General features: G+C 40.8%; 2 protein-coding genes and 2 pseudogenes across 2 annotated transcripts; 3 read left to right on the top strand and 1 right to left on the bottom strand.

Moving 5' to 3' along the window:
- The first annotated feature begins 3,346 nt into the window (after nt 1–3,346).
- On the top strand, nt 3,347–8,599 carry NEFM (neurofilament medium). Its single transcript, XM_016148174.2, has 3 exons — nt 3,347–4,506; nt 5,233–5,357; nt 6,745–8,599. Exons 1-3 carry the CDS (start codon nt 3,427–3,429, stop codon nt 8,087–8,089), a joined length of 2,550 nt encoding a protein of 849 aa, XP_016003660.1. The 5' UTR covers nt 3,347–3,426; the 3' UTR covers nt 8,090–8,599.
- A 3,018-nt stretch (nt 8,600–11,617) lies between these two features.
- Nucleotides 11,618–11,736, top strand: LOC118612679 (annotated as a pseudogene).
- Nucleotides 11,737–28,465: 16,729 nt separating this feature from the next.
- Nucleotides 28,466–32,682, bottom strand: NEFL (neurofilament light). Its single transcript, XM_016148173.2, has 4 exons — nt 31,481–32,682; nt 30,354–30,478; nt 29,605–29,924; nt 28,466–29,027 (listed from the first exon to the last, which is right to left on the bottom strand). Exons 1-4 carry the CDS (start codon nt 32,525–32,527, stop codon nt 28,891–28,893), a joined length of 1,629 nt encoding a protein of 542 aa, XP_016003659.1. The 5' UTR covers nt 32,528–32,682; the 3' UTR covers nt 28,466–28,890.
- A 32,033-nt stretch (nt 32,683–64,715) lies between these two features.
- LOC118612787 lies at nt 64,716–64,834 on the top strand (annotated as a pseudogene).
- Nucleotides 64,835–72,089: the final 7,255 nt, after the last annotated feature.

The following is a 72,089-nucleotide window of genomic DNA, read 5'->3' on the forward strand; positions in this document are numbered from 1 at the left end:
GACCCCCGAATCTCTTATGAATAGGATAAATATGAATAAACCCTTATGTAAAAGATATTTTCCCATTATCATTGGATGAGACCTCACATTAGCTATCTCTTAACTATAAAGTTAACATTTTCACTTTATCTACTGAAAGAACACATAGTATGCTCTGTATTTCCCTATAAAGTTATTCAAAACAGACTATAACTTATGGTATAACAATAGAGAGATAATTTCATTAAACTGTGTAAACTTAATTTACATCTAAATCATATATATAACTTATCTATTTAGAATAAATTATAAAACTATGATAGTCAAACTCAATAGTATTGTAAATTCAGATAAATCCTCATGCTTATTTTCTCTCTTGTTAATATTTTCAGAAGATTCCTGGCTTTAGTGTCATTAGAGTAAAAAAAAGAAAATGCAAAGCTTTACAATTCTTTTCATGAAAAAAAAATATTAGTATGGCAAATGTTCTTCAAAAATAGGAGGCAGGGGAAAATAATGTTATAGGTTTTTAAAAAGTGTTTATACTACATTCACTGATGAGAATAACCTTCAAGTCACCTTCATAAAGAGTGATTAAAGTGAAAAGTTTAAAACAAAATAAAACATTCTGCTAAATGTGGGACTGGATCGATCATTTTTTAAGCCATGAGAACTTTTTTTCTTAATAAGGTGACTGTTATAACTCACTGCATCATCCTGTTGTGGTCAGACTGAACAATACTCCATGGGACATAGAAGTTACAATTTTAAACTATAGGCACTAACTAAATTTAGCCTGAGTAATTGAAAGTTATTTTGTTTGTCTGCAATGCTTTCCTCCTGTAACCAGTTGGAAGCTTATCAGTTTCTGACTTAGTTTAACTATAAGGCAAAACAGGCTAATTGTGAAATTAGACATGCGTTTCCTTGTAAATGTCTCTCTGCAGAATCATTTCATTTTTGAAGCCCTCAAGAAAACTAACAGTAGCAGCCTGCCTGTTAACCATTTGCTCTTATTACAGAAAGTGCTTTTAGTGTGTGTGCAACATGAAACTGCCAAGGGTTTTTATATTTTTTAATAAAAGTAGAAAGTAATAAGTAATTAAAGCATAATTACTACATAATTAGCATTTGGCCTTATCTGATAACATCTTTCTCTTTCTTGGAGCCCAACCTGGAGATTGGCAGTACTTTACAAGACAGGAAATTTTCTTTCTCTTTTCCTTTATTTATCCATCTGAAACCAGAAATCCTGTCTTTACAATATTCACAAGTCAGTACCCTCACTCTGTCATCCGTCTCTCCCAACAGCTTGAGACATGGTCTCTTTTTGCCTGAAAGATAACCCATCCCTCAGTAAACTAGAACAGCCTCCCCCCCTTATCACACACACACGCTGCAATACTGCAGTTTGACATTAATGAACCAAAAGTATCTTCCTAAATTAACCCGTGCTACTTTAAAATACAAGTGGGCCAAGATGTTATACAAAAATAAAAAATAAAAATAAAAATCTCCAAAACCCAGGCCTTTGGTGATTACTTACTGACTGGTATGATCTCATCTCTTAATAAAAGATTAGAGAAGGCATGCCGTAAAGAAAAAATTAAGCCTGGGGGCTCTACGTTTCAGAAGTGGTTTCTTCTCAGCCACAGCAAGCATTTCATATGCCATCACTTGTGTCTGTTACCCAGGCAAACACAGTCGTCAGTCCTGTATTCTGCTCTTCACTTTGTCTTGCAGTATTCTGAACTTTTTGTTCCTGAGTTACCCCCAAGGGGACATTTTAACAGCAGTGCACCAGACAGCAGAAAGTCAGTGTAGAATCCTTGTTTAAATAAACATGTTTAAAGATACGGCCAATCTATCCCAGATCAGTCATTAAAATAAAAAAGAGAAAAGCATATTACATTTTAAATGGAGGAAAAAAATATGGTTTTATATGGGGTTGTGGTCAACCTGTTTGGCAAAGTTTAAATTATTTTAGATGTTTTTCAATCATCACAGTTACCTACAGGGAACAGAAAGATGACAAGCAATTGTTTGTGTTCAAACTTATAAACTATATTTCCCTGGACTTTTCAACTCAGCAGACTTCAAATTCCTCTTTCCAAGGATTATTTGACCTTCAAATTTCAGGCTCTGTATCTCTTGGTGTCGTGCATCCATCATATTTTAGAAAACTCAAGCTGGGCTACAAGTATATTATTTCTGTTACCTGACTTTAATAAATTTTAGTTGTTTTCAAAATCTGCAATCTGTTCATTGTGCCAACCCTGCATTGCAGAGAAATCAGCGTGCGATTCCAGCTTGGCTCCTGCAAACAAAGTCACCACAAACAGGTTTTAATTGTCTTTGCTCAGGGAAACGAGGAGGGAAACCCTCGCCAATCTGACAGGCGATGCGGGGAGACAAGCCCCCAGGGCGGCTGGATCCCCCAGCTCGCTGTCCTGGGCGCTGTCCTTAGTGCTGCTGGCGCCATAGCGAGCACAAGCGCCTTACCTTCTGCCCAGCGGAAGCTGCGGACGTCCCCCAAACGTTTAGCAGAACGTAGCGCCGTATCCCACTTTAAATAAAAAAACTACCCTGTCCCATCCTTTTTGTCCCCTTCTCGAAGTCTGCAGGCTGTTCGTTCCTCAAAGTCTCCCCCCCCCCTTTCTTCTTCTTCTAGGCCCAACTCGCTCATCTCGATTTGCTTTAAGATGAGGAGTGGGGGAAGGGGAGGAAGGCAAGGCGAAATGAGGATGGGGGTGGGGAAATGTAGGGGGAGGGGAGGAAGGTGAAGGAGAGAAGAAAAGGTTAGGAAGAAAAAGGTCCAGGAAGAAGGGGCTCAGAGAGAAGGGCGGAGTAAGTGGGGCTAAAGCAGCTTTAAAGCGGGAGGGCGAAGAGATGCCAAAGAGAGAGAAGTGATTAAACACAGAAAACGGGTAAGGAAAAAAGTAATGGAGAAAGAAGAGAAGAGAAAGCCATGAGTTTAAGAGTGCAGAGGGCCAAGAAAAGAGCCAGGCGGCCAGGGGGTGGGGAGAAAAGCAGCCGGAACGGCGGGAGAGTGGCAAGACAAAGAAAGGGCGTTGTGTGAATACTTGCACCGAGGGTGAAAACTGCAATCCGAAGGTGAGGAGAAATGGAGAGAAGGGGCTTGAGGGGAGACTGGTGGTCTAGAACTGAAAGAGAGCTGTGGGGAGGGGCCAGGGCCAGGGCAGCAAAGTCCGGGGTCTGATGCGGGTTGAGCCCACGTGGAGCCGGCGCTGAATCACTGTTGGGCTGTCTTTACCCCCACCCCCACCCCCACCCCCTTTCCCCTGCCGGGTGCCCGCAGTCCCCGCCTCCTCGACCGCCGCCTCCGTGGGGCGGGGCCGTAGCCCGGGACCAGCCGCCGCGGCTATAAATGGGCTGCGGCGAGGCCAGCAGAACGCTGTGACAGCCACACGCCCCGAGGCCTCCAAGATGAGCTACACGTTGGACTCGCTGGGCAACCCGTCCGCCTACCGGCGGATAACCGAAACCCGCTCCAGCTTCAGCCGTGTTAGCGGCTCCCCGTCCAGTGGCTTCCGCTCGCAGTCATGGTCTCGAGGCTCGCCCAGCACTGTGTCCTCCTCCTACAAGCGCAGCGCGCTTGGCCCGCGCCTCACCTACAGCTCGGCCATGCTCAGCTCCGCCGAGAGCAGCCTCGACTTCAGCCAGTCCTCGTCCCTGCTCAACGGCGGCTCCGTGCCGGGCGGCGACTACAAGCTGTCCCGCTCCAACGAGAAGGAGCAGCTCCAGGGGTTGAACGACCGCTTCGCCGGCTACATTGAGAAAGTGCACTACCTGGAGCAGCAGAACAAGGAGATCGAAGCGGAGATCCAGGCGCTGCGGCAGAAGCAGGCCTCGCACGCCCAGCTGGGCGACGCGTACGACCAGGAGATCCGCGAGCTGCGCGCCACTTTAGAGATGGTGAATCACGAGAAGGCTCAGGTTCAGCTGGACTCGGACCACCTGGAGGAAGACATCCACCGACTCAAGGAGCGCTTCGAGGAGGAGGCACGGCTGCGCGACGACACCGAGGCGGCCATCCGCGCGCTGCGCAAAGACATCGAGGAGGCGTCGTTGGTCAAGGTGGAGCTGGACAAGAAAGTGCAGTCGCTGCAAGATGAGGTGGCCTTCCTGCGGAGCAATCACGAGGAGGAGGTGGCCGACCTGCTGGCCCAGATCCAGGCGTCGCACATTACGGTGGAGCGCAAAGATTACCTGAAGACAGACATCTCGTCGGCGCTGAAGGAGATCCGCTCCCAGCTCGAGTGCCACTCCGACCAGAACATGCACCAGGCGGAAGAGTGGTTTAAGTGCCGCTACGCCAAGCTAACAGAGGCGGCCGAGCAGAACAAGGAGGCCATCCGCTCTGCCAAGGAAGAGATTGCCGAGTACCGGCGGCAGCTGCAGTCCAAGAGCATCGAGCTCGAGTCAGTGCGTGGCACCAAGGAGTCCCTGGAGCGGCAGCTCAGCGACATCGAGGAGCGCCACAACCACGACCTCAGCAGCTACCAGGTAGGAACCGCGGCTGCGCGGCCAGCCTGCGCCAGCGCCAGCGCCGCGCGCTCCCGACACTCAGACACGCGCCCCGGCGCGCTCTCCGCCGCGCGCCCTGGCGGCCGCCAGCCGGTCCGCGCGAGCGCGACGCACACCTGAGTCAGAGGCGCAAAGCGTCTTCGCCCCTACCCACACTCCTTCCCACCCACCAACCCCAGCTCCTAAGAGCCCTGACCTTTTTAAAATGTGCTTCTTGTCCTCAGAAGTTCTAGGTTTTGCACACTTGTAGGTTCAAAGTAGGACGTATAAATTCGAGTAGTTGATAAGGCAGCAACTTTAGGATAGCTTCTGCATGAATGCATGTGTTCTCAGCTTTTCCAGCTGCGATGTGAAGAACTCTCAAAATCGGTTTCGGCTCGAAGGGCTCAGATGGGAAGAGCCAGGTCGGCCTTGGGGTTTCCCCTTCATGTTTGTTTCCTGCTAAGATGTGTTCTGGATCCACTGCGCTCAGTGCAGTGTGTGATGTGCCCAGGAAATGTCTTAATTGATCTTATTTGTTGATTTGAGAATCCCTTAGATTTTGTAAAGGGAGGAGGAGGGGCTGGGAGCACTATTCGCGAGGTTTGCAGAGCTGGAGGGAGTCGGGAGTCGGAAGAGGGGAGAAGGGGGCGGGTAGCAAGTGGTTTGGAAAGAAACTGAGGTTTGGAAGGGGGAGACTATGGAGATTCTCTGTGTCTGTTTCAGGACACTATCCAGCAGTTGGAAAATGAGCTTCGGGGCACAAAGTGGGAAATGGCTCGTCATTTGCGAGAATACCAGGATCTTCTCAATGTCAAGATGGCTCTGGATATTGAGATCGCTGCGTACAGGTATGCTACTCACTGCGGGCGTGACCGAAATACCAACCGCATTGCGGAGGCTGTTGTGGCAGAACCTTCCTCACTTAAGTTAAATCAGGCAGATTTCCGGAGTCTTAATCAGTGCCTGTTTTCCTTTCTTAATTAAAAACAAATTATTCTAAAGAATTGAAAGTACTTTTACCACTTTTTATACAGCTTTAAAAGAGTAAGCATTAGTTGAAATTGTTTGGAATTACGTGGGATGGGGGAAGAAAAGTATCGACTAATTTCAACCCTTATGCTTAAATTTTATTTTAGTGAAAAGTGTTTTCTGAATGTTTGAAACAAAAACGGAGTTTTAGTATTTAATGTTTCATCTGGTGGTTTCAGCTTTGAAACTTTACAATGTCAAGGACAAACATCAAGATATTCAGTTTCTATGTTTCTGTCATAGCTTGCTATTGCCATCATCTGGCTGAGAAGAGCTATAGATTGTTATATTAAAATGTAGATATATTTATTTTTATAGCAATATATAGTTTAGATGTATTATATTTTATCTTAGACTGTATAATATAGACTGTGTGTAGATATAGATCATGCATAATATATATCTATATATATCTAGATCTAGAGATATAAATCTATAGATATAAATATAAATGCTAATGTAAATCGATTTACATCTATAGATGTAGATCTATAGCCAGAGAAAGAGAAAAGAGATTATAGGTCTACTAACTGACGTCACCTTGCTGTTGACTAAGTTCACAAGAGAAAGTCATTGAATAAACAGTTTTTCTGCTACCATTAAGGTCATTATAATATTATAATGAAACATTATAATTATTCAGGAAAGCTGAATAATTATATCACTGACACTTCATGATTAAAATTGCTGACCAATTTATAACTTGATACACCCATTTAGTACCTAGCTCTAATATATACATATACATATATAGCCTAAGTTCTGATATGTTAAATAGTTTTGTATGTTTTCTTGAACACTATATTTACTGAAAGAAATTTGGTATACATTCGCAAAGTCCAAATGCTCAGGAAGATCACCAAGGTTTGGGGGTGGGGGCACTAGGGAGATTCTCGCTATATCGACGTTGTACCAAATGGACGCTGCAAGGCAGAGACTTGGTGGCTGGGCCGGATTCATGGACACTCGGGCGTGGTTAGTTACAGCAGCAGGCAACTGCCGGGGGTCCCTCAGAATCGGTGTTACTGAATATGATGCAATGTACCAGTGAAACGATAGCCGGGATTCCACCAGCTTGATGGAATCCTTTATTTATGTGATTTTATTTATTCAAAAGTATCTACCGCATTCCCCACCATGTTAATGAAGCTGAGAAAGCCCAAAGAGATCTCAGTCATGTCTTGTCTTCTTTGATTCTCTCCTTAGAAAACTCCTGGAAGGTGAAGAGACCAGATTTAGCACGTTTTCAGGAAGCATCACTGGGCCCCTGTACACACACCGACAGCCCTCAGTCACAATATCCAGTAAGATTCAGAAAACCAAGGTAGAGGCACCCAAGCTAAAGGTCCAGCACAAATTTGTGGAGGAGATCATAGAGGAAACCAAAGTGGAAGATGAAAAGTCAGAAATGGAAGAGGCCCTGACTGCCATTGCAGAGGAACTGGCAATGAAAGAAGAGAAGAAGGAAGGGGAGGCAGAAGAAGAGGAAGCAGAACAAGAAGCCGAAGAAGAAGTTGTAGTGACTAAAAAGTCTCCAGTGAAAGCTACTGCTCCGGAACTTAAGGAAGAGGAAGAAGAAGAGGAAGAAGAAGATGAAGGCGCTAAATCAGACCAAGCTGAAGAAGGAGGATCCGAGAAGGAAGGTTCTAGTGAAAAAGAGGAAGGTGAGCAGGAAGAAGAAGGAGAGACAGAGGCTGAGGGTGAAGGAGAGGAAGTCGAAGCTAAGGATGAGAAGAAAACTGAGGAAAAGCGGGAAGAAGTGGCCCCCAAGACGGAGCCCGTGGCAGAAGCCAAGGTGGGAAAGCCAGAGAAAGCCAAGTCCCCCGCGCCCAAATCACCAGTGGAAGAGGTGAAGCCGAAAGCAGCTGCCGGAGCTGGGAAAGGTGAGCAGAAAGAGGAGGAAGGGAAAGTGGAGGAAGGAAAGAAAGAGCCAGCAAAGGAAGCTCCCAAGGAAGAGAAGGTGGAGAAAAAGGAGGAGAAGCCAAAAGAAGTGCCAGAGAAGAAGAAAGCCACATCCCCAGTGAAGGAGGAAGTGGTGCAAGAGGTGGTGACTGTCACCAAGTCAGTAAAGGTGAGCGTGGAGAAAGGCACCAAAGAGGAGGAGAAGCCTCAGCAGCCACAGAAGGAGAAAGCGGAAGAGGAGGGAGGGAGCGGGGAGGAAGGCAGTGATCAAGGTTCAAAGGAAACCATGAAAGAAGACATAGCCATCAACGGGGAGGTGGAAGGAAAGGAGCAAGAGCAGGAGACGAAGGAGAAAGGCAGTGGGGGAGAAGAGGAGAAGGGCGTTGTCACCAACGGGCTAGACTTGAGTCCGGCGGATGAAAAGAAGGGGGGCGACAGAAGTGAGGGAAAAGTGGTGGTGACCAAAAAGATAGAGAAAATCACCAGTGAAGGGGGAGATGGTGCTACCAAATACATCACTAAGTCTGTCACCGTCACTCAAAAGGTCGAAGAGCATGAGGAGTCCTTTGAGGAGAAACTAGTGTCTACTAAAAAGGTAGAGAAGGTCACTTCACACGCCATAGTAAAGGAAGTCTCCCAGAACGACTAATAATTTGAGTCCATTGCAAAAAGGTTAAGCCATATGACAATTTCAAAATGCATGTGATTGACAGCTTCAAAACAGAACGGGTTCTCCCATGGGGGCTCCAGACATTGTATTTTCTTTGTGCAATATGAGGGAACTGCATGCAAGCTCAGGATGCTCCCTCCTCAGTCTTTGGGGGGGTTCAAATGCATGATATTGTATGTACCTGGGGAATTGGCCAATTTACTAAGCTGTTGGAAGGGGGGCACTCAGAGGGGGGATGTCATGAGATGTATTATGCAAAGAACCAACTGAGCCAAAAATGATAAATGAAACACAGAACTCTCTTAGCCTTAAGAAAGCTATATATGAATAATTATGTTTACCTCACTGGTGCATTTAAAATGGACTTTTGTTCATGGGAGAACCTCGTTGACATGCACAGTTTGCAGCCTTTCATTGATTGATGTTAAACAGTCAAAGCAGTACTTGCTCAATAAAGGTCATATTGGAAACATAGTCGATTGCTTGTTAATGTCATTTTAAAGGGAAATTTCCACTACCTGACCCTTTCTTTCCCAAAAGTAGATTATTTGGGAGATTATAAGTGACCTGCATTTCTTATTACTATGTCTGTGAGAGTGAATCCTGGGAAAACATAATCAACGAAAACTTTTTCAGTTGTCAGAATCTTTACTTACCATAACCTTCATCCAAAATTTTTCAAATCATATTTTTGAAGTAAAAATAAAAGCTTCAGAGAAAGAGGTAAAATTGGTGGGATGGAAGTCTTCAATCTCCAGATGTTTCAATCCCAAACCAGAACTCAGGGAATCTCAAGGTTAGAGGGACAATAAAGGAATCCTTACTTGGAGTTGGGACACAAAGAACTTGGTGGCATTTATAACAATGTGTCCAGAAGAAGCAGGACTTAAATTACTAATAGTCCTAACAAAAAATATCCAGTCTCAGTTGCGTGGTTCTGCTTTACACACACACACATCTGTAGCACTGATTCCTTATATGGTTGATGGAGATTTATAATTCTAGTGTTTTATAATTTGGGAAAATAATGTCAAAAATAAATAAAATACTTCACTTAGAAAAATAAAAACAGATTCTCTGATATAAGCACTCCAAATCAAAAAAAAATTTTTTTTTAAAGGCCCAATCTCGATCAAGGAAATAACACAAATCTCTTTTCAAAATATCTCTGTTCTAGACCTTTAAGACTATTAATAATATACTAATTAACACATTATTTGTTCCAAGTCCATATATTTTTATCAATAGGATCATTCCAATAATCCTGGATCCTGTTTTTAATAACTTCAAAACACTCTTATTTTAATTACTAAATGTCCCCAGGAAGCTCATTGCTAATGTCAATAATTTGTAATGCTATTTCCTAACCCTTAGCCATTCACCAATTCTCACAATTTTTGCTATGTCTGCATATCATTTGTACAATTATTTGTTTACATTTTTCTTTAAACCGACTTATGTTTTATGTTAAAACACTAAATTTTCTGAAGCAATAATATCCATGACACCCAAGGTGAAACAGGATTTTTAAATATAATTAGCAAAAAATTTACTCATTTTGTAAAATTAAAAAATAAAATGAATATTTGAAGGATAGAGGATAACTCCTAGGATGAAAAGATAAGCCAGAGAGGCAGGTGATGGGAACAACCTCTGGGACGGCTCCAGGGACAGAGGCAGCAGGACTCAGCGTTCTGTCACAGGCTAACCGAACTCAATACTTTGCATCACTTCATTGGAAGTTCTGAAAAAGTGCACATATTCCCCTGACACCCGGGCCAGCAAAAGAGAAGGCACTTTGATTGACAGTTCCACCAAGACTGATACCAATGATGCAGCAGCATTTTCCCAATGAAAAGTCTGGGGGCTGTTATCTGAACTGGGAATAGAGGCTAGATCTATATGATAAACTAGTTGGATTTTTAAATACCTCCTAAGTATATTGCCATTACTATAAAACTACTCATCTGTCCACTCCTAAAATCATCTCATTTACCAGTGTTGGCCCCTGAGTCTACCACAGTTTAGAAACCCCTTTTTGTAGCATATGCTGTTTTAAATGACAGGATCAATCAGCAACCTGAGGCCAGCACTTGTCCCTTCAGCTCTTAACTTTGTTTTCATACATCTCATTTTTATTCTAAGTGGGAAAGAATTTGATATTTACTCATATTCCAGAAGGCAGGCCACTGTTTCACCCTCTTTAAAAACGACATGCATGGACCTAGAGGTTATTATATTGAACAAAATAAGTCAGACAGAGAAAGATAAATACCAAATGATTTCACTTATATGCAGAATCTAAGAAACAAAAAGAACAAACTAATCAAAAACAGACTCACAAGTACAGAGGACAGCCAGAGACAGCAGATTGGGGGACAGGGAGAAAGGAGTGAAAAGTTAAAGAAGTATAAATTAGTAGTTGATAATTAGTAGTGAATAGGGAGCTCGGCATAGGGGATGCAGTCAGCAGTATGTAGTGGCTGTGAGTAGAGCCAGAGCGGTGATAGGGTGATTGGGGGATCGCTTCATAAACTGTATAAATGTCTAACCAATGTAATATATACTTGAAACTAATAAATAAATAAAATAAAATGCTTTTAAAAAAGATTCAGGACTAAAAGAGATAAAAGGGGTTTCATGTCGCTATATTTGTGGAAACCTCCGGCCTAACGGGCAGGTCTATGGTATGGGGTAAGGAGAAAGACCACGTATTGTAGGAAGACTTAAGAAATCAGAAAAAAACAAAAAAAAAAAAAAAACAGCACTAGGACTCGGCTCAAAGATCAGCAGAAGACTACTGACACTTCCTTCAAAGATGGCCACTATAACATCTGAGTCGATCCACAGTCAGGCTCCTCAATTCATTTCTAGTAGATTTTGACGGAATTAACACCCTTCTGTTCAAGGAATCAGAAACTGCTCCGAAGTGATGACTGCTCTCATACCTTCAAAGGGGAGCAGTATCCAGACATGGGGAGCCCCTAATTTTTTGCAGTTTACAATGAGCTCCCATTATTTTATCGCATGCAATACAATATAGGGAAAAGACCACTAGCTGGACCTCGTTTTGAGCCTCTCTCACTTGCTAAACTGTGACCTTGAGCAAATCCCTCAATATGAGATCATGTTCCATATTTTAAAAAATTAAGTAGTGCCACCCAATGCCACTGTAAAAGTGGTAAGTGACCTTATACAAGTGAGAATGTAAAGCATTATACAAAATTAGATTAATAAATAAAATAATAACAAAATAATAATAATACAACAACATACCTTTGATAAGCTGTACAGACATTTATAAATGTGTCATATTGCTTGGTTGATTCGTTAACCCTAATATTTATTGCAGACCGGGGCCCAGGGATACACTGATCTTTTCTAATGAAATTCCCTAATTCTGTTGTCAATGCCAATTATTACACTACTATTTAAAGAGGAAGATTTGAAATTCATACTTCCCAATATGTTCAGGGGCAAGGAGAGACTATATTTAAAACTAAACACATCTATGGCCATGCCCCCCTGAACAAGCTTGATCACATCTAATCTTGGAAGCTAAGTAGGGTAGGGCCTGGTTAGTACTTGGATGGCAGACCACCTAGGAAAACCAGGTGCTGTAGGCTTAAAAAACAAAAAGTAAGGGATTATAAGCAGATAAGGTCCTTGCCTCAATAAAAATGAATTTAAAATTTTTTTTTAAATAAAATAAATGCATATCTCTAAGTGTTTCTGACTACAGTTTCTGTTCTAATGACATTAAGCCATTGAAAAAGCAGAATTTTTACTTTTCCCTTAGAGTGTCTTAGAGGCACTATTTTGTTTTAAATATCATAAGAAGTACCAAAGCTAATTAGTTCTCGATTTTCAAACAAGGAAACTGAGGCACAAAATGGTTTTAAAAAAACTTCCTCAGGGTCACAAAGCTAGTAGATAATGGAGTCGAAATTTGATCCCAACATGCCAGCTCTCAAATACTGCCCCTCAAATACACCCATTGTGGAAATCTCAATATACGAGGAGGGTCTCCTGTGTTTGTTTCTTTTGTTTCCCTCCCTCCCTCCCTCCTTCCCTCCCTTCCTTCCTCCCTCCCTCCCTCCCTTCCTTCCTTGTCTGTCTGTCTATCTGCCTGCCTGCCTGCCTACTGGTATGTATGTATGTATGTATGTATGTATGTATGTATGTATGTATCTGTCTATCTATCTATCTATCTATCTATCTATCTATGTATTTCCAAATCAGAAGGAAAAATATATCTATGCCATGAATCTCTCATTTAATATGCTCACAAATATCTTCACATGTTACAAATACCACTGTTTGCATCATGAGAAGACAAAAACATGCAGATACAAAATAAGCAGTTATTCTTTTTATCACAACAGCTTGCAGTGTACAAAAATGTGGCACTTCTCTCATGGGAAGTTTAATATTCAATGGAAAAGGAAAGTTATTTCAAGCGTACTGCCTTCTATTGCCAGTCAGTGCATAAACAATAGTAAAACATTGGGATATTTGTTTCTACAACAAATAGACTGGCCGTTCCAGTTTTGAGCAATTTATTTTTTCCTGAGAGCTTATGTAATTCACCCAAAGAGAAAAGGGAGCTATTTTTAATTGAATTATTTTATTGAGTCTACAAAAAAATATCACCCACTTCCAGAGCTCCTCTACCCTTAGAAGTGCAGAGCTTTGGCAAAAGCACTGAATTGAGTTCAAGTCCCAGGTCTACAGATAGTGAAAGTGTGTGTCTTGAGTTCATGATATTATTCCTCCAAGCTTTTGCTATAGACTGAATGTTTGTGTTCCTGAAATTCATACATTTAATCTTAATGCCCAATATGATGGTGTTTGGAGGTGGGGCCTTTAGGAGAGGCTTAGATTATGAGGGTGGGGACCTCATGAATGGGGTTACTGACCTCAAAAAAGATGCCCCAGGGAGCTCCCTTGACCCTTCTACCGTGTAAACAGCGAGAAGACAGCCGTCTATGGTGCGCTCTCACCAGACACAGAATCGTGGTACTGTGATCTTGGACTTCCAGCCTCCTAAACTGAGAGAAATAAATTTCTGTTGTTTATAAGCCACCCAGTCCACATCTTGTGACAGCAGCCCAAACGAAGACAGTTTCCACTCCTTATCTGTAAAATGGGGTGCTAATATACTCAAAGGACTGCTGAGATCATTAAATGAGATGACATCTGTGAAAGTGCCTACTAGCTGATCAAAACTATTTGACTGTACTGAATTTCCAATTGGACCAAAGCTATAGGTACAGAATTTGTTTAATTTGAAGGTAAGAAATTAACTGGAACATGAATTTCCTTATACATGTCTTTAATACAGATTGCAAGTACAATGAGTAATTGTAATTGAACAAATTACGCAATATACATGTATCCATATGCACATATATTTCTTCATCAACATATACTAATAATATGTTGTATAATACACTGTAATATGTTCATTATTCATACAGAGAATTCGGGTGGAAAATAATTACATCTTTTACTACTTTAAATAAACTACAGAAACTATTTGGACAACAAATAATCCATCTATACAATCCTGGGGATTAAAAGTTTCTTGATATAAATTATTTTTAAAAATAATGAAAATAAGAGAGAAAAATAGTTTTGTGCTAGGCCTACAAAGAACTTTAAATCCCCAAATCCATATTTGTTCTCAACACCACAATGTAAGGCTTTCAGAGTTTTCTGCACCTTTTTATTTGAGGTATTTTGAAGTTATCACATCATATCTTCAATAAGTCATTAATTTTACATAATTCTCCTTATGTAAAATGTTCCATCATCCTGTGCCTGAATATATAATTTTATTTTGTGGAATGTTTACCAAATAAAGTACATTAAGATTCTAACCGATGTATGAGACTCTTCATGTCTCTACTTTTCCACTTCTCAGACTCTTAAGAAGACAGTGAGCAAATAAGTGAAGGTTTCTTCTATTAGTTAGTCACCTGTAATATGTAACTCTTTGGTACTCTTCGGTTCTCTTCGGTACAGTAATATGTATATGTCTATCATCTTTGACCAACAATTTGCTCCCTGGCAATAACAATAAGGAAAGAATTTCAATTGGGTTAAAGTGATAAGTATCAAGTGAAGTTATTTCTAAGTATCAGCAATTAGACAGGTTCAGACAGTTCTAAATAAGCATGCTTTGAACATAATATGTTAGAAAATTGGAGAAATTTGGATATGTCACTTCCACATCCCACTCACTGTTATCTGTTACTATCATATCTTGAGATGAAATTTCCTTTGCTGGGTGTTATTGCCCAGCTTAAAAATCACTATGCCCCTATGAAACCAGTTATCTACATCTACCCACTGAATTCACTCCTTTGGCATTTAGAATGAGCATTAAAAATGAAACAAAACATTTGAAGAGCTGATGCCCATTTCCATTCTTAATCAGCCACCCATGAAATAACCACCAATGTTTCTAAAGTTATCACTTTCTCATTGGCAATTAGAAAACTAACTTGCCTCATATTCCCTGTGAGGAATTTGCTTTTAGTTCTCAGAAAGACACATCGATCTCAACAACCTCATTAAGAGATGCAAAAAGTGAGGCTCAGAAAAGAAAGGTGAAAGATTTTCCAAGGATCTGCCTCCTCCTTGAATTTGGTAGAAGTGAACTCTTACCGGAGGGAAAATATTTGTCAAAGAATGAGAACAGTTAATGGCATTGAAGATCGGACCTTACCCACATTAACACACTCTGAAACCTTGAAATTTCTTTCCATTTCCATCCTTTATGGTGGCACTGGTCAGACAGAGCCTTGGTTTCATATTATTTACTTGACTCTTTCCCCCAAAACCTCTGCAGACAACCACAACAACCTAGGAAGTACAACACAGAGATTTTGGTGTCTCCTCAGGTCCTGGTTTGAGTCTCGGTTCCAAACTTTTTAGCTGAGTTACTACGTTAGGAGCTGGTCGGGAGAAAAGAAAAATAAAATCATTCTAGAGTTTCAAACAGAATGGAATTTGATGGAGGGAAATCTTACCACAAAGTTAGGGGGAAGCTGAGGAGCCAAAAGGAGTGCCTAACTGAGTGTTTATGCCCCCAAAAGATAGAAAGGCAGAAGATATGCTAAGGAAGAGCCTTACCAGAGATAGCTGGTCACGTGATGCTGGTCATGTGAGTCTTTATAGCACAGGCCAGAATTGAAACACCTAAAAATCTTGTATTTCTCTACAATGTAGAAAGTAGCTTCAGATGCAACATTCTGCTTAAGCCTCATAATATGTAGGAGAGATACTGTGATTTCCTTTTTCAATTTGCAGAAATGGAAGCTCAGAAAAGTAACTTCTTTACATGAGAGGAAAGGCATGCATTCCTAGGACTTTTTTTAAAAAAGAAAAGATATTTAATTTTTAAATTCTAAGTGTAACAAATATTCATTGTAGAATATTGGCATTGTAGAATATTCACCAATACTTTTACCATCTCAGATAATTATTATATTTCACCATATTTCCAACTTTCTATGCACAAATTTGATATGGCTATGATCATTCTGAAAATATTACTTAGTAACCCACGTGTTCAGTAACAATATATTATAAATGTTTTCCCATTTTATTTCAAATTCATCACCATGACTAGGTATAACATGGACACTTGGGATTTTTCATACCCCACTTTCCTGCAAACAGCTCCTGCCATCCATAATTACTGTAATCCATTTAGTTCAGTTGATTCGATAGCTTTGAAACCATATAACTATAGCTCCGAACTATTTAGATTATGAAAATAAATATACTGGGTTCATAATTATCTATTATTATTATTATTATTATTATTATTATTATTATACTTTGCCCTTTTCAAAGACCAAGCTACCAAAGCATAATCAACAGATGCTTATTGAACATCCAGCTCATGCAGGAGACATGTCAGCTATAGGAGTGAGTGGGCTGATATTTCATTCATCCCACTTAAATCTGAGTCAGCATAAGCAATCTGTGGTTGAGGTTGTTTTTGGCTTAAAAATTGGCATTAGGCAAAATAAATATCAGCGGCAAAGGTCATCATGTAGGCGAGATAGGTTTGAGAAAATAATCCAAAATAGAAAGCAATCCAAGAGACCCAGGGAGAATCAGAAGAGGCAGGAATCTTCCCAGAACTAAAGAAGGAAGACTGAAGGGAAAGAACCGACAATGGAGTTCAGTGAGAAAACGCAACCTTACTAATAGTCAAAAGGTACACTCCTCCCTTGGGTGGCCTCGGGCACCTCCCTTCACAGATTCTCAGAATCCTGAGGCTGGAAGGGACTTTATTATTATCATAATTATGTTTGCTATACATTTATGAATTGTCAGCAACCAGGTTAATGCTTTACATGGATTATCTTGTTTAATTTCATTGTCATAACCACCCTATGAAATACAAAGCATACAATCCTTCCTAACAGATAAGAAAACTGAGGTTAGAGGAAGTCAATTATCCAATGACCCAGAATCAGTAAGCGTCAGAGAAAAGAATCAAACCAGTGTTTTTTGACACATGCTCTTGACCCTACACTATAATGCTTTCCTTAAAGGACATCCAGTTTGGTCCAAATCCTAAGATCCTTAAGTCCATTTTATGACAATCTGCCAGTATTGGGAAATCTCCAGTGATGGGGCCTACTGTCTACCAAAGCAGCCCATTCCATATTTGAACAGCTCTTTAACTCACTAACTCATTCATTCATTCAACAAGTGTTTGTAAACACAGATGTTTTATGGGACAGCCCCTGGGAGGGTAGCAGTGAACAAACTTAGTCCCTGCCTTTGTGGAGTTTATATTCCTGTTGAGGGAAGAAAGGGGGGAAAAAAAAGAAAAAGAAAAATATAAAGGATTAAGAGGATGATAACTGTTTTAGAGGGAAAAAAAAAAGTAGGGTAAGGAGATTAGAAAGTGCTGGATGGGATGAAAAAGTTGTTATTTCATATAGGGTAAAGAAGCCTTCTCTAATAAATACATGAAGTATGTATGAGGCATATATGTAGGTATCTGTGAGGGATATGCTGATATAGATGAGAGAATCCATTCCAGGCAGAAAGAACAGCAAACGCAAAAGCTCTAAGGCAAAACCCTATTTGACATGTTTGTGGAATAACAAGTCCAGGGTATTGGGAACAGAATAGGCAAAAGGGAGGCAGGAGTCAGGAAGAGGTGGAATCTGATCGAGAAGGCCTTCGGAGGCCACAGTAAGTACAAAGCTTGGGAAGGTTTTGAGCAAAAAAGTGGCACAGGTACATTTAGAAAGAATTACTCTTGCCACTATGTTAAGTACTGACTGGGGGACAGGAGCAGTTGAGAACGAAAGAGCCAGTTAGGAAGCTATTACAGCAATCTAGGCAAGCGATTTGGATGCCTAGAATTCAAAAGGCAGCATTGATGATGGTGAGAAGTGCTAGATTATTGGACATATTTTAAAGACAAAGTCCATGAAATTTCCTGATGGAGAACTGTAAAGAGTGGAAGGAAGAAATTGATGGTGACTCCAAAGAGTTTGGCCCGGGAACCAGGAAGGATGGAGTTTCCGTCTATTGATACGGGGACAACTGAGGGAAATGTTAGAAGAGAGAAGGAAGAGAGAAGAAAATTGACTGCCCATGAGACAGCAAAGTGGAGATGGTATCTCAAGGAAAACCAACTGCCATAAACTCCATGCTCTTATTCCACCTATAAAACGTGTGGGTTGCACATCCTCCTAGCTCTCAGCATTGTGAGAAGAGGTGAAAGTTCTTTCAAGAGTAAAACACACTGACAAATTGTTATAATCATTAAAATTACAATATCAACTGTGGAGAATGAAAGGAATGCACAGATGGGGAATTTGTCTCCATACGGATAGTAGGACGGGGACAGAGGAAAAAACAAGCCTGATCACATAGATGTAAAATTGGCTCTAACAGTGTTGTGTGGCTTGGAGCTGATGACACGCTTGGGCTGCCTGCAATCTCCATGAGATCATTCTAGTCTTTGAAAGCAATTTTCTTTTTCTGATGCTTCATGATCAAGTAATTCCTGGCCAGAAAGGTCTGCTTTTATTCCTCAGGAGTCATGATCAGTAATTTGATTGCTCTCAAAGGAAATGGCTGGCTTTATTTCATGGTCCTTAAGCCTCATGCTTCAAATCCATGTCTCACATGCATGTTGTGGGAGAACGGGACTCTGACAGCAGACAGAGCTCCAGACTCCATTCTGCTGGAGTGACAGCTCGACCCCCAAGGTGACAGTGGTGCGTGGCCGTCACCAGCTTGCTCTCCACACTGGAATGCCAGCTTCCCCTCTTCTAGGGGAAAATCAACGAAGTGAATTCTCACTGATTTACTCAACTATTTCCCTGGATTGAAAACTAGGCAGTGAAATTCAACTTGCTTATTTCAAAGGCAAGTATCTTTTAAGAGGAAGAAAATTTCAAGCCATTTCTCAAATTGTGCATTTTTTTTATATGAATAAGTTAGTATTGATCTGAAGATCAAAACAAGACAGATGAGATTCGTAATACCTGGAGCTTGCCTGATGTATATACACTTCCTTCCAAGGTAATGAGGGACTCCTGATAGAACTATTTCATGTATTAGCCATTAAATCATCAGTAATAAAGCCGAAAATTCCAGAAAGAAGAAGACAAGGAGAGCGGGAAACAAAATTCCACGTTAAATGGTATTGATCTGTCCGCTGTTGTACCAGTGTTGCTGTAACACCGCAAGACCATTTTTCACAAAACTCCACAGACTCCTAAAATCTGGGTCATCGAAAAAAGATCAGGAATGATAATATTACTTCTGAGGAGACAGTGCTGTATAGGGTGGAGAAAATGCACTGGAATCTTAGAATTACATCGTGTTTGGCAAGCCCCCTTTGAATCTCATTTTTTTTCTATGTAAAATAAGAAATGACTTCTGGGGTAGTTTCTCACTTTGGAATTCTATCTTCCTATGATATTTTGTGCCCGTGGAGATCTTTTTTATTAGGGCTTACAGTGCCGAAGAGGAGAAACTTCAAGACATTAGCATAACGTGTATCTCAAGCATTAAACTTCAGACACATATCCGACTGCTGCCTCAAACATATCATGGCAAACCTACCCTTGACGTTGCCCCTGCTCCAAAACCTGCTGCATTTTCAATCTTCCCCCATTTGGTTAAATAAAAACTGCATTCTCCCCATTTCTCCCATTGAAAACTGTGGCGTCATCCTCGACTCCACTCATGCTCTCGCATCCAGTCTTCCAGCAAATTCCATCAGCTCTACCTTCAAAATATATTCAGATTTGTACTGTGACCCACCACACACAGCACCATCACCCAAGAACAAATCGTCATCACTACCCACCTACCTTATGTCAATAAGCTCCACATGCACCTCCTTCAGTTTCGTCAACACAACAGCCAGAGTGATTCTTTACAGCCCAAGGCGAGTGCGTCACCCCCTAGCTGGAAGCCCTGCGAAGGCTCGCATCAATTACAAAGCGGAACCGAAAGTCCTCACGTGGTCTGCAAGGCCCCGCCCCACCTACCCACTGCCTCTCCGACCTCATCTCCCACCACATTCCACCCGGTCCTCTTCGTTCTGGCCACATCGTCCTCTTTTTGCACCGAGTATGCCCCTACCCCAGGGCCCCGCGGGACTGGCCATTGGCCGTTGTCTGCGTGACTTCCCCCGTATTTCAGGTCTCTGCCCATATGCCACCTGAACAGAGAGAAACCTTCCCCAACCAACGATAAAATTGCACCCTCCTGTCAAACTCTATCCCTACCTCATTTTTCATTATAACCCATATCACCCGATATAGCATATACAATAGTTTTTTAAAAAATAATAATCATTTACTTCTATGAAAACAGGACATTTTTTTTTGTAAATGCTGCATCTCCAGGGCCTAAGGAGAGCATCTTGCCCATAATAAGTACTTAGAAAGTATTGGCTTAATGAATGACTGAATGAATGAGTGGTATAAACTTCCTGGAATCCTTACCAGCAGGTGCAGCCTACAATGAGCTCTAATCCTGCCGTCCTGCTCCAGGACAAAGACTGGCCCAGCTTCCCCTTGGGCCTCCCATGCACCAGGGCTGCTGACTCTACCTGGCCCCAAGCCAGGCCAAAGCTCTCCCTGGAGCAGATATGGGGTCCAGAGAAATTTTTAGTGGCTTTTTTCTATCCTGGGGAGAGGGTGAGAGAATATTAAACTGGTACTCTTCTTTGGATTCCCCCATATGAGTTTACATCTCTCTGCCAGAATGGTTTGGGCGATCTCACTGAGTTAAGAGGAGGGAGGCCACAAAGCATCACCAAGGGAAGTGCCAAATGGCCTTACCCTCAGCAGGCCTCCAAATGGAAGTGAGGGCTGGCCTTCAAGATTCTGCACAAGCTCCTGCACCTAATCTCTCTAAGATAGTGAATGGATATTGAGAATTCTAGGACTTAAGATGAATCTCTTGCCCTTGGCTAGTCCTTAGTTTATAACGAAGGAGCAGCAATGAGCCTCTCTCCTTGCCTCCCTTTAATTAGGACAATTGGCTACTACCCTCCCTGTGTCCCCTCTCCATACCCACGTGTGGAAGTGAACTGCTGATCTGAATTTGTCCTTTTCTTTCTAGAGCTTCTCACCGTTAATGTGTACCTGAGTCACCTGAGTTCGAGCTAAAACACAGATCTAGTTCAGTAGGTCTGGGGTGGGGCCAAGTTCTGTACTTGGAACTGAGCGCTCAAGTGATGCACCTGCAGCTGATCCGCTCCATCAGGAATCTGCAGGAGGCCGCAGCAGGCCTTCCTGGTGCTGCGCTGCCCTCTCCCTGTTCCCTCTCCCCAGCTGCCACCCACGCCGGAGTTTCGCCACAGCCTGAGTCGGTTTCTTGGCTTTAAAATCGTATTCCAGGGAGCCTGAGCTCCAGCCAGGCCTCACGTGGGACGCCCAGAGTGGCTGCGGGTGCCCCTTATTCCATTCCAGCTGGGCTCCCACAGCCACCCCCGCACTGGTTGAGAAGTCTCTCGGCTTGCAGAAAAAGACCAGCAGGAGTTGCGCCAAGACGGCCCTCCCTCTCCGCGCGCCCCGCCTTTCCGTGCGGGAGTCCAGAGCCGCGGGCCGCTCTTAACGGCCCGGCGCCGTGCCACGCCCAACCAGGGACCGCGTAGGCGCAGTTCTCGAGAGAGGCGACCTGGAGAAAGATCTAGCAAAGCGAGGATTCCGGGCTCCTCCTCTCCGCCTGCGCTCTATCCCCAAAAGACTGGTCTTCTGGGTGAAAATTTGTGTCGCCCCACTTGCTCTCAAATATTTTGTCTTGGAACTTGACCCTTTTACGGGGCTGGGGGAGGGGGAGCGAGAGTCTTAGCCACAGAATTTTCCGCTGCAGCATCCCGCGCTTTGCAGAGGTCGCTTTGCAGAGACCTCTGGCGGGTAGGGGGAGGGGTTCTTCCAGAAAGCATCCTTGGGCTCTGCCTACTTGCTGCGCTGATAGAAGCAGCTTTTTGAGTCCTGTCCGCCCACCCACCCCCATGCTTTCCGTCTCTCCTTGTCCGATGGAAAGAAAAACAGAAAGAGGAAAGAAAACAGCTGTGGCCATCTACGACGTGACGGTGGGGTGTCGCCGAGGCAGAACTGAAGGAGCAGAAACCCAAGGTGCTGCTGACAGTGGAAACGCTACCGTAGACAGGAAAAAGTGACATTAGGCCTTCCTGGAGCATTTTGAGTTTTCAAAGACTTTCATTTCAGCTCCTTAGAGTCTCACAGGTTTGGGACATTTGTTGTTCAAGTTATTAAAAAAGAGCTATTAGACTGTTATGTCTTTTCCAGTGTAATCCTAAAACACCATCGAATGTGCTCAGTCCTGTCTAGAAACACACCCCAGCTCTTCACAGAGGGGACTGCGGTGTCCTCTGTCACGTGTCCCTGCCCAGGAAGAAATGGGGCGCACGCAAGTCCTGCCGCCCTTTCTCTTTCCAGCTGCACCACGTGGGCGGGGTGGGGGGTGGGGGTGGCGAAGGGCGACTCCGGAGGGACCTAGCTGTGAGCGGGGTCGGTCCTAAGAAGCCGAGGAAGATGCCTTAATCTACAAACAGACCTTCAACTTCTCAGGAAATATGCTCTGCCAGTGGGTGAAAGGAAGCACTTTTCTACTTTTTCCTAAATTGTCCCTGAGTTTGAGCGAAGCGTCTTACAGTGGGAAGCAGAGGGGCAGGGCTGCCAGGCTCCTGGCTTCTGTGACTTGATCAGGGAGAAGGCTGTCTCTCACCCCCTCAGAATAAAAAGCTGAAATAGGTTGTCTAAATAATATGCCCCCTCCGAAAAAAAAATAATAATAAGCCAAATTGATTGCTTCGCCTGAAAAGGGGCCTTTTGTTGAAGGGTGGTGGGTCACCCCCTGAAAAGTGCCCCGATGCTATAAGAGTTGAAATCAGCTTCTGCTTCCTACTGTCTGGACACTCAGGCTGAGTTCCCCATCCCCCAGGGTGGAGGGATGGGGTAGGGGGTTACGGAGGTATTTTTGGAAGTCACACTTGTTTTCTAATTTCCACTATTCAGGTAGAGATGAAAGAATTGGGAAAGGCTAGAAGCCCAAACAGAGGAGAAACAGGACAAGCTGGATCTCTGACTCCTGTCTGTTTATCAAATGTTCCTACTCGGTCACGAAAGTGTCCCTTCAGAGACTTATATACTTAGTTCACAGTCTCAGGTCACTCCTGCTGACACTTTCTTCTCCCATTAGTGTAGCATTATTGCAGCTCTTAGTCCTCAGAACCCCACGAACCATGGAGGCCAACTGACAAACGCAATGTGTCTTTACCAAGGGAAGGTGGCACATTTATTCTCACCTCAAAATGTCTTTCTGGTTTCACATGTCTGACACTAATCTTTCTGTCTTAAACTGTGTGAATGATTTGTGGCTTACAATTGAGATTTTCTTTCACACATATTCGTGTGTGTGTGTGTGTGTGTGTGTGTTAACCTCTGCAGTGAAAACTCTGGGTTCTCCCATGAGTAAATGTTGAGAAACAAACCAACAATTTAAAATGAGCAGATCAGTCCTTCCTCTCAAATCAGAAATGATTAGATAAAACACAGACTTTTTAATATAAAGTTTCTGTTTTTAATAATGGGCTAAATGTAGAATAAAAGGAAAATTAGTTTTATTGCATCAAATCATCCTGCTAGTTTTTTTTTTTTTTTAATGATCACATCAGGAAATGGATTATCCACATGAAATTATAAGGATGCAGAGTGGTCATAGATTGAAAGAATGACCTTTCGCTAAAAGTAAAGGGATTAACGGCCATCAGTACACAAATGAAAATGTCTTTAATAGCTATAAGAAACCTAAGTCTCATCTACAGCATCTCAGTTAATTTATGAAGCTACTTCATATTTAAAACTACTTGTTATCAACATGACTTTCACTTATTAGAAGTGTCCCATTTAAAATCATGTGTGCCCAATATCAGAACCTAAAGTATTACAAAAAAAAAAAAAAAAAAAAAAAACTAACATGTCAACTGTGATGAGGTTCACTCCTTCGCAAAACAGTCAACACTTTTATTTTTCTGTGATAACTTACCATAAGTTGTATATTAGCCGTCACGATACTTATCTCAATTAAAAAATATATACATTTTATTTCAAATGAATTAATGCAAGAAAGCTAAGGCCTTGAAGTGTAGCTGTCAAGCTTTATAGAAGAAATGTGGAGATAAATATCAACAACTATTAAAATGTACATAATGTCCTTTGAACACATAACCCCATAAGGAGAATTGCTAAGTACTTCCCTAAAAAGACAAAGATGAAGCTATCCACTGATGAAGATATTCATTGCCAAAGCTGCCTATAATTTTCATTAACATATTTTTAAACTTAAATTGGGGCACGTGATCAAATAAGAATAAGTAAACTTATGAGAACAAGAAAAATATTTGAAGCTGGGATTATTTTGGAATCTCTTGAATGGATGATTGTTTATAAAAGAAAGAATTACATGCCCACTATCTTATTGTAGCCACCAGTGATCTTCACCTTTTGGTATTTATGGACTTTTAGAGTTCCCTCTCATATTGAATAAGACAGACTGGTTTATGTAACCAAGGGAATAAGTAGCAATGATGATATGTGACTTTCAAGGTTAGGTCATAAATGACATTGCAACTTTTGCCTTGGTTTGTTGGAGGCCTTGGTCTGGGGGAGGCCAGCCGTCATGTTGTAAGGATCCTCAAGGAGTTCCATGGAAAGACCCACATGGAGAAGAAATTGCCAGCCAAGTGAGTAAGCCACCTTCTGCAGGCCTACCCAAGCCTTCAGGTAACAGTAACCTCAGCCAACGTCTGACTGCAACCCCATTAGAGAACCAGAGCCAGAATATCCCAACTGAACCACTCCCAAATTTCTGATCTGCAGAAACTAAGAAATAATGAGTGATTGGGTGGTTTTAAGTTACAAAGCTTTGGAGTGATATGTAGCAATAGATGACTAATATACATACTACATGTTAACTTGTTGAAATATGTAGTTATCAAAAAGAAGATACTGTTTACAACTTTCTCTTTTCATGCATTTATCCTGTCAGTAAAAACAAACAAACAAAAACTACAAAACTTTCCCAAATCACACCACATTACACTATCTCTACTGCTACTGTCCTTTTCTAAGTCACATACAATCTTCTCTTACCTGAACTAAAACACTCATTTAGTTAGTCTCTCTACTTTGATTCCTGCCTGCCTGAATCCATTCTCCAAACTAGAGCCAGGGTGGTCTTTATGAAACAGAAAGGTCATGTCACCTTCCCCTGCTTAACTCCAGCATCTACGACGTATAATACAGTGAAATGCAATAACATGAGGTACGCCTGTATGAACCATGGCGGGGTCAATTCTGACATCTCACGTTCTGTCCCCAAGTGAGAAAAGAAACTCTCCATCCTGTCTGTGTTTATGAAAGATTCTCACAAATACTAAACCTTTGCCATTCTAGAAACTTTTATTAAGATGCTCACTAAACACAAGGCACTTTGTTGGGTGTTGTGTTATGGAAGAAATTGATTGATTGATTGATTGATTGATTGATTTGGTCTGCTGTTACGCCTTTCCAAGAATGATTTGAAAAGATTAACTTTAATTTCATCTGTTTATAAAATCTGATTCCTGCCTTCCAACAGCTTCAAATTAAGCAGAGGGATTGAGATATGGACAAAAATAATCAAAGGGATTCAAGAAAAGCTTGAGCATCCTCAGTAACAACGGAATGTTGTGAATGTAAACATCCCCTTTGAATGCTTTATAAGAATTTAAATAATTGCGTGTAAACTCCAAGGCCACAGTCACGACACACACCTGAAAAACTATGCTCTGATTTCCTGAGGATGCCTCCCAAGATAGACAGCAAAGGAGACAGTGGGTGTACCAGTTAAGGGCATGGACTTCAGAGCTGAACTGTGAGGTTTAGATGTCAGTCCTGCCGCAAACTACTTGTGTGACCTCGGTTATGTTACCTAACCTTAGTTCCTCATCTGTAAAAGGAGGAGGATAATCATACTGGACTGATACCATTGTGGTAAGAAAGGAATTGATGAACTAATACTCAGAAGCACTGAGTTCACTGCCTGGGACACGGTAACTGTTCTAACAGCACTAGAATCTCCATGTGGAAAAAAAAAAAAGAAATCAAATTAATTGCTTACCAACTTAATTCTAGGAATTAAACTGGACATTAAATTTAATAATTTCCTTAGAGTGATGAATTTTCATGTGATCATAATAGTTATATTACGTGTTTCACATTCAGCCATTTAGTCTGAGCTTGTAAAAGTTTTTCAGGAAATTTTGAATGATAATTCTAGAAAGGATCTGAGACATCAGCTGTTGAACCTTTATGCAGCTGAGCAGATTGAGGCCAGAGTGAGGGTGGGGGTGAGGATGGCCAGAGAACCATGACAAACAAGGTTAGAATCCGAAACAGACACTTGATTTTTTGTTGACTAGATTGGGATTGGTTATTAACTACTCTTGGCTTTCTAGTCATCCTGAAGGTATTTTAATCTAGCAAGAATTTTTAAATTCAATTAATATCTATTGTTTTCTCCTGTGGTAGGAACGGTGCTAGTTGCTAGGAGATAAATGGTGAGCAAGAGGTCAGGCTGACATCTTCTGAAGATTGCACTATAGCAGGCGATGCAGATGTTTCTTAAACGATCATGGAAATTGATGCTGATTGCAAGTATGTAAAAGTCTACAAAGTCTACATGATCTTAAGAACACATTTAATAGAGGAATTTGGCCCAGTCAGGGAACGTTTCCACAAGAGAAAAATAACTAAGCCTAAATCTGGGCAACGTTGAGGGAAGGAAAGGAGAAAGAGGGCTCCAGACAGATAAACCAGCAAAAACCCTGTGGCAGGTGGGAGAGCAGAAGGCCAGGGTGCAGGAGCACCAGAAGAGAGGGGCACGGGGGTACACATAGGACGAGGTCAGAGAAATAGTTTGGGGTCAAGTTTGTGTAGGCCTTGAAGAGCACCTTAAAATTTTTTGTTCCTATGTTTAAAAAATGGGAGACTATTGGAGGGTTTTTATCAAGGGGATGGCATGATCAAATTCTCTTTTTCAAAACATTAGCTTATTGTTGTGTGCTGATCGAAGGACAAGTATAGACAGTGGGAGGTTTCTTGGAGTAGTGGCAGCGTCACTGGAGAATTGGGGATGCATTCAGCATATGTAGGCAGTAAAATCAATAGGACTTGGTTATAAATTAGCCTAGAGGGACTAAGTAGAGGAAATAGACAGTCTGACGCCATGCCCAGTCTCTAGCTTGTAGAATTGGATGAGTGGGGAGTGGCATCATTAACTGGAAAAGAGAATACTGAAAGACAATTGGAGTTTGGGGCGGGGGGGGGGGGTGCGGCGGGGAGAAGGGACAAGGTACTGAATAAAGTACCAAATTTGAGGATATTTTTTTAAAAACTTCAAATCCACTTAGTTTAGGTTTTTCAGTATTTTATTATGGCACACAGGATAGAGTATGGTACAGTGTTCAAGTAATTCTCAAACCAACCAGCTGTTTCCATTTGGCTAAATTTACTTTTTTACATGTAATTTGCATCTCTCTGAGGTTTACCGTATGCAACATTCCACATTTAATGAACGTAACTGTGAAAAGTTTGCTTTCTGAGGTGACTCCTAGTCTTTACGGAAGTCAATGTACTGAGAATCTTCATAGTTCAAATCCATAGTACCATGATAGACAAAGCAGTATTTTACCTATTTGCGTGGTGACATATATTTAACTAGAAATAGGTAATGTGAAGGGATCAGATAACTTTAAATGGAGACCACTTTGCCTTCAGTTAAACCACAATTTTTAAAAGTTATCTAAAGAACAAATATTGAACAAAATTAACTGACAAAGCAAGTGTGTAAGAACAGAGTGGAACAGCAGATAATAATTTCATCAACATTCCACATCAAGTGCAAGCGCAAGAGCTTTCACGACTTTACAGTGGGCGGAGGGGACCGAGGGGTGTGTAGCTGATGCGGTGTCCAACCAGTTAGAGCACCCGTTGGGATCCAAGTATTTCTCAATACACATGCAGACACATGGCAACATAACACACACATATAGACTCCCCCCCCCCTTTAGTGACTTATAACAATTTCATTATCTGTTTCTGTAGTTTTTAAAAGGTTTACAATAGGTGGCATTAAATGTTATTTACTTGAGGCAACGGGATTAAGCTAACAACACACCGAATCATGAGCTCAGGATTGCAGGCAACATGTTTGCAATGACAAATAACTTTTGATGTTCTTACTTTCTCTCTCCAAAATTGTACATTTCTAAAAAACTGTTCCTTCTGATTATGTCATTTGTTTGGGCTTCAACTTCAGCTCATGATATTTAGACTATATATTTTAATGTGGTTATAATGATGGCCAGGTGGGACTCACATTCTATCCGAATTACATTTATTACGTTTTAAAGGTACTTGTTTACCATCAAGTGTATATTTATCACATAATTTCAGAATTGCCTGCAAGAAAGCCATTCCTAACACTATATCATACATTTTATTGGGCAAAGCATATTACTATTTATTATAAAAAAAAAATAACTCCAGAGACTCTCATTTATTCAAGTTCATTATCGGTAAAATTTTTGAAGGGAGATATTTCATAAATGGTCATGACTTAACTGTATCCCTCATAATTACCAATTAAGTGGAGAAATGCATTGTAATTGTTAATATTTTGGCTTAAGAAAAACCTGGAGGACAAGATGACTTTTATGTGGCTTATACTGGTGCCTTCTTTAAGATAGGTTAATTAAGTCAATAACCACAAGAAATGTCATTCAGTGTAATTTTATTTACTGTTTATTGCACATAATTCAAGGTCTTTAATTTCTAACCACCAGAGGTTCAAAGGACTATTTTTGCCATGGAGTTTAACATTAACATTAGTGAATTCACTTATTCACATGTTTTTAATTGTAAACATCTGCATTATCCACATTGCCACAGATCCTGAACTCATAAGCATGGACCATGCACAGGCTCGCAGCAAGCCAGGAAGCCACTCTGCAGGCAAACAGATACTCAGCATAAGGAGAAAAGTCACAGCACAACATTTAATGTCCAACCTGAGTCATCTCAGAATTATACATATGTTGACTTCTTAATTCATATAGTATCTGGAACTCAACTGCTTGGTTGGTGATGGGGTTGATCTGATTTTGGGAGGATTATTCCTGGAATAATTAAGGAAAGGGGGGCTCAATCTTTCTTCTTGGTTGCTTGCTCCTCCCCAGCACCTTCAGCTTTTTTCTCATCCTCTTCGGCTTCTTTGCTGTCTTCTTCCTCACCTTCACCTCCTTCTTCCTCCTTTGCGTCCTCAGATTCTTCCTTGGCAGCTTTAACATAGAAAGAAAATGTACAAACCCCAAATCCAGGCTGAGTCCAATCCAAACATTTCTGCTTTGGTTTTGGGGGAAATCACAAATGTCAGAAAGCTTCCCCAAAACCTCTTGGCTCTACTTTCCCAAAACACATTCGAGCAACAATACTGCCAAGAAGGCATATTGAGATAGAATGAGATGACTTCTAGGTCCTGGTAGCTCTATTCTTTTCTAGGACCTCAGTATTTATTTTATCATATGCCTGGTATTCATTTTCATTCTTTAGGACACCATGTTTAATGAAAATATTTTTAACTGTTTAGTAGGAATGAAGAGAGCAGGGGTGGGGGTAGAGGGGTATATTTTTAAATGCTATTTTCAAGAAACTGCCAAGCTAAGGAGAAATGTGTACCTTTGGGAGGACAGCCGACCAGATGCTCACTACAGGATAAACATATCTTAACATTCTGAACTCTTATTTGAATGGAACTTCTTTGGCATAAACAATGCTTCATTTATCTTCTCCATCTACTAACAAATATCTATATGTAGTTTGCCCTTGAAGTTGGAGGGGTTTGTCTTTTTATCCTACCTTCTTCCTCTTCTGCTCCCTCCTCTTCCTCTGCCCCTTCCTTGTCCTTCTCCTCCTCCTCAGCTTCTCCTTCAGAGTGGGGTTCGTCCTTGGCTTCCTCAGCTTTTGAAGCCTCAATGGTCTCCTCCACCTCAATCTGTTCCTCCTGGACGTGGCTGGTGTAGTAAGAAGGGAAGGAGCGTGCCGACATCAAGTAGGAGCTGGTCTGCAAACCACCATAGGCGGATCGGCCAAAGACCTGGGAGCTCTGGGAGTAGCCGCTGGTTATGCTTCCCACACTGGTGAAACTGAGCCGGGTCTCCTCGCCTTCCAGGAGTTTCCTGAGGAAGCAGGGGCATGGTGGGGTTAACAGACATGAACGCAGGAAGTGCGCTGAATGACTTGCTCTGAGCCTATTAAGCATCATCTTCCCCTAATGCCATCCTTAAAGGCACAGACTAGAGCAAGATGGCAATTGCCAAAACCTAATGACTGGGGATATTGTGACTGAGACTGAACGACAATAACAATAACAACAAAAAACTTTTTTTTAAAAAAATGGTCCTATTAAATTTTAAATGTAATAAGAAGTTAAGGATAAGACTTATAATTAAATTCTAATGTATTTGTCTAAATACTTACTTGGAAAAATCCAAAGAACAAACAATTATTTCAAAGGATTATTCTCGAAGCTTTCCAATTCAACATAAATGAAATCTGAATTTTGCCCCAAGGCTGCATGGCTGCGGCCTCTGACCCTCAGTGTTTACCTGTAAGCTGCAATCTCAATGTCCAGAGCCATCTTCACATTGAGGAGGTCTTGGTATTCTTTTAAGTACCGTGCCATTTCACTCTTTGTGGTTCTCAGCTCATTTTCTAATTTGTTGATTGTGTCCTGTTGGAAACAAAAAAGAAAAGAGAAGAAACCCAAGCACATATACCTACTGCTATCATTTTACTGTAGTATAGCTGCAAAGTGCCCACCTTAGATGACACCTCCCCTAAATCAACTGCCTTTTCTTTTTTAACCTTTCTTTCCTTGCCTTGAAAAAAAAAAATAGCTTCATGAAACATGACAGCAAAAAGATAATTTTAAAAAACTGATGGGAAAAATTATTTGACTGGAAAATTCTTTTGTCTAATAATCATAAAATGTCTGCAAGGAACTAAATTGACTTTTAATAAAAAAAAAAAACTCTCATTCATTGGTTAACTTTATCCAGGTCACAGGAAAGTAATCCATTTATAGGTGAAGGAAGGAAGTAGCTAGATAAAAAAAAAAAAATTATTTTATCTAAGATATTTTCTACTTACCTACATTATTTTTTCTCCTCCCCAGAACATGGCTATCCTTAAAAAAGAAATGTCTTACTGTGAACATCATTACCTACCACAATTTTGGATGTATTCCTGTCTGCCTACTAAGGGAAATGAGTGATTGGTAAAGCTAGTTAGAAAGCATGCTGGTCACAAGCATCCTTCAGAACTAATGAGAGCTCTTCGCTGTATTTATTAACCAGACCGTCCAATCCGCGCGGCAGAGCAACTGGTGGCTGAAGCAGGACAATAGAGAGGAGGGCCGGAGGCGTGCCCAGCGCCCGCCCCCACCACACCGCCCACCCCACCCAACACCCTGCAGTCTGGACAGCTTTAATGGGAAATGTAAAATCCACTGCACCAAGCACGACTTCCCAGACTGCAGTCGCGCCCCCACTCGAGCCCTCCAAGTGCCCCGCCCTTCCCACACAGTCAAACGAGCCAAGTCTTGCAGCCTGACAGCTGCCTGTAGAGGCCTCATGCCTGGTCTCCACTTTCTGGGCGCGTCCCCGACACCTCCGCCGCAACTCGATTATGCCGCCCCCCGCCCTTCCCCGCTGTGTCTCGCCTGGTGCGGTACCTGCATAGCACTAATGTCGGCATTCTGCTTGTCCTCAAGCTCCTGCAGCTGCTTCTCCAGCGCTTCGTTCATGCCGCGGCACGCTTCGATCTCCAGGGTCTTGGCCTTGAGCAGGCGGCGGCTCTCGGACACCTCGTCCTTGGCGGCGCGCACTGCGTCGGTGTTCTTGGCGGCGCTCTCGGTCAGCACGGTGAAGCGGCTCTTGAACCACTCTTCGGCGTTCTGCATGTTCTTGGCAGCCAGCTTCTCGTACTGGGCGCGGATGTCCTTGAGCGCAGCGGAGAGGTCGGGCTTGGAGGACACGTCCATCTCCACCGAGATCTGCGCGTACTGGATCTGCGCCTGAAGCTCGGCGATCTCCTCTTCGTGCACCTTCTTCAGAAAGGCAATTTCGTCCATCAGGCTGTCGATGCGCTTTTCTAGCTCCGCTCGGGCGAGAGCCGCTTCGTCTGCGCCTTTGCGCGCTTCCATCAGCCGCCCCTCCGCGTCCTCGCGGCTCAGCACCTCCTCTTCGTAGCGCGCCTGCAGATTGCGCAGAGTCTCCTCCAGCCCCTCACGTTCGCCCTGCAGCGCCTGCTTCTCGTTGGTGGCGTCTTCTGCAGCCAGGCGCAGGTCGCGGATCTCTTGCTCGTACAGTGCCCGGAAGCGCGACGGCTCCGAGTGTTTCTGGCGCAGCACCAGCAGCTCCGCTTCCAGGACCTTGTTCTGCTGCTCCAGTTCGTGCACGCGCTCGATGAAGCTGGCGAAGCGGTCGTTGAGGTCCTGCAGCTGCGCCTTCTCCTGGGTGCGGATCGACTTAAGGTCGTTGCTAATGGCAGCTACCTGGCTCAGGTCGAGGTTCTCGAGACTGGGCATCAAGGAGCCGGAGCTGGACGAGTAACTGCGGCGCACCGACAGCGAGGAGGAGACAGGCGCCGAGTAGCTGGAGTAAGCGGAGCGCGCGGTGCTGTAGCCGCTGCGCACGCTGGAGATGTGCACCCGGGGCGTCTCCACGTAGCGCCGCTTGTAGGAGGTCGAGTAGTACGGCTCGTAGCTAAAGGAACTCATGGTGGCGGTCGGTGCCCCTCTGACTGGCGGTGGGGACAGGGGCCTACAGAGAAAGAAGAATGGGAGAGAGAGGGAGAGGGAGAGGGGAGGATGGATGGCTGTGTGCGGCTCGGCGCGGTTCTGCCACCCGTATTTATATGCAGCGAGAATTCTGACGCAGCCTGCGATCGATCACGGCGCGCGCGGCCGGTGGGGGCAGCGCTGCCGCAGCCCGAGGAGGATTCTGCGCAAAAGGAAGGCGGGGGCGAGCGACAGACCGCCGGGGTGCGGCGGCTCTCTCGACTCTTCCGCTTTTCTCTGCGCCCCCGGGCTTTCTCTGAGGCTCCGTACCCCTCACTCATTTGCTTACCCCACCCCGTTCTACTTACTCCTTGACCCTGTATCAGTCGGAGTCTAAAGTATCCCTAATAACAGGTTTTCGCTCCCTACTGACACCTTAATTTTCCAGATTCTGGTACCTCGAAGACCTACTCTCCCTAACTCACCACCTACCCACCAGGGGTCCCCGTCATCATCTCCCTTAGTGTTAATGGTGACAGTGCAGTTCCCCTAGGGCACTGGAGATTCAGATGATAGTCAAAGGATGCCTGTCTGCGGCATATATGAAAGAAAGTTTTCTATATCTTTGTATGTAGCTATTTCTGGTACTTTCTTTAATTCAGCTCCCTTTCTCCTGGTTATTTTTTTTCCCCTTCAATGCGTTGCTTCTACATACACACACACACACACACACACACACACACACACACACACACACGTTGAAACTGCGGCACTGCAGGTATTAATTTTAGCATTTATAAACCTCTAGAGCAGGTACCGGCCTTTTAGTGATTTCAACAAGCCATGCAGATGGCTGACTCCGAGGGAAGCGGCTGCTGGGAGCCCGGAGCTGAGCCCCAGGGCGGTTTCCCAGCAGCAGTGAGACCTAGGACATCTCGTTCTGGGGCGGATGATTCTTTCTCCCGATTCACTGTAATAAGTAAGTAACAGGTACAGTAAGGAATTCATGGATTTCCTTTAGGAAACACCCAGATACCTGAACCTATGCACGCCGTCAAGCACCGTGGTACGGTCTTGCGGTTTGTAGAGCACATTACTCATTATATTAGGTAGTCTCCGCTTTCAGGGGCGGATTGCAAAGTTTACGTTGAGTACCTAAGATTTTTCTAAGCAAGCATTTAATTTTTGTTTTATTTGTGTAAAAGTAGCATTTGACGTGCAACTTACTGTTTTGTTTGTTTGTTTGTTTGTTTGTTTGTTAAGACTCAAGCTAAGGGGAAACATGGTAACAGTTTTCAAATAGAGAAGCTGGAATCGCTATCAGGGTGATGCTGAGAGGGTGAAGTGCTTGGAGCGAGCACCAACCACAGTTGCTCCCAGAGGTACTGCACTCTCCCGACCCGAGGGTGGGGTGAGGCTTAATCTCCGAGGTTCTTTGCAATTCTAAAAAAAAAGAAGAAAGAAAGAAAGAAAGAAAGAGAGAGAGAGAGAGAGAGAGAGAGAGAGAGAGAGAAAGAAAGAAAGAAAGAAAGAAAGAAAGAAAGAAAGAAAGAAAGAAAGAAAGAAAGAAAGAAAGAAGAAAAGAAAGAAAGAGAGAGAGAGAAAGAAAAAACCCTGCGATTCGAGATCCACACCCTCTTCATGGTAGAGGGAAACCGACTACAGCAGGTAACTTTCCTGGGGGTTCTAAGCAATCTCTGATGTCTCAAATAATGCAACTTTAGAAACATTGTTAATTTATTCATCCAGGCTCTACCCTTCTAGAATTTCAAGCCTCAGCTATTAGGCTGTCCCGAGTTTTGCTTGGCCCTGGCAGACATGGTAGGACACTGTTTCTGATGACTTTTAATAGCCCACACGTCCTTGGGCTCTCCCATTCATCAGCGATTCAACAATAGAGAAGGCTTCTCTGGGCAGAATGAGAGGGTTGGGAGAGAACTGAGATACACCACATTTTGTCTGCTCCCAGTTACCCAAATGTGGATGAGAGGCGGCAAAATGGTTTGGTTTTGTTTTTTTACCTGCCCCCTATAAACCACATTGTTTCACACCTGCTGTGTGAGTCTGCCTACACCACACCCTTAGGTATTCATGAATTCCCTCCCTTCCTTCCCTCCGGAGTTTCAGGTCACCCTCAGAGAGAGCTGAAGTCCATGAGCTTTTTTTTTTTTTTTTTTTTTTTTTTTTTTTTTTTTTTTGCCCTGGCTCTTGACTGAAGCCTTTGACTGCAGAGGAGGCTGCCCAGAGGGAGGGAGGGGCTGATGGTTGCCATAGGAAGAGGGGGAAGGGTGAGAGGATGCTGAGAAACCTGCAGGGCACCTGCTGGGTAGCTGAACAGGGAGGCACGCAGGAGTGGGGAAGGATAGTAATGAGGGAGCAGAACCCTTGCCTTTGCTGAACCTGCGGAAAGGGAGTGGGGAGAGGGCTGGAGGAACTGTATTTACCAGTGTAGAGCTCTGGTCTTTGAAAATAGCTCCTGGCACAGCCGCCTCTTTCTTCACTACAGCCTTGCTTTACAGGGGCTCCTGCACCCAGCCCGCGTCTGAATTTTGGTGACTGTACCTTCAGCCTTCCTCTGCGAGGTGCCTGCCTCTTTTTAAAACATTTTGTCCAGTCATCCTTTTGAATCCTTTTCCCAATATTTCGCTCTAACTGTATAAGTGGCATTTTCTCTGTGTCAAAGCAAAGGTTAAATAAGCAACTTTTAATAATCTGTTAAAAAAAAAAAACCTTGACTTTTTCTTCTTTTGACCTGAAATGTTTTTGCATTAGTCTTGTTCGCAGTGGTGTCGTTATTTCTTTAGAAGAAGGCTGTTGGGTCTTGCTGTGCTCTTGTGCTTCCTCTTTAAGCATATTCTCCGCCAACATGAAATTGGTTGCAGGCTGCCAACAAAACATACTCCTGGGAGATAAAAATTATTTAAAAACAAATACAGAGTGTGTTGGTGAAGCTTATTAATAACATTTCTCCCACTCTGGCTACCCCTGATATCTCTGTAATCCCCTATGAGACAGTTTGAGGTAGTTTAGTTTAACAGTAAAATATAATAACATTACCACAAAGCTCATTAAAATATAATTCTTAGAACTGCTAGGAAAGTTTTACTTCTTTTCCAGTGCCAATCGAATCAGAAAGCTTCAGGTGGATAGGACCTAGTGACTTTTCATTATTCTAAAATGCTTTGCCGCAGTAGGAAGTTCTATATTGGCATTCGTTTCGAAAAGCTCAGCTATAGACTGAAATTTTTATGAGGCAGGTATCACAAAAGCATCAGTCCAGGGGTCAAGAGAGCAAAGTTCTCCTGCCACCAATGAGTTGTGGGAATAGTCCTCATCCAGGACAACAAATGGATGGGTCTCTTCACCTCTCCATTAGGTAGATATGACTGTGACAGCAAAGCTAGCATCAGTTTGCCCATGCAAGTAGGGATGAAGGAAATAAACATGTGCAGGACACCTACCCTGACAGGCATTTGATATCTATTATTTAATAATTACAAAATCCCCATGATGGTTACTGTTATTCAGAGCAAGCAGCTCAGATCCAGAGAGGTGAGGTAATTTGCCAACTCACACAGCTACTTCAAATCTAAGCTCTATCTATTTCCAGTCTGGATAGTGCTCTACTTGTTATACATACTGCAGCCACTGGCATTTGCTGCTTCCCTACCTCTCTATGGAATCTGATAATTGCATGATGCAGTCTGCAAAATCTAATGTGTGTATAGTAAACCTCTCATTTCTTGGGGACACCAATATTGACAGATTCATACCATGAAGAAATTGATGCACATGTTTCACTTGGACAGCTAGGGGTGGCAATGTCCTGTGTGAGTTGTAATTTTCGTAAGGATCCCAATGTAAACTACCAACAGAGGCTACCTGTGGAACATGACTCAGAAATGGTGATGTCACTTTTTAGATATTAAATGTCAGTTTATAAAACACCTTTTCTGGAGTTAATGAACTAAAATGCAGCTGATCTGAATTCTTTCAAATAAGTACATCATGACTTCTACCTTTTTTCTAACTAAAATGCCTTCATTTTTCTACTCTTATAAATAGGTTTTCTTTGAAAAAGTGACTTTAAAAATTGCTAAAGAATAAAAGAAAAATCCTTGGTACTGACCATCTCGTTATTGGAGTTTATCATGCTTTCTACAAATCTTTAACTTTTTAAAAAGAGACACAAATAAAATCAATGAAAAATGTATAGTGTACAGAATCCACAAATATATTTCCCCTTTGTTTCTTATAACTAGTTTATTTCTTTATATATTATGTCCACCATAGGAATCATCATACGCGAATCTCTCATCTCACGGGTCTTTGAAAGAAAACTTTCCCCATTGTAATATAAAATATGCCTAATTTTACAGCATCACATTGTAAAGTAATGCATCATAAAGTGTAATATGCGGCTATGTAAAATTTAGATTGCAGCAGAAACAAGAATGTCATTTGAATAGGCTTTAAAAAAATGAAAAGCACATTTACATTCAGATCACACACAGTATTAGAGATGTCCGGAACTTGCTGCTGTCCAAATAGAAGTGAGGGTGACAGACTCAGACCTCTAAATGCTTGTTCCATGGAACAAGCCAAGGTAATGTATTTCTCTCCAGAGGCCTGCTCCAAAGTGCCTTGCCCTTAATCGCAGTCACCAGACAGCAGAGGTAAGAGGGTATGCTGGAGGCATAAAAGGGCTCAATTTGCAGTCCTTTTAGGCAAATCAGACATCCCAACCAGAACCAACAGTACTAACCCTGTTTATTGAATCCTGCTTTCCTGATGCAAGGAAATAACATGCTGCTTCTGCAATTTAGGGACTAACTAGCCTCAGAAACATCCCATGCAGCACCTGGGTTTCTTTGCTGACCTTTACAGTGGCCTAATAAATTAATCGGAGGAATGCGAGGTGACCGTTTGCACAGAGGGTAAGCATTTCTGTCTGTCTTCAAGAGGCAAAGCCCCAAAGCTGGCTGTTTCATAGCCATTCGGGAGCCCAGCTAGGGCAGCAGTTTGCTGTCTCTCCAGTACTTCACCGCTGCATGCATGCAGCGAATGCTGCTGCAGAATCGCAAATGGGCAGCTCCCAGGGATCCTACAGTGAAGCAGGCAGGCTTCTGACACCAGGACATAGAACGCTGGCATTTGGTAAGTTGAACATGTAAGAGACTGTCTGGATTAGAAAAGCAAAACTTGTGTCTAAATGGCTCATTGATTAAATAACTCATACGTTCATTCATCCGTGGAGTCACATGTCGGAGGAACCCGTCTAATGTGCACGATTCTGTACAAGTGCCATGAGAATTGGGGAGGGGTGGGGAGGGGCAGTGCAGAGAGCTAAAACATGGCCCCTGTCTCCAAAAGACTTGAAAAATGCCTGAGCACAATAAAAAGACAGCCAGCGATACACACAACGACGTGGACGAATCTCTCCAACAGGATACCGATACCAAGTGGAAGAGGTCTCAGAAAAAGATTCAAACTGTATAGTTCCTTTTATATTAAATTCTAGAACAGGCAAACTAATCTATAAAGGAAAAAAATTAGAACAGTGATTGCACCAGTGGGAAATAGCTGGGAGGAGGCGCAACTTTCTGGGGTGATGGTGTTTTCCAGGTCCTGAGAAGTTTCAATGGTGTGGGTGTATGCGTTCGGCAAAATCAGCATGTAACAGGAGTTGTGCATTTCATTAAATGTAAATTTTACAAGAGAAAACAACTGTAAACTATATATAGATACATATTATATAATTATAAAAATAAGCTAACAATATAAAAATGATATATAGATAAAAATGTATAATAAAATGTTTATGAGAATGTAGGGAGCCTTCATATATGCCAGTTCATTCTAGCTATCATTACGATTTTCACAATGATATGCAATGACTGGGTTTTCATTTTTGTCACTGAGTTCTAGAAAAATTTATAAGAGATCAGTTTAAAAAAAATAAATTGCTGTCTGAACAAAAATGGTATATAACAAATCACTTCAAAAAATAGCTAAGTAGACAAAGCCCATGCAAGAGATAATTCAAAGAACTATGTGAAAGTTAAATAATAAAAAGTAAAATCCTGGGAGCTGTCTCAGAGAAGAATGGTAAGAATGGTAATGCTATGAATTGAGGAAAAGAAGTTAAATAATTGAATGAATCAACTTTCCTGTGGCTGGTTACTATGCCGGATGCTCTGCGCGGGTATAGTGTTTAATGCTCACAGCAGCTCTATGAAGCAGATGTTCTTGTTGTTCTAAAGATGAGTAGATATTGTATTTCTATCTACTCCAATATTGCATTAAAAATTTTTTTTTAACAATTTTACATTGCTGCCTCATATTGAGTTTGTATCAACTAACAAAAGAACTTTGGAAACCAAGGCTATTGATTTATACTGTGGTTTTTTAAAAACCGAAAAATATGACTTAGTTTTATTACCTTTAAATCTAATCTTAAATATAAACACTTGTGGTCCATTGTTCAAATCTGCTGTAATAGTTTTAAAATCTTCCAACTTTACATCAAATTCAATAATGAATGAATGTACCAATTTTTTTTAAAAAAATGAACACTAGTAGAAATGTGTTTTATATCCTGTGCTTCATAGACTCTTGCGATCAGAAGGGAATATACATGTGTTCCACTCAAGTTCCCCACCTGCTTCTTCATCTTTAGCAGCTCTTAACCTTTGCTTTGGTTTTTCCTTCTCCAGAGTGGAGTCTCACTTCTTACTGTCCCTCCACACTGTATCCACTGGACATTGCTTCCAACCAGAGCAGAAATTCCCAGGAGGGCAGAGGCACTGGTGCCCAAACCTGAGCTTTGCTTTTTCACTTTCTGATTCTCACAACATTCAGATTCTTTTCCATGTGACCTTTATGGCATCCTCGCACAACAGGGATGACAGTAGTAACATTTACATGGAAAACTGAAGTTTCCGAAGCATTTCCATGTTGTGTTACTGGATCTCTGTAGCAACTGTGAGGCAGAAACATCTGCAAGTGTTGCCATCCTCGCTTTCTAGATAAAGAGGCTGAGAGGCCTGCAGAGGCAAAGGGACTCCCCCCAAACCGTGTCTCCTGTAACTGTGGGGCCAGGACTATCACCCAGGTTCCCAGTCATCAAATTCACTGAGCATTTTTTCTCTAAATCTTATACTGTCTTATGTGTCAGGCCCATCCTTTTTCAGATCCCTTGATGATGCCCTTCCAGAAGGATAGGGAAGCCCCAGTTACTTCTCACTTTTAGATTGGATTCTTGATGTATAACTACTCAAATTAGTGTCTTGCCTTTAGCTTTGATCACTGCTAAAATGCATCAGTGGAAGAGGTCAATGTTAAAGATGATATCAGTCCTTTATACCTAAGGTTGAATGAGACCGATAATAGCTTTTGAAATTAAACAGAGAGAAATGTTAAGGACCTTAAGCAATGAGCATAGGGTAGGAAGGGGAAAAGGACAGTAAGTGTCACTGGGATTAGGTGGATGGTCAGAATAAGCCAGAATGGTGGCAGGTCTGGAAGCAAAATATTCCTTGTAGACTTCGAGTTCACAGTGCCTAAAGCAAAGGCCTCTACATCCATGGTATGATTTGACCAGGTTAGAGTCCATATTAGTTACAACCTATTAATCAGGAGACAGACAGATGTATTTAAATTGGGGATGGGAGGAAACACAAAGCTTTATTTTGAGGTGTCTTCCCCCAACTAAACTTTGGCCAAAGAAATTCTGTTCATTGACAGGCATTCATCTGAGCATCTCAACTCTCACATACTCCACAAAGGTGCTAACCAACTGGGAAAAGGCAAAATGGACTAAGAAATAGAGGAGAAGCAAAATGGCAGAATAACCCACATCTGGCTAATAAAACCTGAGGAGGACTGATGGGAAATGAAATTGTAAGCCTATAATTTAAGAGGATAAGGGAAAGGAAAGTTAGGCATAATTTTGTGAAATAGTATTAATAATAGTCTGTGTTTGGCACTCTGCTAAGTCATTTACTTGGAGAATTTTATGTAATCATCACAAAATCCTGATGAGTTGTCTATTAAAATCATCCTCATTTTAAAGAGCTGGAAACTAAAATTTACATTGGAGCCTAAACCATATGCCTAAAGAACTCAGCTATATTATGTCATTGAATCCTCTCGAAACTCTAATGAGCTATTATTTTCATTCTATGAAAAAGAACATGAAATAATTCAAAGCATTTAAGAATATTGGTCAAGGTCATACAGCTGGATCAAGGTCTGTCTGTCTGAATTCTCATACTTCTTCTTATGACCAAAGTGCAAGAATGTTCTTGAGAGGTGCTATGCAATTAAGAAGTCTCACTCTTTTTTTTTTTTCCTACAAAGTTTAAATTTGTATACTGTTGCAAGAAAATGCTGCAGTAATCAGAGTTCAGGATGCTCAAATCACATACAAGTAAAGTAAATCATATAATGGTCTATTAGGTAGAGCACCACAGACACAAACCAAATAAGTCAATGCTCTGCTTTTTTAGCTGCCTCCAAAAATAGACATCCATCACTGCAAAATTTGATAAGAACTAAATTGCATTTGAGCATCTCTTTCCAGATACAGGCTGAATGCCTTATTACTAACTATCAAGCAATTCCTTTTATTATTATATTATCTGGGAGAGAAAAAAGCACACTGAAAAAGATTCCCTGCACCTTTCAGTATCACTTTATCCTGCAAATTTAGTAAACTACACTATGAAATCATATTAGAATAACAGATGCGCTTTTGAATAGGCCCGATATATTTTAATTGGCAAAGTGTTCTTTTTCTTATGCCAAAAAAAAGTTTTTGCCCATTACACTGATTAATACTTACTTTAGGAGTTATTGAAATTAAAACTTTCTTCCGAATTAGTTCCCAAATATAGAAAGATTACTTAAGTGAAACACACAGCTCTTTCCTAGTACTTAAATTTACAGAGTGGTGGATGGCTTGGCTCCATATAAAATTCAGAGCTGTCCAAAGGTGAGAGAGAATGCTCCAGGTGCAAAGCAATAGCATTTCAGAAGGGAACACTCCATCTCTGAGCTGGCCTTGACTCTAGACAGCCTGCCTCTCCGTTCCTCTGCTAACCTGAGATTCTCTGATTCAAAAAGTATTGAAAAGTGAAAAACACTGGATAAGCTAGGACCAGGGAGCACATGCTTCTCACAGTGACTGTGAATGAGAATTCAAACACATGGCATTACCCCCCAAACTGGTACTTGCTAGTAATGTCTTAGTTCAGGTATGAGCCAAAGACAGAATATAAGCAAAGGCAGCAGAATAAGATTTTTAAGGAAAGAAAGAAAAAGTTACCAATTGAAGTTTTTATAGAATAGGTATTTGCTTATTTGCATTAAACTTGTCTTTCTCACAGAATAGAAGTAATAATAAACTGCTGAACAACTCAATGTTTTTTTCAGTTGAATTGTTTCCCATTCACCAAACACAAGAAAATTCACTTTCTCTCCTGATTTTTTCTATTCATGGGGAGATTATGAAAGAAAGGACAGAAAAGCAGATGCTTCTCTTATTCTCGTTTCAGAATTGTGTGTGGAAACAGAGCAGGTGTTAAGTCCATTTCCATTTTTCTCCTAGCTCCAAACCACAGCATGAGGAATAGAATTAAGTTCTCCGCTCGCCCCTCCTGTCTTTGGTTCTTAATCTCCTCCGAAACTTTTTGTATTGTTGGTTTCCCTTTGAAGAAGGAAACTTAAGAATTTAAACTCAATGCCCAGGGAAGAATAGCTGGAGTCTAGAGTTAGATTAGCGAGAACATGCCATCTCTAGGCATCACTGTGGTAACCAACACGGGTGGTGAGTGGAGCCTGCTATTACTTCAAAATGAGTAGAGGGAAGAAGGAAGTATCTTAGTCAGCAAAATGTAGCACGCATCATCTGTCTCAGATAACTGGATGTGATGTTCTGTAGATAATTTTGAAAGTCCATAGAGTTTGGGGAAACAGCCTAAAAGAATGCGAAAAGCACTGGGATTGAGATCGAGGTGTCTAGCTCTGCCACCTACCTAAGTGCAGCTGTTTCGCTCTGGGCCTCGCGTTCCCAGGGAGGGACCGGAGAACTTTCCAGGGGGCTCCCAGGCACAGACAGCGCAGAAGGGCTCTGGTTCCAGATCCCCAATGGCCACACGCAGCCTTTTGTAAAATCTACCTTTTTGTGCTAGTTCTCTTTTCCCATCTTCAAAAATCGAACAAGCTAAATTTGCAGCAAAGGATTTTGACAAAAAAGCATTTAAATCGCATCAGAAGATAAGATAATTTTATTCTTAACATTGTATCGACAAAAACATACTAAAATTAAAAGTATTTCTGTCCCAACTCTTTCTAAATATAATGCATTATAAATAAAGGTGACTCTAAGTGAAAAATAAACAAGTATGATTTAGAATCTTTTGATAAGACTGAGTGAAGCCTCTTTTGGTATACTTCCCAGGAATGGAGGGAGTAAATGACTTTAATCACCCAGAGACACACCCTATGCAAGCGAGGTGCTTTCCCATCTCCGCTTTTAACAAAATTAGAGAAGTACTTAATAGATTGATTAACTGATAAATCATTAAAATATTTTTTTATAATAGGTCAATATGTGCTTTCTGGCTTAAAATTTGGAAGGATTTCAGTTACTGAGTGACATTGCTAAAAAAATATAAAACATAAAAACTTCTATTCCTGTGTACTTATATACCTATTACTTACACACTTAAATGTAAACTTGTATACTTCTATACTTATTTAGGTAAACAACATTTCTCAGCAATTCATATTTTATATATGTGTGTGTATATGTGCTCATGTGTGTCTATTTTCTAAAACCAGAAGGAAGAAAATTATTTTTATTATTTATTCTAATAATCAGTACTATTAATTCATGAATGTATGGATTAATTAAGAGATGCATTGCAAATAAAAGTTTATTTTTATTTTAATGATTACTTATTGATACTTATGTTAGCCATATTTTGAGCAGTTGTGTACTAATATTACTTATGATTGCAATTCAGTCTAAAAAGCTTAGTAATACATAGATGTTTATGGTTACTTGAAATAAAATATTTAATTTATAATTCTTATACTTAGTTTTGTTACAGAGAATGATAGAATTATCATATAAGATTTATAAGCATCAGACATGTTAGAGATAAACTAATGTGGGAAAGAGTAATGGAAATAAGAGTTCAAGAAGAAAAAAGGAACTATAAAATTGGTGAAGGGTAAAGAAGAACTTGTTCATGCATTTTTTTAAATGAATGATGATGGACGACATGTTGGTTTTGTATTTAGGATTCATTTGAGATATTTAAGAAAGTAGCTTAATTTTATTTTTAAATGTTTATATTTTGAAAACACTGAAAATTACATCTTTTGCAACTAGAAACTATTTACATTTATGATGATAAATTTGGATATGTATTTAAAATAAAAAGGACTATATAGAATTACAAAATTCTAGGGTATATATATGAGCCAACAATAACAAATCGGAAAGGATGTAGAGAAATTGTAACCTTCAAATATTGTTGGTAAGAATGTTAAATAGTGCAGCTACCTTGGAAAAGCTTGGCAGTTTTTCAAAATATTGAACAGTTACCAAATGATAGAGCAATTTTACTCCTGGGAATCTACCCAAAGGAAATGAAAACGTACATCCATACAAAAATTTGTACATTCCCTTTTATATGAAGGGTTTCACTCAATTTCTTTGTTTCCCTCCATCAGTAGACTAGATTGAACTTCCTACCAGCTTATCAATGCTAGAAAGGAGAGCTATGTGGTTACTATGCATCTAGAGATGCGAAAGAGGAAATAAACAATTCATTCTCAGTCATAAGCTACAAAGATAGCTGTTTTTGTCCACCTCTCAACTGAAAAGAAATAATATCAATTCCAATTTAAGTTTAAAATATTGAACATTCTTTATCCATGTGTACCTTCATGTTTAATAGCATAATGAAATAAAACAAGGAATAGGAAGATCATATATTGGAGTGGTGTCATACCAGTTTCCCTTTGCAAGACCATGTATCTACTCTAGCTATACTCCGCTTGAAACTTTGTGTTGATTTAGAGTCCGTTTATAAGCCACACAAAGGAACCAGTTACCTTTATTTTATACTCACATCATGCTTTTCTTACAATGTTACCCAGTTTTACCTTTGAATTTCTTTGCTAGTTTGGGCTCTCAGTGACTTCTGACCATTTCCAAAAAACAACTTGCTTATAAATCATCCTTGTATGGTATTTTATTTTGTATAAATTTTAACTATTGAAAAAAAATAGTATTTTATGGTCACAGGATCATTAAGTTTTTCTATTTCTTTTTGAGTAAATATTAGAATCTTATACTTTTACAGAAAATTATACAATGTAAATTTTTCAATTATATTAACATAAAATTATTTATTATTTTCATGTCTTTGTGGAATTTATTGAAGTCATAAAACTCTATAAACTCATTTTTTTTAAAGAGAGGAAAAGAAATCTATACATCGCTTTTCCTCTCCTTCTGTTTATATATGAGGTTAGAGTGTTCTGTTACCTCTACCTGAAATGTTTCTCCCCCAACTCTTTCCATAGATGCTTATTTCTGTTTTTAGGTCTCATTTTTTAAATTGAGATATAATTGACATATAACATTATATTAGTTTCAGATGTACAGCATAATGACTTGATATTTATGTATATCGTAAGATGATCACATTAATAGCATGTCTTATTTTTCTCCTTAGGTATGTCTCCTTTTTTGTTACTTGTTATTTATTTATGTCTTCTCTTTATAAAATTGTGGTAAAAAATATATAACATAAAGTTTACCATTTTAACCAATTTTAAGTGTACAGTTCACTGGTGTTAACGAATATTTTATATCTGATCTCTAGAACTTTGTCATCTCGCAAAACTGAAACTCCTGATCCCTTAAACAACAACTCCCCATTTCTCCCTCTCCCTATCCCTGGCAGCCACCATTCTACTTTCCATTTCTATGAGTATGACAACTTTAGATAACCTCATATAAGTGAAAGCATACAGTATTTTTCTTTTTCTGACTGCTTATTTCACTTAGCACAATGTCTTCCAGGTTTATTTATGTTGTAGCATATGACAGCATTTTCTTCTTTTTAAAGCTGAATCACGTTTCATTGTCTGGATATATCACATTTTGTTTATCCATTTATCCATCAGTGAGTACATGTGTTGCTTTCACCTTTTGATAATTGCAAACAATGTGACAATAAACATGGGTGTGCAAATTCCTCTTTGAGATCTTGTTTTCAATATTTTTGCATATACCCAGAAGTGGGACTGCTGGATCACAGGTAATTTTATTTTTAATTTTTCAAGATATTTCCATGTTGATTTCCATCACAACTGCACCATTTTACATTCCCACCAACAGTACACAGGGTTCCAACTTCTCCACATTCTCCTCAAAACTAGTTAGTTTTTTAAAATAATGATCATCCAAATGAGTGTGAGGCAATGTTATTATGGCTTTGATTTGCATTTTGATAATGATTAGTGATGCTGACATCTTTTCATGTGCTTTTTGGCCGTATCTTTTTTTCTGGACTTCTATTAAAGGTTTATCTTTAATATTATTCTTATCAATGAACTGAATTTTCACCTCGTGATCTAATTTTTTTCTCAGGTTTTTTATTTCATTAATCTGTTTATAATTATTTTCTTTACTCTATTTTGGGAAGTTTTATTTTGATTCTTTTTCTACATTCTTGAACTGAATTTTACCTTGTTAATTTTCCATCTTTTATCGTTTCTAATATGAGAAATTATTACGATAATTTTTTTTAAAGTATTCCTTAGCTGCATTCTTCAAAGTGAGTTTTGTGGAATTTTCATTATCATTCAATTCAAATGCATTCTAAATGTCAGTGTGATTTATGCTTTGACCCAAAGATCAGTTAGAAATATATCTTTGAATTTTTAAACATATAGTTTTTTTTCATTTACCTTTTGGTCAGTGATTCTAACTTATTCACATTGTGGTCAGAGAATGTGGTTTGATTTTTGGTTAGTTGTATCGTTTATTAAGAATTGTTTTATGACCCGGTCTTTGGTCAATGTTATAAATGCTCCATTGGAAAGGTTGTGTATCCTCTATTTGGTGAGTATAGCATTGTGTGTATATCCATTAGACCAAGCTCAGAAATTGGATTTTCAAATCAAACAGATAACGGACAAGTGTTAAAGATTAAGATTGTCAACTTCTACTGATAGATTTCCAACTTTTGCTTAAATATGTCAACGTATGTTAATAAGTGCATACACGTGTAAATCATTACATCTTTCTGGTAAAGAGTTGCTTTTTTTTCATTGTCTGTTTATAATCTTTACTCCTTAGTAATCTCTTGTCAACAGCAGATAGCTGGATTTTGTTCTTTTTACCCACTCTGACAATCTTTGGCTTGGCTTTTAATTGGTAAGTTAAGTCTATTCTCATTTATCGTAATTGCTAATAAAATTGATTTATGCTTTCTATTTACTTTGCCTTTTCTATGTTCTTTTTTACTCTCTTTATGCCTTTATTTGGATGGATCAAGTTTTCTTTATACCCTTTTCTCTCTCTTTCATTTCAAAAACTTTAAACATTGTGTTTCTGTCATTTGGCAGCTAAGATCTAACAGAAAGTAGAGTTAGTAAAGTCTAAATTTAGTCACTGGAAAGTACAGAGTTGCCCATCAATGCACACTTGCCACCATCACTGCCAGGGCGCTGCAGGTGGCTTTGTGTTCCCAGTTGTGTCATTTCCTCAGGGAAAATTCTCATGTGATTAGTTGCAGTGGGGTGGGGGGGGGGAGTGGACCTGAATTCTAAGTCTAAAACCTTTTTATTCATATCCCAGTCTCATAATTTTTTAACTGAAGGGTCTTGAATAAATTTTCTTAGTTTTAATTTTCTTATCTGCACCCAGATAAGAGTCAAGGATGCCTATTGATATGTTGGGAAGGTTAAATAAGATAATGTATGTACTATCTATCACATTACTTAGTTAATAATAGGCGGACAATTAACACTTGGCAGTTTCTCTGTTGGTTTGTTTTATTTTCAAAGTCCTGATCTTGATTCCTGAAAGATCCATTAAGTATAAGTGACTTTATGTTTTGATTCCTTTATAGGTAAGAGGATATTGTTGCTTATTTTGTGTACCATCTCTCATTTGATTTTTGTTATGGTTTTAAGAAATCGGCACTAGTTTCTGGCCTACAAACTTGTTCATCATCTTCTAAAGGAATTGAGGATTATGCTTAATTAATGCTCTCTTCTCCCAAACTAGACTATTAAAATTTCCCCACCTTTCCTTCAGCTCGTTATGTTTTACTGGAGCTACATAGAAGTAATTGTTCAGGCATGATTTAGATGGACTAAACATTCAAGTCAACGAAGAAACAAGGGACAGATCCATTTTCCAACTGACTTATTTTTTTAGTTCAACTAGGTTGCTAAAAGAAAGCAAGAAAGCAATTCAAAAGGCTTGTTAAATGAACTAAGTGAGAACAATTAAGTACCAATTAGCTCATGGCAAACTCCATGCTGGTAAAACAGATAAGATTAGCCTCTGGGCAAACTCACAAGACTCAGCTGAATTTTAGAATCAGATGCCCAGGTCCTGTTAGATCCACAGTGCATCCAAGTAACACCTACTCTGACTGAAGATCCAAGCACAGCTTTCAGAAACACTGAACAGAAAAACCTTGGCTCAAATCTGTTGGATTAATTTTTATACAGTTCTCTATGTGTTTATGTATATGCAATTTATAAAGAACTAGTCGAATTAGTTGGATCTTTTAAAGAAGTTTTCTATATTTTAAGAAGTAATCTAAACATTATTTCTAAGGGCAAACAACTGTCAAAGATACCAAATGACAAGACCAACATCTAGTGGTGAAATAAGTACATTGCAGGATGAATTCTGGCCTGTAAATGTTAACAATTGCCCAATTCTCCCAGAGAGCAGTATTCGCTTTCAAAACCCAGGATTACTAAAGCATCACCCCAAAGACTGAATTGTTAGTGGCAGAATTCTAGATATTTGGTTGTTAAATAAGGAGCATTTGGGGGAAAATAATAAGGGTTGTCTTTTAGTGCTACTTAATTTATATTGCAACACAAGTGATTGCCCATTTTATTTTCAAGAGCTCTCCAATGAAAGTTGCTTTTCCAAATTTTAGAGGAATTTTATATCCCGTGTAGAAGATACATAGTAGATATCATTTATAATTTTTACTGATGCTCCTGGCATGCAGTCAAATCGTTACTGTTTCAAATAAATTTCTAATGTAAAGTTAGCTTTTAATCAGGCAGTTAATTATATCATTTATTATTTTTACAACCAGACTGCCTTAGTAAATAAAACTGTTTCTCCTGAATCCATAAAGCTCATTAGGTGCACTATGTAGTGTATTCTTTACCATTTATATCTCAGGATCATTATCATTCTGATGCATGAAATTTCTCCATGGGGGCCACGGAAGGTTAAACAAAAGACATTAGCAGTCTGACACCACATGAAGGGGCCTGGTCACTCCAGCATGTTCCCAGTGATCTCTGCCGACCTTCTCATTCTTCTCTCACCCTGAATTTTCAGTCTCTTTCTGGGCTACCCGAAGCCCCATTCTCTCATGGTTGTTAATACAGACAAAAACTGTCAGAGATAGACTAGCACATGATCTCAAGCCAGTTGAAGTAGCAGTGGGAGGTCATAACATCTCGTCTGGGCTTATAAAACACAAACTTCATCCTTCATCCTAGCCGGCTGTAGCTGGTTTCCTATAAAGAAAGCATCACGTCATCCAGATGTATATTTCTGTCCATCCATCCTAGAAACTTACTAAGAGGGTCCACTCAGTGGGGTTCTAGGCTCTGGTCCTAATGATGCATCTGACCTCAACAGGTTATGGAACAGGCTTGCCTTCATTGCCCTGTCTCAAATTGCCCCTCTCAAAGTCAAGAATGAGAATGTGATGCTCCTTCATAAATGGTGCAGGATGATGTTCAGGGTCGTTTAGCAAGGCTTCTCAGCCTTCATTACATGTGCTTTGTTCATGTGCCTTATCAAGAAAGAAATAGGGCATTTTAAAGAAATGGCTCTTTTAATCAGGTTACGTTATTTATCTGGCTTGGTACCACCGGCTTTGATTACTCAAGGGCACAGTAGCTGTGATTTAGCTATCACATGGCTTTTCATCACTTCTCTAATAATTTTCTGTAGAGTAAGTCTTAACACTGTCTAGGGGTTCTGCAACATTAAGCAAAAAGACATATAACAAAACTAATTTTACCATAGGCTAATTGGTATAAACAAGAGTCAAGTTCCTACAGCATCTCATCAACATTATAATGAAATGACATCAAGTGAAACAACATCGCTGGAGGACCTTTTGTATTTGGATTTTGATGTTGAAAAGAACCAGAATGTAGGATGGTCCAACAAAAGAATCAATGGTGAAGTTATGAGCTTGGGTCCATAACTGAGCGCAGACTACTTATAGGAGAACGGATACTCAGGGTCCTTGATTCTTGAGGCAAAACACTTATCCAAGGTCTCCGTATCTCGGTCTCTCCCCAGCCTCAGTCCACCCACCCACTGCTACCGAAGAACTCCCCAGAGCACAGGTCTAGCATTGCCATCAGCCCCTGATCAGCACAGTCCTTGGCTCTTCATTGCCTGCCCTTATCCCCATTCATGAGCTACCGCAAACCTCCCTCGGCCCCACCCAGACTGAGCCTTGGGCTCCCTCTTTCTCTGTCTGTGTCATCAGCAAACCGTCTTCTTTGCCTGTGCGGCCTTCACCCCATTCCTCAGGATCAATTTCAAATGTCTGTTTCTTTCCTCTGAGCCGCAGCAACCCAGCTCCCACAGCATTCTATTGTCTTAGAATAATTTCCTTACACATCTTTCTTCCTTTTGTATACCTTTTCACTTGAGAGTTATATAGTTTCTCTTTTTCACTTGTGAATTTCTCACCAAGCCTGCTACTTATTAGGAGCTGAGCAAATGTGACTCAATGAACGAAACATCTTTTAAAAAGTGCAGAGGTCCAGGGACTTTAATTTTAGGAGCCTCTTATTGGGCATATGTCTACTTTGAATCCTTGGCTGCAGTATGAAAACAAAACAGAGGACTTCATCTTCTTTATTGTGGGATGTATGAGGTCTCATTCTCCCATGTTCTTGGCAAAGGATTCCCACCCCCCACTCCCTCTCCAAGTTAAACTAGAGCATGAGCTGAACTTGAGATATACCGGAGAAACCGTCTGTGGCTGGCATAGATTCAATTGCTGGGGCAGTGAAAGACACTGCAGTGCAGATGGACAAGCACTTCTCATGCCGTATACTCGGCAGCAGACTGATGGGAGAGAGGGCTGGCAGCGGGGAGTGTCGCAGACTGTCCTTTTCTTTCTCTACAAGAAAGCACACCTATCTTATTCTATGGCACTGGCTGTTTTGGGATTAGAAGCATTCTATCTGTGTTCTAACAGGAGACTGCAATTTCATTCGCATAATGGCTACCATTTACTGAGCTCTCACTGCAAGCCTGATTCTGGGCTGTCCCTTAAAATAAGTACTGTGGTTACCAACATTTAAGGACTAGGAAATAGATGTTTTGGACATGAAATAACTTGGCCCAGGTCGCAGCTGATGACTTGAGAGGTAGATTTTGAAACCAGCTCCTCTCAAAGCCCCTGCTCTTCTTCTGTGTGCTCCTGGGCCCTTCCCGAAGGCGCACTGGACAGTCAGGGGGCACGTGCAAGTAAACCGAGGCTCTGCCACTGATTTGCTGGCGTCCTTAGAAAGCCTATTTCATTCTTTCCTCCGCTACAAAATGTGTTGTTTTTTTTTTTGCCACGTCTATCTCACATGATGTTCAATTGAGATCACAGTAAGTATAGGGTAATAAATAAAGGAATAAATGAACTATGCAAGCTCAATCATTCCTCTATTTTGCAAATGGCTACGGTGTGGTAGTTACTGTACCAGGCCTTTGAAATGAAAATTTAAAGTTCCTAGTCCCTGTCCTTGCAGAGTTTACAGTCTAAAGAGGGAGAAAGGCAAATGCAATAACCAGTACAATAATGGCTTTGTCGGAGGAAGCACACACGCAATTGGATCACAAATACAGGGCAGCTTCTTCAGCTTGAGGGTGATAAAGGAAGTGGCAGGCAAGCCTTTTCCCTCCCATAACGTTCAGATCCAGCATTCATCTTAGCTGTGTGCTAATTATGGTAAAGATTCACGTGAATTCCTTAAAGCCACCTGCTGCCTTATTTGAAGGTCCTCTTCTTGTCCCCATTTAATAGATGGGAAAATGAAGGCCTACTGAGGTTAGGGTGCTCACTCACGGTTGCAGAGACAGGACTCTGAGTGAGGTCCGTCTGACATTGAGGTCAGCATACTTAACCACCAAGCTGCTGCAGCTCTGCCTTTCTTCAGAAGCCAGGAGCAGCCTGAGTCTTGACGAATGCACACCTGATGGTCAGGCCAGTAAGAAAAGTTGTTTAGGATAGGAGGAGCAGCGTGTACAAAAGCATGAAGACAGAAGTAGAAAAGTTTTTGGCTCACTCTGCTTCCTAGGGCAAAAAAGGCTCCAGACTATAATAAGAAGTAAAATAATCTATCTGTAAAAAAATAATAATAATAATGAGTAGGGAGAGTCTGAGGCTCAGTTTGGCAGAAGCATAAGATGTGTTTGAGAGAGAGTATGGGGAGGGGAGAGTGGAGATTAAGCAGATGCCTGTCTATGAAAGCCCTCATATATCATCCTGAAGCTGAGCCTTTCTGATGGCTCTTTTAGAGTGTGCCAGTTTCTCAAGAAGAAATGAGATAAATTAGATGACTCTATTACTTTTGATAGATAAGTCAACAGACTGCTCACAAAAAGGTGCTGGGATCCCTGAACAGAAGAGAATTAGCAGGACTCCTGGTATATTTCTCTCCTCCAGGGCCTTACGACATTAAAGCGATCCCTTGAACTAATTAAAATGTGAAAGATCAATCGGGGCCAAACATACAATCTGCAAAATTGAAGTCATAGTAGTAAAATAAAATCTTAGATTACTGAAGCATTCATTTTTGGAACAGAACTTTTGACAGGTTTTTCTGTTAATGCATTTTTCCACTCCTCAGCCAAGTTGGGAGACGCCGGTGTTCCGACCCTCCGTCTAGGGCTTTTCGTAACCGTGACCATGACCTGGAGTGTACCATATTGACGAGAAAGAAGCTTGGGCTTTAGCAGCAGCCAGGCTGGCTCGCAGTCGGCCTCTCCCACTTGCCCTCACTGTGACCTGAACTAGGTCACTTAACTGCCAGCAGCCTTTGTTTCCAGGTCTATACCTGGAGCTAATTGTAACGCCTCCCTCGGAGGCTGGCTGGGAGAGCCTGCCGTGCACAGAATGCGCAGCACAGTTCCTAGCCCATTGCAAGACATCAGTTAATGACAAAAATTATGATGGCAAAACCACAAGGCCTCAATTACAGTCTGGACCCTCAAACCCACAGAACACACTATGACCATGAAATATCAGCTCCACAGAGGAGTCTAAAAAAAGGTCCCACCTCAAACCTGCATCACAAGGGACTTCTCCATGGAGAAGGTCAGGGACAGCACCTTTGTCACTCCTCCACCCCAGCTATAATCGGTCTATTACATACTGAGTTTAGTCGTTCAGGGATGTGCTATGATCCACACTGCAGCTGCTTTCCGCTGCACCAATAGTTCTATTTTTGATAGTCATGGTCATAATTCCTCCATCATATCTCAAGTTCAGCTCTTACTGTTATCATTTTAAGCCAACAGTGGTGGTGATTGGGGGTGGATAGGAGGAGCCAGGAGTCACTCTGCAAGGACATAGGCCAAGAAAGTAAAATTATAAAGCATTCTGTTTTTTAAAGATATATACTTGCAGCCAAGGATTTAAATTGAACATACACTCTACAATTGACTCTAGAAATGAGACTTTTGATCTCTGCACATTTCCATTCAACATTCACTCAGCATCCATCACCATGTGCCTGGCTCTGAAAAATACAGATATTAATAGATACCTACTTAGTCAGTTTGGATTTCTATAACAGAATGACCTAGATTGAGTGGCTTAAGCAACAAACATTTATTTCACAGTTCACTTCATAGTCCCGGAGGCCAGGAAATCCAAGATCAAGGTACCAGCACACCTGGTCGAAGCCTGCTTCCTGGTTTGGTGATGACTGTCTTCTTGCTGTTTTCTTATGTGACAGAAAAAGAGAGAGATCATCTCTCTCATGTTCCTGGAGGCTCCCCCCTCATGACCAAATCGCCTTCCAAAGGCCTGCTTCCAAATATCATCACACTGGGGACTAGGGCTTCGACATAAAAATCAGAGGAGGACACAACATTCGGTCCATAGCAGATGTCCACACCACCCGCCAGTAACGTTATCTATAGTGGGTGCCACTCTTGGACTAGTAAAGTTACAGCTATATAAGCATTACGGTAATAAATAAATAAATGAATAATAATAAAAGAGTGATCATCCTCTTAGTAGATGCTCGAGAAATATTTTTGATATTTAATGAGACCAAAAGTATTAATGTTTGAGGATTCACAGACTTTCTGTCCCACCTTGCCAACACATAATATTCGGGCACTGATGTCTTAGCTTTCTTCTCTGCTCTTGATCTTTGAAGATTAAAAGACAAAAAAAACAGACTAAGAGAGTAAGAAATGGTGCTCATCAGGTGGCTGTGTGTGGTGAGATAGGAAGGAAAATTCAGAGACCAAGATAAAGAGTCAGGAGAATAACAGGACTCTCGGGGCGCAGGGTACTAGAGACCCGCTGTGGGCCAGGTCTGTTGGTACTCAGATACATGGACCGTGTGCACTTAGACCTTGCCCATCTGTAAGAGACAGAATAAGTGTGACTGTTCTTATTTGGACCATTTTCACACCTTTTTATAATCCCCAAACCAAACCAAATAAACAATAAATTATCTCACTTAACAGGAATCATACACATGGTATCATCTCCAGAAATGATTTATTTAGAATTTTTGTTCCTTTTGTTGGTGATTTTAGCAGTCCAACAATGTCTTAATGATACTAAAATTGCTCTGTTTATCTGCTCTGCCATCCTCAGCGTTAACTTCATCCTTCACTGGCAGTGTGATAGCAGAAACAATAACCTCCTAAATAAATAGTAGGACGGTCTCTTCTCACAGCTCCCAGTTGTTCCCTCAGCATACTTCCTTTCCTATCTCACTTGCATGGTGTAGCTTAGCAGTTAAGAGCATAATGCCTTGGTTCAAATGCTGATTCTACCGTTTTAGATCTCAGATGAATCACCCAATCTGTGCCTCAGTTTCTCCATCTGTAAAATGGGGATAGGAATAGTACCTACGTCATAGGGTCGTCATCACAGTAATTAATAAAAATGAATTAACACACATTTCATGAGTTGATATTTAGTGCTTACTACATGCTGTGCACTGTATAAATAAATCCTCATTCATTATTATGATTGTTATTATGATAGCTGAATTAATGTTCCAAAGGGAAAGGAACCTTTATACAAATCAGGTCCACTCTTTGGAGTTTCATTAGGAAGAAAGAAAGGACAGGAGGCTCAGTAGCACACTAGACTAATTACTCTATTGCTCTATAAAATGGGCTTTTTAAAACTAGGATGCCACCCTTGGACTAGTAAATAAAAAATGGATTAATAATAACAAATGAACTGATCATTTTCATGATCTTTACATACCTCCCCAATTATATACTTATTTTTTAAAGAATAAAAATGCCATACTTTTGACATCTATTGCCAAGCTTCTTTTCAGGAGTGTAGGATCAATTTACACTATCAGAATTAGTGATAAAATATCAATTTGATCATATCTTTACTAAGCCTAAATGTTGTTCTTAATTTTTGTCAATTTCATTTTAAATTATATTTTGATTATTAATGAATATATATGTTTATATATTCATTTATTTACTTTCTTACTAGCAATATCTTTTTAAAATAAATTGTCTGATTTTGACTGACACATATATTGCTATTTAGCTACTTAACATTCTTCCCTTCTTGGTTCATCCCCAACTAAAACTGACATTACAAAGCCTTCTTTGTAACTAGGATGTTCATGTGGCAAAGTCTAACAAAAGAGATATACCTGGAATTTGTAAGCTGACTGAGACTCTGAGAACACTCCTTAAAGATGGGGCAGAACCTCAGCTGATATATACTCCTTTCTCTTTCCTCCTCTTCCAGCTTGGAATATAGATGCAATGCTGGAGATGGAGCATTCATGTTGTGACCATTGGGACAAAGCCAAGGTAATTGCAGAAAAGAGATCTGATTATCTTCAGCTGCTAAAATAGTGTCAGTAATTACCAACATCAGACATTTCAAGAAAAAATTAAACTCTAACCTTTGTCACAGTTATTTGGATTTCTGCTACATGCAGCAGAATTTAATCTCTAACTAATATAATATCCTTTGTTATTTTCTATTTTTTCTTTTTTAATTACAGTTGAATTTAATATTATTTTATATTAGTTTCAGGTATACAGTGTAGTGGTTAGGCATTTATATAATTTATATAATTTATTAAGTGATCCTTCCCAATTAGTCATTACAATATTGTCATTACAATATTATTGCCCATATTCCCTATGCTGTGCTTTACATTCCCATGATTATTCTTCTAAATCCCTTCACCTTTTTCACCCAGCCTCCCAACCCCTGGCCACCTGGTAACTATCACATTGTTCTCTGCATCTACGAATCCATTTCTTTCTTCTTTTTTTTTTTTTTTCATTTATTTTGTTCTTTAGATTTTACATATGAGATAGTATAATATTTGTTTTTCTCTCTCTGACTTGTTTCACTTAGCATAATACCCCTTAGATCCATCCATGTTGTTGCAAATTGCTGAGTAATATTCCATTGTATATATGGACCAAATATTCTTTATCTAATTGTCTACTGATGGGCACTTAGGTGGCTTTCATATCGTGGCTTTTGTAAACAGTGCTGCAGTAAACATAGCAGTGCATAGATATTTTCAAATTAGTGTTTCGGATTTTTTGGATAAATACCCAAAAGTAGAATTCCTGGGTCATGAAATAGTTCTATTTTTAATTTTTTGAGAAAACTGCATAATGTTTTCCATAGTGCCTGCACCAATTTGTAATCCTACCAACAGTACATGAGGGTTCCCTTTTCTCTACATCCTTACCAACACTTGTTTTCTGATTTATCGATGATAGCCATTCTAACAGGTGTGAGGCGATATTTCATTGTGGTTTTAATCTGCATATCTCTGATGATTAGTGAACTTGTGCATCTTTTCATATATCTGTATGTCCTTTTTGGAGAAATATTTTTTCAGGTCATCTGTCCATTTTTTAATTGGATCATTTTTTGGTATTGAGTTATATGAGTTCTTTATAAATTTAGATATTAACCCCTTACCAGATTTATCATTGATTAATATCCTCTCTCATTCAGTAGATTGTCTTTTCATTTTGTTGATGGTTTCCTTGGCTGTGCAAAGACTTTTTAGTTTGCTGTGGTCCATTTGTTTCTTTTTTCTTTTGTTTTCCTTGCCTGAGGAGATCTATCAGAAAAATATTACCAAGAACAATGTCAGGAAATTTATTGCCTCTGTTTTCTTCTAAGAGTTCAATGGTTTGGGGTCATACATCTAAATCCATTTTGAATTTATTCTTGTATATTTAGTGAGAAGGTGGTTCAGTTCCACTTTTTTGCTCTTTATCTTTCAGTCAATTTTATATGATAGCCATGCTGGATAGAATAGACTTGGTTATAGGTCTTTGGTTTTTATCACTTTGAATATTTCCTGCCAATCCTTTCTGGCCTGCAAAGTTTCTGTTGAGGAATCAGCTGACAGTCTTATGGAAGCTCCCTTGCAAGTAATTAGTTGCCTTTCTCTTGCTGCGATTCTCTCTTTGTCTTTAACCTTTGCCATTTTAATTTTGATACGCATTGGTGTGGGCCTCTTTGATTTCATCTTGTTTGGGATTCTCTGTACTTCCTGGACTTGTATGTTTATTTCCTTCACTTGGCTAGGGAAGTTTTCAGTAATTATTTCTTTGAATGTATTCTGGATCCCTTGTTCTCTCTCTTCTCCTGGCATTCCTACGATACGAATATTATTACACTTGATGTTGTCCCAATTGTCCCTTAAACTATTCTCATTAATTTTTTTTTCTATTTGTTGTTCTCATTAGGCAGTTTCTGCTTTCTTGTCTTCCAAATTCAATCCTCTGCTTTATCCAATCTGCTGTTGATTCCTTCTATTATATTCTTCATTTCAGTTATCATGTTCTTTATTTCTCATCAGGTTTTTTATGTTTTCTATGTCCTTTTTTATGTTTACCGTCTCTTTATTGAGGTTCTCACTAAGTTTCTTGAGCATCCTTATAACCAGTGTTTTGAACTCTGTCTCTGGTAGGTTGCTTGCCTCCATTTCCTTTTGTTCTTTTTCTGAAGTTTTCTCTTGTTCTTTCATTTGGGATATGCTTCTTTCTTACTAATTCTTTCATTTGGGATATGCTTCTTTCTTACTTCTTTCTTACCCATTTTTGCTACCCCCCTGTTTTTGTTATTATGTATTAGGTAGCTCTTCTGTGTTTCTCAGTCTTTGCTGAATGACCTTATGTAGTAGGCGTCCTGTATGGCTCAGCAGCGCAGTATCCCTGATCACCTCCAGCAGTGTCCCTTTTATGGGTTTTGTGTGCCATCTTGTTGTAGTTGAGGCTTAATGGCTGTTGGCATGTAGGTGGGCGGGATTGACTCTCAGGCTAACTGGCTGTGAGGATTGGCCACAGTATATGAGCTGCTGTGTGGGGGCTGACCCCCACAGAGTTGGATTTGCCCTCAAAGGCTCCCGTGCTTGTTGAGACCACCCTTTGGGGGCACCACTTGTGGGATTAATCAGGTCATGTTCTGTTGTGATTTGAAGCTAGCCTGTGAGTGTGTTGCTTCTGGGGCCTCTTGAGAGAGGGTCCTGTGTAGGCCAAGGTCAGCCACTGCTTGTGATTGTCCCAGGGCTACCTGGTAGGAGCTATGAGCAGTTGGTCTTGGCCTGTGCTGAACCTGGAATCGTGTAGGAGAGGTCACACTGAGGACCAAGGCCGGCTGTCACCAGTACCAGGCCTGGGGCAGCTCAGCAAAAGGCCCGAGGCATACTGAGTCCTAATACCACCTGCTGGCTGCTCATAGGGCCCAGCCATTGAATGAGCCTCAGGTAGTACTCCAGGTGGGTGAGGTGGAGTTCCAGGTATTTACCAGTGTGGAGCAAGCAAAGTTTGCCAGGCCAATGAAGACTCAGATTGGCTGTGTAGGGGAGGGCTCAAACAAAAGAAATATGGCATCCACCCGTAGGCTGCACAATAGGAGGATCCAACACAAGGATAATGGTGGCTGTACCTCTAGCCCGCACCCTGCATCTGTACAACTCAGTCTTTCCCTGTATGTCTCCGATGCCTCTTCAGTCACTGTCCCTCCGTCAGAGCCCAGGGTGAGTGCCTGTGAGTGAGTTAGTCTGTGCATGGGCCCTTTAAGAAGACATCTGGGTCTCCAGCAGCCTTCCATCTCACCCTGACAGGCAGATTTCCCGCTGATTTTCTCAGTCCGATGTTGTGGGAACTCCTCTTCCCTGGACCCGATGTGGGGATGGGGTCCCTTGCTTCTCAGAGGGACCTCTGCCACTGAGATTTCCCTCCCAATGCTCAACTGTCACACGTGGCCGTGGAGCCGGCCTATTTTGCATCTCCACCCCTCTACTAGTCTCTGCATAGCCTCTTCTTTACATCCTTAGTTATGAAGAAGGAGTTCTTTATAAGTTAGAAGTTCTGTTCAGTTAGCCTTCTGATGGTTCTCCAGGGTGATTGTTCTATAATTTATTTCTAATTTTAATGTGGTCATGGGAGGCAGCAAGCATAGCATTTACCTGCTCTGCCATCTTACCCAGACCCCTGTTATTTTTTTATTTTGATGTTTGTTTTATCTTATCGATGTGTTATAATTCTTTATGCATTTTGTTGTCAAAAATATGCTTAACAACATTTTATCCATAATACGTTTTGAATCTTTGTTCAATTTGTTTTTGTTTTATGAGTAATTTCTTTTATTTACTAACTTTTTCTTTGTGTATTTATACTAAATTTTTTAATTCATTTATCTATTGGTGGACTCTTAGGTTGCTTCCATGTCTTGGCTATAGTAAACAATGCTATAATGAACATGGGGTAGAGATATCTTTTTGAGGTAGTGATTTTATTTCCTTTGGATATATATCCAGAAGTGGAATTGCTGGATCACATGGTAGTTCTACTTTTTTAATTTTGAGGAATCGTCACACCGTTTTCTATAGTGGCTGCATCTGTTTACATTCCCACCAACAGTGCACAAGGTTCCCTATTCTCCACATCTTCTCTAACACTTATTACTTCCTGTGTTTTTGATGATAGCCGTCCCCAACAGGTGTGAAGTGATAGGTTCCTGTGGTTTTGATTTGCATTTTCCTGGTGATTAGTGATGTTAAGCACCTGTTCATGTACCTGTTGGCCTCTGGGAAAATGTCCATTCAATTCCTCTGCCATTTTTAATCAGATTGGGTTTTGTTTGTTTGTTTTGTTTGTTTTTCCTATGAGTTGTATGAGTTTATATATATATATATATATATATATATATATATATATATATATAGGATATGAACTGCTTATGAGACATATGATTTGCAAATATTTCCTCCTATTCTGTAGGTTTTTTCTTCATTTTGTTGATGGTTTCCTTTGCTTTGCATATTGTTTTTAATTCGATGTAGTTCCACTTGTTTGTTTTGCCCTTGCTGCCTTTGCTTTTGGTGTCAAATCTAAAAAAAAAAGAAATGATTGCCAAGACCAATGTAAAGGAGCTTACTTTCTATGTTTTCTTCTAAGAATTTTATGATTTCAGTCTTTAACCCAATGTGAGTTTATTTTTGTGTATGAAATAAGGTGGGGATCTAATTTCATTCTTTTGTATGTAGCTGTTCAGTTTTCCTGACATACTTATTGAATAATACCCTTTCCCTATTGTATATTATCAACATCTTTATCATAAGTTAGTTAACCATATCTGGGTTGGTATCCAGGCTCTCTATTCCCTCTCCATTAATCTATGTGTCTGTTTTTACACCAATACCATGTTATTTTGATTACTATAGCTTTGCAGTTTGAAAATATAACTTCAGGTTTGTTCTATTTAGTGTATTCTTTGATTTTCAACTTGTTTTTCACTATAACAGTTTAAAATATTTTCTGTATTCAGACCCATTTTTCTGCTCCTCCTTTTAATTTTTGTTTTAAATCTTAGAAAGTCCTTCTTTATCCCAATGGTCCATAAATGTTTATCTATATTTTCTCCCAGAATTTTTGTTTCATCTAATTTTTAAAACATATCTGAAAATTTTTTAACATATAAAGAAACATATCATTAGCCAATAGCATTTATTAAATAATCTATTCTTTCCTAAATCGATACAGACTGTAATTTTTTTCCTATACCAAAAATATGGAGTCTATATTTGTTCTCTTATTCTCTTTCATCTGTCTCATATAGTATCTGGTATGGTGCCATACCCCATCATTATTTTCCTTTCTCAAAATATTTTTAGTCCTTCTCAAGGATTTACTCTTCTAGATGAAGCATTTTTGTCAAGTTAAAAATGTTTCGATTAGTATATAATAGTATTATACAACATTTATAATTTGTTCTTGGTATAAAAAAAAAAACACATTTCAAGATTAGTATCGCCATCAAGGAGCACTCTGTACAGTATGGCACAATGGAAGAGCAAGACAGACATGGGTATTCGACCCATCCGAGCTTCAGTTTCCTCATCTTCCCAGATCCTGGCATTAGGTTGAACATCTGTGCTATCTTGGGAGTTGGTATACTTTCACCTTTTAAGTGAATCGATATTTTTTTTTAGTAAAAAGGCAAGAAAAGTTGTACTAGATATTATTTTTAGAAAGAGTGCCAGAGGGAAAGCTTTTAAGATTTAAAGGAAAGAGATCACTTCTGGGTGTTGGTGCTAACAGTGTTATGAGTCAAAATGAGAACAGAAGCCAAGGCCCTGAGCATCAGAGGTCAAGGCCACATAGGAAGCCAGTTCTAGACAGCCTTTCTAACATTAAGAAGATTATCTAGGAGCTTAGGAGTGTAGATTTGGAAGGCCAGAGTAAAAATGCATTGGGAATATAGGGCCTTGCTGGAATTCTATTTATTAGTTAACAAAGCGACAAGAAAGAACAAGGCCCATCTTTTCAACTGGGAGCAAAGATACTGACTAGGCATCTATGTCATGGGTGGGAATGGAGCAAGGAGAGGTACAGGGACACCCCAGGAATCCTCCAAACCAGGTCTTAAGCAACTTGCTCCTTGTCCTAAGAACTTCTGATGTCCAAGAGTGTTCACACTATGAGTGTCCAGGAACAATCTGGGCTAAAGGACAAGTGGCATTTTAATCTAAAACAGGTTACTGTTCTGTGGCCACAAACGACATTAGCAAAGGTGGTGGACCAATTCTAGAGCTTCTGCTTTTGTATTGACGGGCAATATGGAAGCAGAGACTTGCTATTTCTCAGTATAGGAGTTTACTATCGCCAGAGTAAATATTAAAGATAATTCTGAGAAATATTGAAATCCTCAGTGTTATTTACTTAGATTCAATTTTCCATTTCCTGGCTGGGTTGATATAATGTAGGCTCTTACATTGTAACGAGTCTGATAGAGTGCCTGGGATCAGAATATTGGGTGCCCTTTAATTACTTAGGGAGCAATTTTCCTGCTGTGAACCACAGATGCCAGGATAGAGGTAATAAAGCTCCAAGGATTGCAGTTTTCAGTCAATTATTTTTGATGATATGCTATGAGCCAGGTCATCAAATTGAAATCCCTCTGGATGCAGTGGAAATTTCTCATAATGCATTTCGTGACCAGGACAAAGGCCTCAAAAAGATGCATTTTTTTTTTAACCAACTCTTTTATTTCTGGTTATAAAAATTATATATACCTATTGTAGTATTTGTGGAAACATATATGAAAGAAAATAATTATTATGGTTAATAAATCTTCATTCAAATAATTAGTTATTTTGATAGATTTTTTAAAAATACATACACATATAATCAACTACAGATATTTATATAGCTAAGTCTAGACTAACTATGTGTGGTATTTTTACTTAACTTCATATCAAAAGTGTTAAAAAGTTTATATTTAGAACTTGAAGTCTGCAAAGAGCAAATTGCATTAAAATGAATTACGTAAGCCTACTATTAATATTTGGATAATACAGTATTAAACTAATATTATACTACTACCATTGGAAAATAATAAACATAGATATGTCAGTTGGCATGCCAAGAAAGTGGGCCACAGAAAGAGCGATAGATTATCACTGTCTCAGTACATCTAGAAATATCTTCTGAGCCTAAAAATAATGGGCTGCATTAGCTAATGCAGAACAGTTATTTGGCTAAATTAAGCTTCAGCTATAATCAAGACTCATTCCAAAATAGAATTTTTTAAAGTAATAATAATAGCACCTTATTAAGTATTTATAAAGTAATTATATTTTGAGCCCCTACTGTTTCCATCCATTCAAATGATACTGAAACTGAGGGTGAGGGAAGAAGAAGGAAGCAGACGCTGTATCCTCATTTTCCCATCAAAGTTAGTATTTTTTCTAGGCCGAGAGTGGTTCTCAGTAAAAAGGGTATAACCTGAGATTTCTCTACCTTTTATACACATGTGTTTTGTATAGACGGTTTCATCCCATGTACTTTGCCACAGCGTCTGACATTTTGTAATGTCACAAGCCTGTCTTTAAATCCACAGCCAGTGCAACAAACTGTACACAGAGCCAATGAGGCTGAAGTCAAGAGAACTACAACACATCTAATCACAGGGTGATATTAGTGAAGCCTTCAGTGACAGCAGACAGTCAGTCGTGTGTGCTGTCACTCAAATTACCATTTACTTTCTGTCAGGAGAGACTCTGGACATAGGAAATATGTAACTGACAGACAAGCCCACTAAACAAAGACTTTATCAGGCCTCTTATCTAGAAAGCCAAATATCAACAATCTGAAACACATAAATGCCCCACGGAGGCACAAAACCAACAACTACAACAATGACAACTAGCCAGCTCTCTGACACTGAAAGAAGGTCTGAGGGCAGCGGATAATGGGTGGGAGGCGAGTAAGGAGCAGGGTGGAGGCTGGTTTAAGGATTACACATGCCTAGTATAAAAAATTCAAAATGAATAGAAGTAAAAATCTTATTTCCTAGAGAAAATCACTGTTAATATCTGAGCATATTCCCTTTTAGACTTTTCAATGCACACACACACGTTTAATGACGTTTTACCTAAATTGGGGTTATGCTCTCTATAGTATATGCTGTTTTTTAAAATTCAGTATTATATATTTTAAAAACATATTTTCAAGTCATTAAATATTTCACAACTCATTTGAAAGACTTCTTAATATTCTTCCGCATGTATAAAACATAATTGTTTATCTCCTCTCATTGGACATGCAAAATATTAATATTATTAATATTAATAATGTGGCAGTAAATATCCCTATACATTGTCAAAGGTTTAGAAATAGTCAAAGTAAAACCAGTGAATCACTGAAGTAGTAATTGGTAAAAATTTATTGTGCTCACAGCAAAAAGACAATTTGCAAATTGGAAGCATTCAACCAAAACAGAGAACGAGGCTCAGCGGCGCACCCTCACAAAGCAGTTTATCCACAGCAGTGGGAAAGCAGGGCCTTCGCAGCGATTGACAAATAAGCTAAATTTATGACTGAACTGGTTTTGTCTGTTCTCTCCTGTGCTTGGTTGAGCTGTGATGGAAGGAGAGATGGTTTTTATTCTTCTGAGAACTACGAGATTAAGTAAATTCAATTAGCCTGAACTTGGAACTGGTCTTCTAAGAGACCCCAAACAATTAATAGCCAGATTTAAATCTCCAGAAAAGTATGCCTAAATTCTCTATCTTAACCAAATTTTACTGTGTGATTTAGACAAAGCACTCACCTCTTTAAGCTTTGGTTTCCTCACTTACAAAGTCCAGACAAGTCTACAGCCATGCCACCCTGAACGTGCCTGATCTCATCTGATCTCAGAAGCTAAGCAGGGTCTGGCCTAGTTAGTACTTGGATGGGAGACCACCTAGGAATACCAGGTCCTGTAGGCATGAAAAAATAAAATAAAGTCCAGACAATAAACCCTACTTTACATTACTGCCTTGCTGGTGAAATATTTCTAGCACAGGGCATCGGGAAATAGGCACTCAATAAATCAGAGCTGAATTTGAATTTAGGGGAGGGTAAATAAAAGTAACGGTAGCTACAACACTTGAACTTTCAGTCTGGCAATACTGAGGCCCTTTGTTCTTTCTGAATCTTAAGGTTCTTCCCTAGAGCGTAATTTACTGGCACAAGAACAGGGGAATACTGGAATGATATGTTTGCCAAATGGTTTGAAAACCTTTTAAGAAGAAAATTCCTAGAGAAAAAAACCAGGCAAGGAAGCCTGATCTCCTAACTCCTAGGTTTGAATTTACTTTTCAAAGAAAAGTAATAATAGTTAACATTTACCAAGGGCTATCCATGTACTAGACACTGTGCTGAGAACACAAGGTATCTTCTCATCCTCCCACCAGCCTGTGTGGGCTCAGCTGGGTTATGAACATTGCAAGTGAGAAGATGGAGTCTTTCCCAAATGCCAACAGCTAGTAAGTGCTAGAGAGGGGACTCTATGCAGGTTTGACACCAGTATCGAGGCTCCTGACAGCTACACAAATACAGCTGTGTATCTTAAAGGAGTGTGTGAGTCGTAATCAGACAAGACCACACGTCATAACTCATCCAGCCATCCACGAGCAGATCATTAGCAGGATTATTTCCAAGGTGTTCTGGAAGGAATTTCTGCCTCCCAAATACTTTCTCCATTTCCTCTTCTGATTCAGAATATTTTATATTTTGGAATCTAAACCTTTTTATTTCAAACTCAGGTATGTCTTAAAACGTTACTGGCTCTGTTAGAGTTTCTATTTTGATGTATGTTCCCATGAAGGTGTAAAGGACTGATATCAGATTCCTTCCTGAGAAAACGTTTGGCCGAGTGAGAAGAGAATGTGAGGGAATAAAGGGCAGGAGAAGGGCAGATCAGAGAAGCTGAGGAAATTCAAAAATAGAGAAATTTGAAGATTCTGCAAGCTTGCTATGAACTGCCCTGAATGGAATATATCACTTTTCAGAATTATCAGAACCAAATTGGCAATTTATTGTATAAAAATTAATAGGAAAGAGAAAATCTATTTATAGCTTACTTGATTTGCTTTTATTTTTCCCTCGTATTAGAATATATAAACTCTTTAATTAAACTTCTTAATTAAAATCTTTGGTTTCTTATTTGTGGTGTTTTTGCTGGAGTGAAAATATATAGAAAAAGGCCATCATCAAATGGCCTGTATATTTAACCACATTTCTAGGCAAAACCAAATCTGAACAACCTCAAGGGCCATTTTATACATTAAACTTAGTTTCTCTGTTTGTCTCCTCCTCCCATAATACAACCTATGCATTACAGAGCATGGAATTATGATCAAATTTAAGACATCATTAAGGGGCGAATGTATTATTTTAGCCAGAGGGGTGACATTACAAAACTCAAAAAGACTGCAGAAGTGCTGATGATGGGATAAATATCTTTGAATTATTAATGTACTGTCTTTATGCTTATAAAAAAGAAAGAAAAAGTAAGTGGTGGTCAGGGCACCCATATTTCTGAAATCATGAGCACGCCTCTCCGAGTCCCTCTTTGATTGCATAAAGCTGTGTGGCTGCCAGAGCGTAGCATTATTGTCCATAAAACTTTGATTCTCTGAAACAGTGTAAGAATATTCAAAGGAGTGAGTAAATTACTGAGGAAAAAGCCAGGGTGGAAATTTAGAACTTGAAGCCCACATGCCATGTTCCTCATCAGCCCACTGCAGCCGCCCTGCTCGCTCCCACTTTCCAAATCCAGACGCGACTGCATTTATTCCGGCAGTGCCTCTTAGCTGAGCTCAGCCCCTCAACCCGGACAAGTGACTGCCCGTGGCCAGCTCATTTATGAAGAAAGCTTTTAGAGGGATTAAAGTGTCAGAGGCTCGGAGAGTTTAAATTGAGATCTGGGAGTGTTTTCCTAAGTACACAGCTCCCTACGGCGTAATGATGCCCCACTCGCCCACTCCACCCCTTAGCGGCAAGGTGGGAGACAGGGCAGCTGAAGGATCATAAACAATGCATCTCACCCTGTCAGAAGCAACTGAGTGGTACACAGACTGGAAGAAGGACTGCTTGCTATGTCTTCAGCCAGAATGCACATTAGCCAGGATGCCGTTTTCCATATCTTCTTGCCTTGCTGCCTCTCGCCCTATCTGTGAGCCCCAGCTGCCCAAATGTGCCAACTGGATCCCTAGGAAAATCCACTGCAGCAACTTTTTCACCATCCACTTCTCCATGCAACTCCTTCTTTCCTTTAAGACATTTCCCCATGATGTAGTGTATAGCACTGGGAAAATAGTCAATAACATCATAATAACTTTGCATGGTGACAGATGGGTACTAGACTTATCGTGGTGCCCTGAACGTAAATGTCAAATCACTATGTTAAACACTCGAAACTAATATAATATTGCAGGCCAACTATACTTTAATAAAATAAGTTTTTAAATGCACTAACCTTCCTCCAGAAGACATTTCCCCATGATTAACTTACTAACCTGTAATACTAAAAGAATTCGCATTCTTTTACTATTAAAAGATGTTACTACATCAGTCCTTCCAAAGGGGTGTGTGTGGTGGGGGCGGGGGTATTTGTGTACATGTGCACACATGTGTGTGATAAAAGAACATAATTAGAAAAGAAGAAACTGAATAGTAGAAAGAACACAACACAGAAAATTGAGTCTTGGGTTCTAAACTTAGCAAGCCTCTTAATTTGACAAAATATACAAATATCAAATCGTTATATTGTATACCCAAAACTAATATAATGTTATATGTCAATTAGACCTCAATTAAAAAGTAATTAATAGATCAGATTAGCCAACTTCCTAATATCCATGGGATTCAGTTTCCTATTCGGGAAAGCAGACAATTGGACCAGTTTCCAAGGTCTGTGGGCATAGGTCAGGCTAAAAGGAGGATCTTCAGAAGCACAGAGTTCTGCCCGCAGTGTCTTTGCCTTCACAGCCTAGGACTGACAAATGACTCACACACCTGCCTGTAACACAGGTGCCTGGGCTCTCCTGAACTGTGCATACCTAGGTGGGTTGAATTCGCAAACTGACTGTGCTGTCCTCAAGTAACACACCTTTTGATCCAAAATGCATCAGAAGAAACCAGACACCAGGGTGCTTCAGAGTTGTGCCAAGGAGAGTCCGCAAAGAGATCTGAGGTTGGTCTGGCCATTAATAGGTTACAGCCCAAGTTCATCTTTTCCTTCAGAGACATTATCTCATCAGCAGGTCTCGCCAGAGGCTGAAGTTATGTCTCATTAAGAGTCTCCCAGGCAGTGAGATTCTGCTTTGTCACTGACACCCATTTAGTTTATAGTTCTGCTATGTCATTAGGCAACCTTTCCATAGGGACACAAGAGAGAAGCTGTGATTAACTATCCACAGCAGAAAGGAATAGAAAGAATCATAGTACCACAGAATGTCCAAGTCAGTGACAGCAAAGGAAAGATCCAAACTTATATAAAGGGGGCCTGTGGATATGAATGGCAAAGGGAGTGCTGATGCCTTTAAGAATAAATGACTGAATCGCCCTTGCAGGCTGGGCATAGGAGGAAGGAGGCAATGCAAAGAGTTAGAAGACAAGTAGTGGGGGAGCTGGAGGATCAGGAGGCCTGAGACACACCCTAAGAAAAATGAACAACAAAACAGAGGTATCAGTAGGCACATGGATCCGGGTAGGAAAGGAGGTCGTAGATATTGCCTATAAATTTTTGGCTGCACCAAAAGTGGATCCTAAGGATAAATGTTCACGCAGATTGGTCTAGAAAGTGGCATAACTTAGAAGAAAAAGAAGTAGCTCTCTATATAATATTTTCTTTTAACTGGGCTGACAATTAGACTTGCATCCTGACTACCAATGTGAGACAGAGGGAGTTAACTACCTGTCTCCGTGACCTTTCTTTTGGAAACTTTTTCGGTTTCTCTCTTCCCTGAAGCCATGCAGCTGTGCACGGCCGCCATTCTGAAAGGCCAGGCGCCCCCCTCCCTTCTCAGCGGGAACGCGCGCTGAGGCCACAGTCCCCTGCTGGTGCGACACGGCTTCGTGCGCTCGCGCCGCGTCTCTGTGGGTGAGATGCAGTAGGGCGAAGAGCGAGAGCGCAAATGTCAGCACCGGGGCGGGTCACCTAGGGCATCGCCTTCAGTTTGTGCAGAGTTGGAGTCGCCATAATTGCGCTGTTTGATGCAAAATACTTGCAGGAAAGCTTTGTTTTACAGCATCTCTCCCTTCCCAGGTGGTGGGAGGCCTGCGCAAGCCCCCGAGACTTCTCCCCCTGCGCTGGCTCCAGGGAGCTGTCATTGCAGCATTCTCTCGGGCAACTTTTATGGAGAGGTGGGAGGCGGGGGGAGGGGCGGGGTACGGGGAGGGTGTGCTGAGACTAGGCTGGTGGGAGGAAGATCAAGGCAGAAGGCACTGCAGAAGGACGAAGGGCAATCCCACGGACAGAAGGGGCAGCTGTACTTTCTGCCTTCTAGTGATCCCGAGGTTCGGGCTGCTGCCGGACGGGGCCAGGTAGTTGCGGAGGCTGAAGGGTGCGCTGGACCTACCCAGACCCAGGACCCTGCGAGGATGACCTGGGGATGAGGGCTGCTGCAGGGTTGGGCAAGCCATCTTGTGGGCGGGGGAGGGGAGAGGGAGACGAGGCACCCTGGACCTGTCCAGACCCAGGGGCGCTGCGAAGATGACCCGGGAAGCTTCGCCCAAAACCTGCCGCGTGTTACACCAGAGAGAGAAGGGACATTCTTCCCAAAGGAGATGTCGGGTGTGGATGACTTCCCAAAACGTCTGGCGCAGGAGGATCTAGGGCTGGGGCGGTGCCGGTCCCCCGCCCCGTTCCCTGCCGCAGTAAGATGCTGATTCTGTCCCCTCCGCAGCGTGGACACCCTGCTTCTCTTCCTGCTCAGAGAGAGAAGGAGCCCCAGCCAGCGGCCAGGGCAATGCCTATGCACCATAGGCCAGCGGGGTACTGTGCAGGAACCCTCTGAAAAGGCGCCTCACTTGATGTGTATTTATGCATGAGCGCGTTTTTCCGGGGAAAGAATACAGAACTTTCATCCCATTCCAAAGGCATTCTTGACTCAAAAGGAGACTCAGACTTCTTTCCCCAGCAACGCGTATTTTACGCTGGGAAGTGGTGCGCAGAGGGGCAAAGGTCTTCCCCGAGGCCCGGCGCCCGGACCACCTTTCACTAACTAACCCCAGAGCTCTAGCTTTTGCATTTAAACATCCAGGTGGGCCCTGGGATTCTGTCCCTCTTGCCATCTAATTACTCCCCTCTACGGTTTGCTGGAAGCGTTTCCCTCATCCATTTTTATTTAAGTTTAATTCTGCGATTTCCCTGTTGAGAATTCCTCTGCCCATTCCGGGTTCCTCTTTTCTCTTCTTCTGGGCACCCCAGCTTTCAGCGCACCGGCTCAGGCCCTTGGTTACTGCCGCAGGCACTGGCAACCCCCTGGGGAAAAGTATACTGTTCTGTGAGAAATGCTGCAGTAACCAGGCCAAATGCTGTGGCCTACGTCCACTTACACACACACACACACACACACACACACACACACACACACACACACACCCCTTCTTGAACTTCTCAGTGGTTTTTGACTTTTAAGGAACTTTGTGGAGTTCCTACTCTTCTGATTGACAGCTTCCCAAGGCAGAGCAGTGGGGTGCGGGTTTTGGGTGGGAGAAAGAGTCTGGTCCTAAAGAATCTAGTATAGCTTGTATTATAGCCCCTCGCGGTACACTGCTGACCCTGCGCCAGGCAAGGCAGCCCTGTCCTTTCTGAGCGAGGAAAAGACTCTTCTTGGGTATCCACAGGCGCTGTGCACCCTTCTCGCTGTATCCTAAACTGCCCAGACCTTTCGGATTAGCCTGAGCCTTTTAAAACAAGAAGTACCCAGAGGAAAGACAGCATGAGCGGTTGGACCCGAAGTGGGCCAGGATGGGAGTGGGGGTGTTGGACCGAGCATATAGGCCCTGCATTCTGTTGAATTAGTTGGGTCTTCCCGCTCCGGGGCCTTCACACCAGTTTTCGCTGGTGGATTGAACATAGCGCGAGACTGATCATTCGTCCACACAGCTCTGAGGAACAAGATCTACACTCTGGATGTTTAAAACGCTCCTCTCTGTTTCCGGAATTAGTTCACTTTTCTGCTTTGCTTATCAAACTTTCACAATTAACTTTAGATTCTACTCAGATGGTTTTTGCACGCCCCTCCCCCCCAGCAGATGGTGTTACTAACTCTGGCATTTGTTGAGGGGCGGGGGTGGGGGGGGCATCCTATTAGCTGTGCATAGTTGGTTGCCTTATCTTTGTTTCTGAGCGATTAGGCATCCTCGTTTCATAATATATGAAGGTTTTATTTGAGAGTAGTCACTTGCCCCTGCCAGCCACGGACAAATAAAATTAAAAAGAGGATCATACTTGTACCTGCAGAGTGCTTGCTTATTACCATAATCCTGCAAGTAATGAACATTTGACCACCTTCTCTGTGCTCACAGCTTCTAACCTTCACAGCCCTGGCAAAAGAGGAATGATCTTCCTCAGTTTTATGAAAGGTACCAAGGTCTGGATTTGAACCCAAACCTATTGTGAAACCTTTTCCACTATCTGGGAAAAGAGTTATGGGCATGGAGGCTACAAGGTCAAGACTATTTCAGATTATTTATAATTGCAGGAACTCCAGCATTGTGGAATCAGTTTGTGTTTTGTTTTGTTTTGTTTTGTTTTGTTTTGTTTTGGGGGGAGAGTCATTTGGAAATGAGTACAGTATAGTGGCTGGAAGCACAGACTGAAATCTCATAGTCTGGGTCAGACTCTGATTCTGCTGATTACCATCTACTAGAAACTACTTGACCTCCCCAAACTTTATTTTAGCCTGAAGATGGGACCTCACAGATTTGCTGAGGGGATTAAATTAGATATGTTCAAAAGGCTTAGCCCAGGGTCAGACAGGAGGTATTTAATAAATGTTAGTTCTTATAAATATTAAGATTAAAGGAAGGTGAGTAAACATTTGACTTCCTAAACCAACAACAACTATTCAACTATTTCCATTAGCTCCTCCTCTTGGGCGCTCATTTCGGACTAGGAAAAATCATACCATGTACTATTTGTCCATCCTCAATATTCGTATGTAAGTAAAATCCATTTAAACCAAGGAC

Source organism: Rousettus aegyptiacus, unplaced genomic scaffold (assembly GCF_014176215.1).
Source record: "Rousettus aegyptiacus isolate mRouAeg1 unplaced genomic scaffold, mRouAeg1.p scaffold_m13_p_16, whole genome shotgun sequence".
NCBI lineage: Eukaryota > Metazoa > Chordata > Mammalia > Chiroptera > Pteropodidae > Rousettus > Rousettus aegyptiacus.

Excerpts from the sequence above, each read along its gene's own strand:
- NEFM (XM_016148174.2), top strand. The coding sequence starts at position 3,427 with ATGAGCTACACGTTGGACTCGCTGGGCAACCCGTCCGCCTACCGGCGG. Across the intron at positions 4,507-5,232 it reads ACGACCTCAGCAGCTACCAG|GACACTATCCAGCAGTTGGA; the intron begins GTAGGAACCGCG and ends TGTCTGTTTCAG. Across the intron at positions 5,358-6,744 it reads ATTGAGATCGCTGCGTACAG|AAAACTCCTGGAAGGTGAAG; the intron begins GTATGCTACTCA and ends TTCTCTCCTTAG.
- NEFL (XM_016148173.2), bottom strand. The coding sequence starts at position 32,527 with ATGAGTTCCTTTAGCTACGAGCCGTACTACTCGACCTCCTACAAGCGG. Across the intron at positions 30,479-31,480 it reads CCGACATTAGTGCTATGCAG|GACACAATCAACAAATTAGA; the intron begins GTACCGCACCAG and ends TGTTTCCAACAG. Across the intron at positions 29,028-29,604 it reads GGGAGCAGAAGAGGAAGAAG|CTGCCAAGGAAGAATCTGAG; the intron begins GTAGGATAAAAA and ends TCTATGTTAAAG.